Below are 72089 nucleotides of genomic sequence, written 5' to 3' on the forward strand. Positions count from 1 at the left end.
GAGCTCTGATTGATATCTGAGTAATTTAGATATGATCACTGAAGTCACTTGGGTACTTTAAATACAAAAGTAGCAAACTTGATTTGAGAGCAAGTGCAAGGGAGAGAAAAGAAAAATGTTAAGTGTAAATGTTTTTATTTTCCTAAGGAAGAACACTTGTAACTGATGGTTACATACTTGAGGCTAACATGGAAACATATCATGTAGCTAAATCCCATCCAGTTTTCCTAAAGCTTGAGCCTGGAGCCTGCTGGGGAGTAGAAACAGTCGCACCAGAGGTATAGCAACTCTTCTGGCAGTGCCCAGAGAGGCAGAGACTGAATGGAGTTCCTGGGGGCTGTCATAGCAACTTGGCCAAGAAGTCTGGTATTTGTAGTGGGGCAGAGATACTCAAGAGACACTTGGGTGTGTCAGTCATAAATCTATTGTTTATAAACGAACACTACCTGGCATTAGTGTGTTGTTTGTCCAGTGTACTATATGCAAGAAAAACAAAAAAAAAGGAAACCAGAAAGGAAAAAATGGACAGTATTAGATGTGGTACACACCAAGATATGCCACCTGGCTCCTCCTGCAAGGATGTACATGGTGCCCAGCTGTGGAATGTGGTCAGTGGACTGCCTCCAGCTGTTGGCTCCCACAGGATCTGCTTCCGCTACAGAGCTGCCATGCTTGAGATCACAACCTTCCCAGAGCTGCCCACACCCAGTGACTGACAGAAGTGTAGGTAAAAAGGCCTATTTACTTTGGCCTAATTTAGGACATTCTGACAGATGACACTAGCTCAGAGCTCCCCTCTGGGCTGGCCAACTTTTTTCAGGCCTGCTTTAGAGTACTCTCATTTCTTCTGCCTATTCCTGCTTTGCTCTTTCCCTTCACAGGCATGGATCCCTGAGAGTTATACATAAAAATCTCTTGTACTTCAAACCCCTTTCAACGCCAGCTTCTGCAGAACCCTATCTGCGACCTTAGGTTTATTCAGCTAATAAAATGTTTCTATTGCTACACTAGAACTAAAAGGCTCTGGCTATCTAGTGATGAACAAAATAGTCATGGTCTCTGAACTCATGGGGGTTATCACCTAGTAGGGGTGGCAGATGTTAAATAAAAATGAAAAATAATAAAAACCTATTTTTACTAAGTGCCATTAGGGTCTGTGGAAAAAAACCACCCCCTACCCCAATACTGACAAGTCTATCAGCTGGCATATATGTAAAGTACTGTTTTCTTAAGATTTTGAGAATATGGATAACTACTTAGAAGTTACTCTATCAAAATAATACAATTGTTGATATAACAATTTTGTTGACTTTATTTAATCCTTTCAAATCTGCAATGTTAAAGAATCATCCAGTTACTTATGAATGTCCTTATCAAGCTAGATCACTGGTAAAATGAGACTGCAATGTGGACTTTTGAAATGAGTAAGGCAAATGTAGACTCTAACTAGTAGAGATCTGCCAGCATCCACCCTTCTAAGAACACCTCAGTTTCCTGTGGTGAACGGCCTCCTCCAGGACTCCTTTAGGTTCATGTGGTATATGGGAGGAGCATCACCTACATTTAAGTAACCAGGAACAGTATTTTCCATCCCCTAGCTATAGTGGCTGGTTCAGGAATGTGCACATAATCCAAGGCAGACCAGTAACAGTGAGCTCCTGGACTTTAGCTGTAACTATTAGGCAAGAGTATCTCATGCCAGTGGGATCAGAAAGCTAGCAGATTATAAGCCTTGAGCTTCTAGCGGCCATCATTCTGTGTGAGAATGAAACCGACTCAGAGTAATACTGACAACAGCAAAGGAAAGCACTACTATTATATTCTATTTACTATGTGTCAGGCATTGTTTTAAGAGCTTTATATACACTAAACATGTAATCCTTACAATGAACAGATGTGCAGAGATGTGGCACATTGCCCTAGGTTATACACAAGTGGGATTTGAATTCTAGCGGAATCTGTGTCCCTCATGCCATGTACACTCATCAAAAAAATGAGAGCCAAAGGATAAAGCCTGTCTCAAAGAGAACCATCTGAGCACCTACATCCAGACTGGGCCTGCAGTGTGCAGCTGGACTCTTCACTTAATGAACTCAGATTCAACATTGCATTATTCACAACAGAAAGTGAAAAGAACCTAAATGCTCTATGATGGTGGTTAAATAATAATAGGAATAGGAATATGATGGCATATACATAGCATTTTAAAAATATATTATGGCTGGGTGCAGTGGCTCATGCCTGTAATCCCACAACTTTGGGAGGCCAGGGTAGGAGGACTGCTTGAGCCCAGAAGTTCAAGACCAGCCTGGGCAACAAAGTGAGACCTCATCTCTACAAAAATTAGCCAGGCATGGTGGTATGGGCCTGTGGTCCCAGCAACTTGGGAGGCTCAGATGGGAGGATCGCTTGAGCCCTGGGAGGGAAAGGCTGCGGTTAGCCATGATCACACCACTGCACTCCAACCTGGGTGACTGGGTGAGGCCCTTTCTCACCAAAAACAAACAAACAAACAAAAAACAAAGACGTTTGTATATATTTTTATTTTTTTAGAAACGAACTCAAACTCCTGGGCTCAGCCTCCCTAAGTAGGGAGCCTGGGATTACAGGCATGAGCCATTGTGCTCAGCCCTAAAATAGTTTTGAAGAATATTTATACATAGGAAAAAATGCTATTTTTTATGCATTATAATAATTTTGTAAATAAGAAATGTACGTGCAACAAATCTACAAATATAGTAAAATATAGTGATGATCTCTCTCAAAAAATTGTGGGAAAGTTGATTTTATATTTTTTCCTGAATTGTTGGTGTTTTCTACAATAATGTTTTAAAATTACAGAAGGCAAAAGAAGGCAAATTCTTAAGATGTAAAATACTCTTAACTCAAACTACAAAACTTCTTCAGTATCTTACACTAAATTGAACCTAAATTAAACTTACAGTTCATTCAATCACAGAATGTAAACTCCATGAAGGTAACTTGATTTTTCCTGCTTAATATACTGTTGTGCCTCTAATGGCTACATCAGTACCTGGCACCTGAGTACTTGTTCAATGAAAGGTGAAGAGAAAAATGAACTGGCAGTGTATTTCCATCATACTAGCAAGATGTTTATTTAAAAACATTTAAAAACTGTTTTTTAAAAAACATTCTAGTTAAGACGAGATAATTCAATGTTCAAGCTAATAATTCTATACCATTTTAAGAGTCTGAATTTACTTTTAAGTAAAAAAAGGCAGAGAAAAAGAGTGAAGGATACAGAATTATCTTGATTATGCACTGCTGTTACTATTCCCATGCTAAAGACCCCTTTTGTTTCAATAAAACTATCAATATTTACTGAGAATGACAGCTCTGAATCAAAGGCAAGAGAAAGAGACCTGTAAATAGTGCTGTTCATACTAGTTGCCCCCAGTAGTTCCCAGGCCTCACTTCCAAGCTGCCTTAAGTAATTTTTACTTTCTGAATATAAAGCCAACTGTGGAGGGGTCAGACAGCTGAGGACTGAACTTCTTAAAAATTGGCTTCAGAGAAAAGCATAACATTACAACTGAGGCGGCCAAGCACAGTGGCTCACGTCTGTAATCTCAGCACTTTGGGAGGCTGACGCAGGTGGATCACCAGATCAGGAGATAGAGACCATCCTGGCTAACACAGTGAACCCCATCTCTACTAAAAATACAAAAATTACCCGGGCATGGTGGCATGCACCTGCAGTGCCAGCTACTCGGGAGGCTGAGGCAGGAGAATTGCTTGAACCCGGGAGGCGGACGTTGCAGTGAGCAGAGATCGCGCCACTGCACTCCAGCCTGGGTGACAGAGCAGGACACCGTCTCAGAAAAAAAAAAAAAAGTTACAACTGAGGCATCAGGTCTTAAGGTTTAAAACAGTCTCATAATTGTCACATTATCATATTATGTCAACTCTGAAAATAAATGCACACTCATCCCAGAGTCTCCAAAATCTTTATCTTTAGAATCCAACCTTGTTTTAAGAAGTAGTAAAATGAAGGAGCATTGTTAGTAGTCACCTGACAAAAGCTGTCCATTATTCTTGACATTAAAAATTGAATGCAATGATTTAAAAAACATAATACATTAACATTTACATAATATATTTAGAATCACATGGTTTCCAGTGATTAGATTTCAGTCATGCCTGGAAAGGAGAAGACAGTGGCTAGGAGCACATTCCTTATAAAGGATACATAAATGGTATACTTAGGATGACTAATATTAAGAATTTAAACACGGTGCATTTTTTTCCTCAAAGGAAGCAATTTTAGTTTCTAAAGAGCATTTACTTCTGACATCTCGATTCCTGATTTCAGTGGCTGCAGACTGTGTACTTCTGTGCCACACTTAGGACAAGTAAAGTACACGTCAAATAAGAAACTACTCTTAGCACAGAAATAACAGAAAATATGCTCACATCCTATGGTGTGAGGCATGGTGGGCCACTCTCCACATAGAGCGCATTCTTTGCCACTGGTGGCTAATGTATTGTCACTATTAGGTGCACCAGTAAGAGGAATACACCATGAAGACAGCTTGGCTTTCAACTTCTGGACATTGATAAGTGGTAAGAGAAAAATCAGAAATTCAGCAAAACCATGCCAGAGAAGTTCCCTATTCATGTATTCAAAGCCAACTTCACATATGTTTTGAGGCTTGCAAAATACAGAATGAATACCTAGGAGACGTTCTGTCAAAGTTGCAAACTTTCCCCTCTGAAGGAAAATCAAAAAATTAATCAGCCCACCTAATTTCAAAAGTCCAATCACAAAATTCACACACTGCTTGACTTTCCCAAATGATGCTAAATGATGGTTTCGAAACAAATCATAGCATCGTTCTTCTAACCACCTGCCACCAATTGTACAAACAGCATACCAGATTTTTTGATTTTTACTGGGTGGCTGATATCTCAGGTTAGGGGAAAAATCATTTTTGTACTTAATATTCAAAACTGACTGTCCCACTGTGGCATTTTTGGAGTAGATGGTGAATCTCCACAAGAAAACCCATAAGCACGCTTTCACCTCTGGCTCAAAGCGAGCTAACAGCCCAGGTTTAAATCCATGAAAGCACTGAGTAAACTGGGACCAAACTAGCTGCTCCAGGGCCTTGTTTAGTTCAAGTGCATCCAACTGGCTTATTCTTAGCACTCTGTTTGCACTCTTCGCATTCTCTTTTCTGGAAGCCATGTCTTCTCTGAAGGTCTCTAGGAAAAAATACAATTGAAGAACATTAGCAAAGAGTTGCAATCTTGTACAACCTCCTCAACTTATGCCTGGAAACTGTCATACACAAATTACACAGGACACATAGGCGATGAGCGTTTCAGTAGTCTCAAATAGTACAGCGAATAATCACTTCTTACTTGAAACTTCTGTCTCGTCTCTCAGAGCCTTTCTTTCTCCCCCTGCCTTTTTTTCTTAATTTCTTTTTCTTTTTTCTTGACCCTCTTCATCAAAGAAATAACAACAAAACAAAACAAAACTGTACCCTCTTTCCACAAATATACTTCTAAGCAATACTCTTTGGTCAGATATTCTAGCAGGGAGACATTAAAATCCTGAAGCTAACAGAAAGGAGGCTGAATAACATGACTAATGAAGAGATACAGGAAGGTAATAAATACAACAACTATATAGAACATTGCAATAGATGGTTAAGTCAAGACCTCAGTTTATTTTCCAGCACTACTACTGACTCCAAAGGTGTTATTTTTTCAGCAAGTCATTTAATCTTTCTCAAATACATTTTATATGTGTAAAGGAAGTTAAAAAGAAAACTAAATGAACAATACATGGTTACTATTCTATCACGCTATTGCCGAAAATAAATAGTACTAAATCTTAGTATGAAGGAACAAGAATGCAGAAATATCATTATTAAGGTACTAAAAATGTATATATCACACAGTACTCTAAGAAAACTATGATATAAAAATATATACCACAATAATGCCATAAATAGACTAAGGAAACAAATTGGTGCTAAAGGGAAAAAAATTTAAATGAAATATAAGAAGCTGAATGGTTAGCTAGGTACAGCTTACTGATTCAATACACATATATTATTATAAATATGTATTATGTGCAAGCTGATATAATTAAAACACCAAGTCACTGCCATAATCCAGTATATAGACCAGTTCAGATATTTTAAATATTATTAACTGGCAAATCCACCCATGACAAAAAAAAAAAAAAAATGAGGCTTAAATTTAGTTGCTAAAATGGACCTCAGTATGATCTCATTTATATGTGGATTCTAAAAAAGTCAAACTTATTGAAACAGAGAGTAAAATGGTGGTTGGTAGGGGCTGGGAGGGTGAGAGAAATGGGAGATATTAGTCAAAGGGTGCAAATTTTCAGTTATAAGATGAGTAAGTTCTGAGGAACTCATGTCCAGAATAGCATAGTTAATATGCTCTATTGTTTCTTTGAAATTTGCCAAGAGCAAATCTGAAGTGTCCTCATCACACACATACACACAGGTGGTAAGTAACTACGGGTGGTGATTGATGTAATTAACTTGATTGTGGCAGTCATTTCACAATGGATACATATATGAAATCATTACATTGCACACTTTGAATATATACCATTTTTACTTGCCAATTATACTCCAATAAAGCTAGGGGAAAAAAACACAAAAAAATTAAAATGGGCTATCACCACACCGGGCTTGATTATCATGTCTAGGCCTTTAAAAAGCCAATACCCTAACAGAAAGAATAGTTACTGAGGGAGGCATGGATCCTGCTGGAGCTCACTGCCACGGTCTGGTCACATATTCTTCGACAAGTCATTTCCCCTGACCCTGACCTATGCCTTGGTTTCTTCACATATAAAACAAAGGGCTGGAGATAAAATGACCTTCAAAGTCCTTTCAAATTCTACTCTGTTATGATTTTTAGTAAAAAGATGATAAACACAATTTATTAGAAGGTAAAGTAAACTTGTACTTCTTGAAATTGGGAGTATCTTTGACAACCAAAGTTGTTTTCAAGAGGGAAGTTCTAAATTTACCCATGCATCCTAGAAGACTTAGTGGCAGAAGACTACATGTTTAACAAGTTCAAGTCCAGGAAACAAAAATGATCAATGAATAACAGGTTGTTTGGAGCTATTTTTCTCTCAAACCAGATATACAACAGGAATGCTTCTCACCATAAATGCCAATGATCTTCTGGGGAGATCTCACCTTTTTCCTGTTCCTGCAGCTCCCTCAAGACTGGACAGCCTATAGCTATGACAGTGGGAATTTTTGCTCCAAGTTCTTCTGTGAAATCCTTGCCTCATACTTGCCAGAAGCTACATACAAAAAAGAATAAAGTTTAAAAGGGAGTTCCCTTTCCTCACTCTACAAATCAAATCCATTGCCAAGGACTGTTGGTACGTGGTCCAAAATTTTTCCTAACCCATCTGTCACTCCCTATCCCCCGCAAGCCTTTTCCTGAATTCTGGCTGCTCTCCTCTCTCATGGATTCCATCAAACTGGTCTACCTTACCTTCTGCCTCCTTCAGTGCATTCTCCACACTGCCAGTGTTCTAAAACACAAACCTCCCCAAATCCACTCCCAGCTTGCTTTCCTTCCTTACGCATCACATCCAGTCAAAAAGTACCCCCTTCTCCTGTTCACCAGTAGACTTCACTGTCTGTTCCCTTTGTGTGGAACAGTCCGTTTCCAATCTTTTAACTGAAAACTCATACTAAGATTTTAAGTACTGGCTCAGACATCACTTCCTGCTGACTCCAAATTTGGGTTGCTGCCCATCTAGTTGTTCCCTTGGCACTCTATTCTTTCCCTTTCTTGGCCTCTATGTACTGTACATAAACTACTTTTAAATGGTTTATTTCCTCCACTAGAGGATGAGCCTGTTGTGAAGATTATTTGAGCCTTATCACAGTTGAATCAGAACAACTATCTCAGTTCCTGGTACACAGAAGGCACTCTACAAACACTAGATAAATGAATAAATGAATAGGATGAAAGTCTGGGATGTGTGAAGGATAGAAAATATCAATTCCCATCCATTACCCTTTAAAACTATTTCAAATTACCATATCCAGAAAGATGATTATTACTAATTTCACCATGTTTATTGTGCATCTGTTATTTACCTGTTAATATGAGAGCTAGTGATATAATGGTACAACAGACACTGTTTTCAACCCTTGTGGAGGGTTGTGGAACGAGAGAGAAAAGTAAAGGTGTGCTATATAAAATAAACAGGTGATTACAATAAGGTGCGATCAGTGATATGCAAGGGAAAATTCAGGGCACTATGGTTACAACTATACTTCAGAAGGTCAGAGAAGGCTTCCTGGGAGAGGCAATACCTAAGCAGCCACCTGATATTAGCATGTCAGCCTGGTAAAGGAGGGTAAGAATACTATTGCCAATGGTGAGAAGAGTAGGTACTAAGGACTAGAGGTGCACAGATGAGATAAGGCTGGAAAGAAGCAGGAGACAGGTCCTAAAGGCCCTAGAAGCCAAGCTGAGGAGGCTGTATTTTATGAGGAAGGTAACGGGAAGCCCCCAATAGTGGTACGCAAATAACTAGTAAGATTTACATTTTAGACTACTTGTTCTGGCCACCCTGAGCAAGAATGGAATAGAGGCTGAGAGAAAGACTGGAAGCATAGAGACGAGTTAACAGGTTGTTAAAATGATCTAGTGAGAAACTAATGATGGCCTAAATTAGAAAAGTATCAATGGGGACAGAGAGAAAAGGGTTATCTTTGACAGCGGTGAGGTGGTAGAAGTGACACTATCTGGAGAGAAATAAGCCAAGAAAAACTGACTTAAGTAATTGAGTGATAGTGATCCAAGTCCCTGAAACAAGAAATACACGAGGCAATACAGGTTTGAACAGAAAGAAAATATATACATGCAATTTTAAACATCTGAGGATCCTATGAGACATCTAAGTGGAAAAGTTCAGTAGGCAGTTATGTAAATATGACAGAAAAAATCTGGGTAGAATTTTAGAAGTCTGATGCCCCTCTGGTAAAACTAATCTATTTTAAATCTACTTGATCTACATAAGTGCTAAAATCAAGAAGGCAGTGATTTAAAACAAGATAGATCTTGTCTATTTGTAACACATTCAACTTTCTTTGTAACAACGTAATCTTATTCTGGTAGTTTTTAACTGCTAACAGATATATGTGTCTATGATAAAGATACATATATCTCTGGGCTTTTAATCCTTCTAAACTGTGGTCTTCACCATCACAGTCCTGTGGTCTCTGCTCCTCTAGTCTAGTGGTTTTCAAACTTGTGACTTCATCAGAATCACATAAGAAAACAGGCATACCTCAGAGACACTGCAGGTTAGGTTCCAGACCACTGCAATAAAGCAAATATCACAATAAAGTAAGTTACACAACTTTTTTGGTTTTCCAGTGCATATAAAACTTATATTTTCACTATACTGCAGTCTATTAAGTGTGCAATAGCACTGTGCCTTAAAAACAATGTACATACCTTAATTAAAAATTACTTGATTGCTAAAAAATGCTAACAACCATCTGAGCCTTCAGTGAGTTATAATCTTTTTGATAGTGGAGGGTCCTGCCTTGATGTTGATGCCTGCTGACTGATCAGGGTGATGACTGCTGAAGGCTGGGGTGGTTGTGGCAATATCTTATAACAACAACAAAGTTTGCTGCATGGATTGACTCTTCATCTCATGAAAGATTTCTCTGTAGCATGCGAAGCTTTCTGATAGCATTTTACCAAGAGTAAACCTTCTTTCAAAACTGGAGTCAACAGTCTCAAACCCTGCCATTGCTTTATCAATTAAGTTTATGGGATATTCTAAATCCTTTGCTATCTTTTCAACAATGTTTACAGCATTTCCCCAGGTATAAACTCCATCTCAAGAAACCACTTTCTTTGCTTATCCATAAGAAGCAACTCACTGGGTGCAGTGGCTCATGCCTATAATTCCAGCCCTTTGGGAGGCCAAGGGAGGATTTCTGGGCAACACAGGGAGACACTGTCTCTACAAAAACTAAAAAAAAAAAAAAAAAAAATTAGCCAGGCGTGCTGGCATGCACCTGTAGTCCTAGCTACTAAGGGGAGGCTGACGCAGGAGAGTTGCTTGAGTCCAGGAGATTGAGAGGCTGCAGTGAGCTGACTGTGCTGTTGTTCACCAGCCTGAGTGCCAGAGCATGACCTTCGTTTCAAAAAAAAAAAAAGAGGGGAAGCAAGTCCTTATCAATTCAAGTTCTATTATGAGATTGTAGCAAATCAGTCACATCTTTAGGCTCCACTCTAATTATAGCTCTCTTACTATTTCTATCACATCTGTAGTTACTTCCTCCACTGAAGTCTTGAACTCCTCAAAGTCATCCACAATGGTTAGAATCAACTTCTTACAAACTCCTGTTCATGTTGATATGTTGACCTTCTCTCACGAATCATGTTCTTAATGGTACACAGAATGGCGAATCTTTTCCAGAAGGTTTTCAATTTACTTTGCCCAGATCCATCAGAGAAATTGCTATTGGCAACTACAGGCTTAAGAAATGTAGTTCTTAAAAAAAAAATATAAAAGTCAAAATTACTCCTTGATCCATGGGGTGCAGAATGAATGCTGTGATAGCAGGCATGAAAACATTAATCTCCTTGTACATCTTCGTCAGAGCTCTTGGGTGACTAAGGTGCATATCAATGAGCAGTAATATTTTGAAATAATTTTTTTTGAACAAGTCTCACCTGTGTGCTTAAAATATTCAGTAAACCATGCTGTAAACAGATGTGCTGTCATCCAGGCTTTGTTTTTTTCATTTATAAAGTACAGGCAGAGTAGTTCTAGCATAATTCTTAAGGGTCTTTGAATTTTTAGAATGGTAAATAAGCACTGGCTTCAACTTAAGAGCCACCAGCTACATTAACCCACAACAGGAGAGTCAGCCTGTCCTTTGAAGCTCTGAAGCCACATATTGGCTTCTCCTCTCTAGCTATCAGTGTTACATGGCATTTTCTTCCAATATAAGCCTTTTGTCTATCTTGAAAATATATTGTCTAGCGTAGTCACCTTCATCAATTATTTAGCTAAAGCTTCTGGATAACTTGCTGCAGCTCTGATGTCAGCATTTGCTGCTTCAGCTTTCATGTTTATATCATAAATGGTTATTTCCTTAAATCTCACGAACCAACCTCTGCTAGCTTCCACCTTTTCTTCTGCAGATTCCTCACCTCTTTGTCTTAAAGAATTGAAGAGAGTTAGGAACTTGCTCTGGATTAGGCTTTGGCTTAAAGGAATTTTGTGGCTGGTTTGATCTTCTATCTAGACCACTAAAACTTGTCCCACATCATCAGCAATAAGGCTGTTCACTTTCTTTAATTCATGTGTTCCCTGGAGGATCACTTTTAATTTCCTTCAAGAACTTTTCCTCTGCATTCACAACTTGGCTGTTTGGTATAAAAGGTCTACCTTTTGGCCTGTGTTGGCTTCTGACATGGCTTCCTCACTAAGCTTAGCAAAATCTAGCAAAATCATTGCTAGATTTTGATTTAAAGTGAGAGATGTACAACCCTTCCTTTCACTTGAACACTTAAGAGGCCATTGTAGGCTTATCTTAATTGGCCTAATTTCAACATTGTTGTGTCTTAGGGAATAGGCAAGTCAGCAGAACAGTCAGAACACCCAATATTTGTTAAGTTCACCATCTTATATGGATACAGTTCTTGGTGCCCCAGAATATTTATAAGTTCACCATCTTATATGGATACAGTTCGTGGTGCCCCAGAACAGTTACAATAGTAATAACAAAGATCACTGATCACAGGTCACCACTAAGAATATCATAATAAAAAAAAGTCTGAAATATTGCCAAGAATTACCTAAACGTTACACAGAGACACCAAGTTGAGTAAATGCTGTTGGAAAAAAAATTGTGCAGATAAACTTGATTGACTCGGTTTGCTACAAACCTTTAATTTGTAAAAGCAGTATCTGCAAACCAGAAGAAAGCACAGTAAAATATAACGAGGTGTGAACTAGGCTATACCAAGTAGGTTTGTGTGAGTACACCCTATGATGTTCGCACAATGATGAAATCATCAAACTATGCGTTTCTCAGAATGTACCCCCTTGATAAGCAACTCATAACTGCATCTCTTCCTCAGGTTCCTTAGTGATATTTAGTGAGAAACTGGTCAGAGTGAGTGGTTTGTCAGAAGAATCATCTATTTCAAGTTTCTTGTTTTTGGAGGAATTACACTTAAAAACATTCAGTAAAAACAGGAATTTTTAATGACTGCCAGAAAAGGAGACCTAAAACGGTCTTTAACCAATACAATATTTAACAATATTTATTATCAAAAAATTCTTTCTTATCCCTTCTGTTACAGTTTAACATTTTTTTCTTTCTTCTTTTCCTCCCCAGGCCTGGCCTCAGTGTAGATTAGGAACAGCTGGGTTTGCTCTCCTCCCTACGTAAGACTCTTTAATAGACCAAAAGACTATTATTAAACTGTTCTTCAGCCTTTGCTCCTCCAGATGAATAATTTCTCTCTATTTTTTGTTTTAGGTTTTATTTTCCAACATTTTAGTCATTTTTGTGACTTCTTTTAGTTGTAAACATAGAACAGACACTGTCTATTACACACCATAGTTCATTAAAGTGGAATACTTCTCCCATGCTCTACATTCTTCTTTAGGCATCTGTCACAGAGTGGAAAAAGCAGATTTAAAATCAAACAGGCCTGGGCTCAAGTTCTAGCTCTGTCACTTACTTGCTATGAGATCTTAAAAAACTTCATTAGCCTCGGATTCTTCTCCTAAAAGTTGGAAATAACAGCTACCTCACAAAGTTGTTGAGATTAAACCAGATAATGTTACGAAAGTGGTTTAGAAGCCATAAAGCAGTATTATTTATTACATTATTGTTGCTTTGGCTAGGGATGAGCATGAAAAGTAACAGGCCCCAAACTAATTTTGGCAAATCTCATTTCGAAAGACTGAAACCTTCACTGTTAGTTATAGTAATGCCTCAATCAACCTGTATCAAAATGTTTTTCCAGGAAATATTGACATCATTAAGACATAAATTGTGGCAGTTAAACCACAAACATAATGTCACCCTTATGTGTGCACGTGGGAGGGGCCAGGCAGGAGTGGGCAGAGATATGATGGTTCAGTGGAACTCACTGCCCACTTAACTTGCACCTTGTCTGAAAGGATATGACACAGTGTGGATAGAGAAAAGAGATGGGTTCCCGCATGACCTGCTCCTGTCATTATTTAGCCCCTATCAACATAGTTGTGCCTGTTATCTTGAAGTAAAGAAACCTCATGAATGCACACTTACAATATTTGACTCTAGGGTGCTTTGCTGCACACAACATGGTACAGGCAGTCCAAGACAAGCAACAAACTTGTATTCATCACCAGCATATTACATTCAGTTCTTCCTCATCACACATACTCCCACCCCACTCCTCTCTTTCTGGCAGGTACAGCTATTCTAGAATACTCTCTTTAGAAAAGGGCAGCAAAGGAGTAGAAGAAAATGATGAAATCAAAATAACTAGAAATTCAATTAACCCAATTATGGAATCTTCTTCCCTCTACAGCAGTACAACAAGATTTGTTATAATAGGTATGAAGCATAAATGCCATAAACGACTTTATATCACATAAAATTATTCCCAATATAGTGTAAGCAGTTTGTGTTTTAGTGAATTCTAATTCTCTGACAAATGGTTACTCAATGTAACAAATATATACTGGACACCTATCAAATACAAGGCATTCTCCTAGGTACTAGAGATTCAATCTAAATATTTAACTGTCAGCTAGCTTCCTTTTATTCAAGCATTTTAAAAGACATAGGAAATCAGGACTGGCCATTGATCTCTGAAGTGAAGAATGGATCCCAAAACGTGAAAACATTATAAAAGATCACAAAACTTTCCAGGGAGAAAAGAGGAAAATGGTATGTAAGGCAAGGGAACAGGCTGTGTGAAAGCCCAGAAATAGCAAGCTCCTGACCATAGCCTAGCTGGGACATACGGACATGAGTTGCACCATGAGCTACATCCTTGGTTATTTAACCCCCGTCAATGTGGCTGCATCTGTTATCTGGAAGGAGACAAGTCATCTGTCATGACCAAAGCAGGCTGGCAGGAGAGACTGGCTGAAGTGTCAACCTAGCCACATTGTAAAAAGAACCTGTGTTAAGGAAATTGTATTGATTCTGTAGGCATGAATAATCATTGAAGAGAAGAGACATAATGGGATATAAATTTCAAAAGATTAATCTGACGGCAGAGTTCAATAAAACTGAAGAAAAGAAAAACTGCCGTTCTGGGAGACCAGATTTATAGGATTCCTGCAACAATTCAGGGGCCTACCTATGATGCTAACAACTTCCCTGAAAAGTCAAAGTAATTTAACTTACTTAAGAACCATGGAAATCAAGAGGAAGACTATACTATCCTTTCACATTTTTGGGTCAAAAATTCCCAGTGCTTTTGGTAAACTAGTACTCTCCTTACTTCTGTTACAAGGATTGCCAACACCCATGCCCAACCACTGGTAAGTCTATTTTGACTTTACCTTCAATCATTTAAGTAAGCTTTAACAATTTCTATATTATTGGTCATTGTAAATTAGTATTTAGTTTTATAAATGTAAGCTCAAACTTGAATATTTTTAAAAATTACAAGCTGCTTTTTGTAAAAAGAATTGCTTTGAATTGAACCACCATTAAATTTAATTCTAATAGATTTTTCCTATTCTACCTTTTCATACACAATCCTACCAGCCACCCACTCCTGCAATTCTCGACCTATACTAACTTTAAGATTCCAAAATGCTAACCCAGGGGAGGGGAGAGAGATATTTATTGGCTATGCAAAGAGATATATAAAAATATGTAACTAAAATTATAATTGGCAGTAAATAATCTTAGCATTTAGTGAAGGATTCTACCATGTTAAGGATATGTGAAAAAGATGCTTAAGGCAAAATCAAGACCAGATAAAAAGTATAGCATCTACTAGGGTTCGTGTGATTAACTTGTCACATAAATATGTTTAAGACAAAATGATCTAGTACTAAAAACTATTAAAAGGGTCTCCTGCTGACATTTTATCACTAAACATGTCACACTGCTTTTCTTTCACAGAAAAAGACAACTAAAAATTATTTACTAAGAGCAGCAATATATAACCTTATCCCTTAAATAACTCATGCTTTCCTTTTATGTTTTTCATATCCCAAAATAAAAACTTTGCCATCTATATCACATTCCAAAAACTAAACAAATGACTGTATCTCACTGAGGAAGAAGGAATGTTTCAGGATGTATTTTATAGTTTTATTGAGTATAGTACAAATTATGAATGAATATATTTTCTTTAAAAACATGTTATTGACAGAAATCTATCAATAATAATGTGGGTATTGTCAAGGGCCTGTCAATATTAACGTAATTATGATTAAGGGGATAACATGGATTTTAGCTATAATACCATGTAACATCTCCTACATCGCTGCTATCAATATACACATTATTATTGACCTGTTCCAAGACTCTCAGTATTAGAGGTATTACCATTAGGCATATTTGTCAATGCATACTGTCTACAAAATTCTGCATTTAAATTTACAGTCCTGTAAACTTTGTCAGCAGAAACGTGATTCTCAAGTAATCTCTACTGTGTCATACCCACTCATGCACCCCCTGCCAGGCTATTCTTTTCCATCTCCACAATAATAAACTAAGTTTTAGAATGAAAATGTCACTGCCACACCATCTTAAATGTTCTGGCAATCAAAGTGGATGAGACCACGTTCATTGTTTTCTCTTTCTGAAAATGTTAAACTAGCATTTCATATTATGAGGTTATATGAATAAAATTCTATGACTAGACATCTTAAGTTTTGAACCTATAACCTACTATTTTATTTCCTTTGTGTAGTCAGATAGATTTACTGTCCAATGTATTGAAATCAATACTAATAAATGGGACGTGCATCAAAGAGGGATTTAACTGGACACTGATTCCCAGAACACGTTTCAAATATGGGCAAAAGAAAAAAGGCTATGGCTGAAGCCCATTAGAACACTGTGACCTCTGGCACTGTGAACAGGCCTAACAACTCTTAAGTTCAAATCCCGCTTCTGTCACAGACTTGCTAAGTGCCTTGTCACTACTTTCTCGTTCCTCTCTTTCACCATACATAAACTAAGTTTTAATAGTTTATAGACACCTGATGTTGTAAATCCCAGTTGTGCTCATTTGGGTATAGCCAAGATATGTGAAATTTTAAAACTGTGTTATGTCCAACAGACCTCTAAATTACTTTTAACTTCAATGAACATTGCCTCATCAAAATCCAAATAGGATTTTTCTTTTTGAAGTGGTAGTGGATACATGACAAAACATTTCTAAAATGTATCTGAAAGATAAACTTCAAAGTTGCACATATTTCTCAAAAATATGGACAATGGTAAGTAACCTGCCCTAGAAGAGGGGAAAATATCTTTTTTTTTTTGCATTTAGGGAGAAGAGGAAACTCAACACAACTCAAGATTATATTGAGTCTTACACAATCAACTGAGTGCCTTACTTATCTCATACACAATATAGTTATTCAAGTATCTAAAACTAGCACAAAATACTTTTTTTAAACCTTAGAAAAGAATTTCCAATACTTGGGCCTAGCTTTATAAGTATATTTTTAAGATAACAGCATGGCACTCATATTTTTTTCTTTCAGAAACCTGATACTTCTGAGTCTGAGAATGCTTATTGTGAAAATAAAGAACAGATGTTGGAGCGAGTATTGGGGAAAGCAGAGTTAAACTGCCTCTGATTAGCTCTGTATTCTAGCCCAGGTTCACTAACAGATTGTGTGACTCTAGACAAGTCATTTTATTACACTATACTCTTCATTGGCTAAAAAAAGAAACAAAAAAAAGCAACTGTAAGTTTACCTACCTATCTAGAATCCTTATAGAAACTGCTTTAGGAAATCTTGCAAGGGAAAGGGAAAAAAATGAACAGCTATTTCCAATTGCAAAAGAGCAATACAGGACATGAGGAAAATAGAGAAATCAGAGCAGGACACAGGAGACAGAGACAGTATTCATGGAGAGTAACAGTAAACCACTAAGGAAGACAATCCCAATGAACTTGTTAGTTTACAACCAGAGAAAACACTTAACACCTACCAGTTACTGAGTGCTAACAAGTGACTACTATAGCTAATTACCAAGTACAAATTTAAATATTAAATCATTTAATCCTTATAATACTAATAAAGAGCTTCTGTTATTACTTCTGTTCTAAAACAAGGAAATTGAGGTGCAAAGAGATTAGATGACTTGTGTGAAATCCCATGACCAGAGGGGGCAGAACCAGCTCTAAACCAGCGTCCTATACTGACAACGCGGTAATGGACCCAAAAGTTAAACATAAACACTTTAGGATGGTACCACAGGTCACACAGATGGGGCTACCTTAAAGAGGCCAAGTACTAAGAGTATAGGCACAAACTATGGGAAAAACACTAGTGCGAGTATGAACAGGACACACATGAAATGTATGAGCAGCTAGATGTTTAAATACTCTATAAATAATTTAAAAATGGGCTTTAGAATCTAATTGCTTAAGAATTCTAAATGACTTGAAAATAACTGGAACAAACATTTAATTGCACATTTTATGGTACAAGAGAACACGGAAATATCCCCAAAGGAACAAAGAGCCATTAGCAATGGAATAGGAGGAACTACCATGTGATACATATCATGTACAAGGCACTACAACTTTTCTTTACATTCTTTATTTCATTTAATCCTCACAACACAGTAAGTACAGTATTATCATCTCCATTTTAAGAAGATAAAAATTAAGGCTTGAGAAGATTAACAACCCATCTAAAGTCAAGCTGGTAATAAGTAAATTTATGGTAAACATCAGAAAAACTGTAGAACATACAAAATACACTTAGTAGAATGGACATTTGCTAAGCTTGGATCAAATTTAATCCCACAGAACTCAAAAGAAATCTTTTTCCCCTTCAAGATCATTCAAAAGACCAGACTGCCAGTCAAGCTGTCAGGACTGTAGATGGGGAAAGAAATTAAAGGAATGAGGTAAAGTTTTCCTTGTTGCTTGGGATGTATTTTGTCTATATTCCTTCTCCCTGCTTCACTATACATGTGGTCAAAGGACCATTCAAAGAACCATGTCAAATCTGAACAAAAGGAATAGATGAGTGAAAAACTCAAGGTGTGAACATTAACTATTACGAACACATACATGCAAGGTAGAGGTAATGCCAACTCATTCATCTAACACTAAAAGACAAGTGGGCCGAGGTGGGCAGATCGCCTAAGGTGAGGAGTTCAAGACCAGTCTGGCCAACATGGTGAAACCCTGTCTCTACTAAAAATACAAAAATTAGCCAAGTGTGGTGGTGCACACCTGTAATCCCAGCTACTCGGGAGGCTGAGGTAGGAGAACTGCTTGAACTCGGGAGGCAGAGGTTACAGTGAGCTGAGACTGTGCCACTGCACTCCAGCCTGGGCAACACAGCAAGACTCTGTCTCAAAAAAATGAAAAGACAGTGGTTAGGCATAATCAAAACACCATTACACTTAAGTTCTTGGTTGTTTTACTAGTAAGAAGAAAGAAAAGATAACTTGGATGGAATTTTATCTCATCTTATTGACAGGCAGTAATAAGGGAGATGTCTGATAAAAAGAAAATATATTAAATTGAGTAAGAAGCAACATAGAAGAAGGTATTTTTATTGTATAGATGGGAATATGTTAGGAAGAAGTCTAATATCCCACACGGAGAAAGGCAGAGGACACTAGACATCCCTTCTTTGCCTCCACTTCCATGTAAAGAAACTACAGGGCTGGGTTTAAAAGAGCAGGATTACAGACAGGGCAAATGGAGCAATTTAGGGCTTTTCTCCTGAGGTTTCTTGTACATTCCAAAGGAATAGAAAAGGAACATGAAACATTTACAAACTGTTATCACTTCACAGAAAAGAGGTACAGAGAACATCCAATTTGCTTCTAGGTTGTCCAACTCAGATCATCAAAAGAGGAAAAAATGAAATAATTCAAGAGAGAACTTCTGGCCAGAAATAAAGATTGTGTACATTCACACATTTTCCTTGTGCTATTGGAACCTGAGAATGTGGATGGTGTGCAAGAGGGAAAGAAACTTACAATTATTTGATGTTGTGAGAAAAACATGGGGCTAGGACTGAGCTCTTTTAATGGGTGTGATGATGAGCAAGCCTGCTAATACCTTTAACGTTCAGGTACCAAATATGTAAAATGAAAAATACTTGTCCTCCCTACGGCAAGAATCATTATGTGCATCAAATATAAGCAAAACTTTTATGGCTAAAATAAAAGGATATGGAGAAGAAGGAATAATAAATTCTAATTCTGTTCATAAAGAAAAACATTTCAAATTTGTATTGATAAAATAAATTGAAACAGAATAGGGACATATTTGTAGCTTTTAGAAATAAATTAGCTGTGAATATATTATTTTTAAAAACTGTAATAAATGTACATTGAGTACAAATGAATAATTATCCCAAAAACCAGAATTTTAATGCTAGAAGAAAAGGCAGATCATCTCGTTTAAGACATAAATTTAATCTTCTTAACAAGAACCTTGTTATTCAAGCGGAACACCTAAATGGCTGCTCTTGTTAAAATAAACCTGAGGGTGGGCTTGCTTTGTCTCTCCCTGCACGGCTCCAGAAAATTTCTACACAAGTTCTCCTATGGAACAGTTTTAAAACCCCAGCTTGAGTACTAACACTAGTTTCTAAAAATAAGGAGAATACGGCCAAGAGGTAAAATTGTACAAAGGCAACTAGAGTCAGGACTAGAATCCAACTGTCTTGATTTAGTCTAATACTCTTCAGTCTACTAGTCTAGTATTCGCTCTATGTCCTGTTACTTCTATTTTTTTTTTTAAGAAAAAAATATGAAGGGTTTTTTTTTTTGACTCTGTAAATAATTCTTTCAAATCTCTTTCTGGCTCAAGATCACTCAACTGTAATCTTTCTGGAAACAAGTAATTGATAATATAGGTGAGATCAGATAAGTTAAAAGAGCCACCCCAAGTTCATTCTGTTCAGGATTAAGTAAAGGTAACACTTTAGGGGAAGGTGTTTAGACTACAAGCTGCGGTGTTGTGAGCGCCCAAGTATCATTTAATTGTCCGAAACGTCAAGATAAAATATTTCCGAGGGGCATCACGGAAGTTTAACAGAATGTGTTAGACTTGAACGTTCAACAGCTTGCTCATTTTGCCAAAAGCCCTTTCACTAAATGTGGGAAATTTGGAAAATGGTACCTCAATAAATAAACAAACAACGATTTTTAATTTAAGAACCCAGGAAAAAATGTTAACAATTCTCACATTCAGATTTCTTATCAAAAGTCAACGTGAAATATAACTAATTTATCGCAAGCAATTTTATCAGAAACTTTTCATTATCTCTTCCTCCATAAGAAAACCAAACTGCATTTACGTGCGCTTTCAACAGTGTTAGAAAACTAAGCACTCAAATTTTTTGTACTACATATAACACTTTACATGAACTTTCAGATATTAAGTAAAGTTTGGATCCTCAATTCTTTATAAAGCCGTTTATAAGAGGTAAATATCTTCACGACCGCCAAATGAGAGAAAAAGATTTCGAAGTTCGTCTCTTAAGTTACTACGTGGAATGCAGAGGGGCTCAACTGCAGCTGTGTGTGTGTTTATTTTTAATGCCGCGATCCTAAAAACATCTTTAGGAGTTTAGGTTTGCTTCACTGCCTTTCCCAAAATTCAGCAGCTTTGATTTGCCTTTTCCAGGGAGACAGGAAGCCAATAAACAGGGAAAAAAAAGCAAACGGCGACAATTACAAGGTCGTGAAACTCCACGACCTCCCAGCTGAAAACAAGACCTCGGGTTTGCACTCCGGCTCTCTAGGGCAGACACTGACCTTAGGAGTCTGCGAAACGCCCACGCTCCACGTAACTTTCTCTGAAACATTCTCTGGAAAGCTTGTCTTTTCCTAGCCGAATCTGGATTACCAAGGCTTCCGGAACTCGCAGGCTTCCGGAGCGACGCAGGAGCCGGAAGTGGCTGAAAAAAAAAAGAAAAAGTTACACCAACGAGAACTGCGCTTTAGCGGCGCTGCTGAAGGCACTGGATGGCCAAACAACCGCGAACGCCGACAAGCCGAAGAGCCGAAGGGCCGAAAAGCCGAAGCGGACACCCGCGCGCGGTGATTGGCCGGTTGGCCGGAAGAACTCTGTCTCTGATTGGCAGGAGAGTCACGAACCGGTCAGCCCCGGGTCAGGGGCCGCAAGTGAGGACACTACAAGTGTCGAGGGGCCTAGGGGAAGCCGGGGCTTGGGAGGGCAGGGCTTTCTCTGCTTGCGGACATCGCGAAGGGCCTCTGGCAGGCGCCGCCGGGTGGCGGCGAGACGCCTCCGCGCCTCCGGGGTTCCTTGTTCGCTGTCGGAGGAGGACCGGCTGAGGGATGGCCTGGTGGGGAGGGAGCCCTCGGGCAGGTGGCTGCGTCGGGCCTGGGGCAGTTGTGCTGCGCTTGGAGACCTGCCCGCCCTCGGGGCCTGTGTGCACAGGGAGGATAGGCTGTTTATCTCTGCAGGCTCAGGAAGGCAGGTAGCTGGCCCGTCAGTCATCCGCCCTGCAAAGCGCTCCCGAGAGACCCCGTAGAGCGGGCCAGCGCGCGCCTGGCCTGAGGTTTCCCGCCCCCGGAGGCCCTCACATCTCCCCGGTAACGCTTAGGAATTCGGGCAGCCAGCTCGCCTACCCCTGGGGAATCGAGGCAGAGCTTCTGGGAATGGGGTCTGAGGGAAGAGTGCTCACCAGGCAGTGACATGTAGCCGTTGAGGATCGCCACTGCCTTCTCGTTCTGTGGTATGAATGGCAGTGTCTCTCTAGAGAGTTAGTGCTTAAGTTTGAATGATGGCAGGCACTTCAGGATTCCAGCACGTAGTAGGGTTTAAGAACGTCTTAGTTCTTACCTCCAGTCTCGACTCACCGTTCCTACAAGGAACACTCACTTCTACGAAAGCTCTATTAGACATTCGAGGGAGAGCTTATACTGTAGAACCAGTGTTATTAGGAAAGTTTTTTTTTTTTTGCTTGTATTTTTATTTCAGAAACTACCCATGGAGCAGAGTTGCTAAAATAAAATTTATTAACTCTAATGCTATCCAAATTGTGAAACAATGGTACAAATGAGATAGAGTAGAAGCTACAAATTGATAGAGTATGTAGTTCACTTAGGGGTTTGGGAGTGGATTTTCTAGAGCTGCAACTGTCCAGTGTAGTAGTCACTGGCCACCTGAAAAGTGGCTAGTCTGAACTGAGGTCTGCTCTAAGTGTAGAACATGCACCAGATTTCTAAAGCGTGGTCTGAAAAGAAAAAGAATGTAAAGTATTTCATTAATTTTATATTGCTTACATGTCAAAATGAGAATGTTTTGGAAAATTTTAAATTACGTGGCTTCCATTATATTTCTATGGATACTGCTGTTCTAGAGAGTAAAAAAATCTCACTGAAGAAGAGTAGGCCTTTCGTTTAGCAACTGTGAAGAAAACCAACCACGCTGCACCTCTCAGGTAGCCTACAGATGTGCTGTGCTTCACTTAATTTTTGAGAGGGACGGGGGAAAATACACACAAAGACTTGATTGACATAGAGGACATTTTCAGAAAGCAAATTCTGGTTCATAGAGCCTTATGTATGTCATGTGAACATCACACAGTAGCGAATGAAAATAATAAAGATATCAAGAAACTTGAATCATATTTAATGAATCTCATTAAGAATGCGGGGAAACATGCAACAGTTAAAATTCTGTTGAAATTGTTTAAAATAAGTTCTAGATTTTAATGTTTAACCTGTAGATACAGTATACCTTCTTAATTTTCCCATGAGCTGGTGAGCTGAGGTTCCAGGGAAGCTTTGTTTCCAGTTTTTTAAAGATATATTTATTTTTCATTCATTTATTTAACAAAAGCTTTCTGAGGCCCGGGAGTTTTGCTAGGCAGTGTTGATAAAAATGTGAAGACAGAAAACAGACACGGCTCTTACTCTCTCAGAGCTAATTCATATCAGTTCAGAGGCAGTGAATAAGTAAATAATAACCAAGACAGAATATTTTCTTCTTAGTAAATGTTTACCTCTGTAAATGCAAAACATGAGTTATTTTAAACCTAGAATTTATATATTTCTAGTGACATGTTAAGAGTCTTTATTAGAACTTGGCTGTGGACTTAAAAATATTAGGAAAAAAATCAAAGTTAATTTGTTCATTAACTATGAGAAGTTAAAGAAGAAAAATTAAAATTGTTTTTTTAACCTTTACATAGAAAAGATGGAAACATTTTATAATAGCATTTTATATCCTCTTTAGCCTTTTAGCAACTTTTAGATTCTAAGAATTTAACAATAGAAATGTAAATAAGACATTGATTTATGTCCCTAATATAGTTTTAAAATGCTGACTTTAAGAAGTTAAATTTATTCTAGAATATTATGTAGTTCCTAAATCAATATATTTGAGTCTTTTAGGAAAAAGTTAAGTATGGATCTTATATTAGTTTACCATTAATACTATTTCTGTAACAAAGTTAGAAGCTCAAACCACCACCAATTTATTACCTTACAGTTCTGTAGTCAGAAGTCCAACATGGTTCTCAATGGCCTAAAATCAAGGTGTCCACAGGATTGTGTTCCTTTCTAGAGAGGTAAGGGAAGAATCTGATTTTTTTTTTTTTTTTGCTTATTCAGGTTGTTGGACAAATTGAGTCCCTTGCTCTTGTAGCTGTTCTCCCTGTTTCTTTGCTGGCTGTCAGCTAAGAGCTGTTTTCAGCTTCTAGAGGCCACTCACATTTCCTTGGTTATGGCCCTCTTCGTCTCCAAAGCCAGCAATGGTGGATTGAGACCCTTTCATCCTTGTAAATCTTTCTTTCTTCTTCTTCCATTGCTGTATCTCTCCAATTACAGCCTTTTAAGAATCCATTGGTTAGACAGAATCTCCCCCGCTCAAGGTTCATAACTTTTATTTACATCTGCAAAGTTGCTTTTGCGGTAATAATGTAACATATTCACAGCTTACAGGGATTGGGGAATGGATATATTTAGGAGCCATTATTCTACCTATCTCAGATCTCAATTGGGGCCATGCAGTATATCCAGTGTTTCATACCACTATTCTCAATACTTTATGTTAGAATAATAATATTGATAATAGGTAAATTTTGTTGGTTATATAATATGCTCAAGGTACTTTTCTGAGCCCTTTTACTAAATTCACTCATTTAATCCTCAGAACTACCCTAGGAGGCAAACACTGTTATTGTTCCCACTCACAGATGAGGAAACAGGTACTGAAAGCTGAAGTAACTTGTCGAATTTCTCACAGCCATTAAATGGTGAAATGGAGATCTGAACCTAGGTAGTCTGGTTCCAGAGCCTGTGCATGCTCTGAAGCTCAACATAATAAAAATAATTTCTACATACCTGGATTTAACTAAACATGTGTTGATGATACAGTGGCTATGAATTCAGGTTCTGACATCACCTTGTGGATTCAAATTCTACCTACCCATTACTGAATGACCCTGGGCAAGTTACTTGACCTCTCTGAGACTTAACAATAAACTGAACCAATAATAATAGTTGAGAATTAAACAAATACTATATGTAAGGTACTTAGAGCACTGCCTCTACATACAGTCATTCATAACAATAGAGATACGTTTTGAGAAGTGCGTCATTAGGCTATTTTGTTGTGTGAACATCGTAGAGTGTACTTACACAAACCTAGATGATGTAGTCTACTACATACCTAGGCTACATGGGATAACCTTTTGCTCCTAGGCTACAAACCCGCACAGCGTGTTACTGTACTGAGTACTATAGGTAGTTGTAACACAGTGGTAAGTATTTGTGCATCTAACCATGTCTAAACATAGAAAAATTGCAGTAAAAATACAGTATTATAATCTTAGGGACCACTGTTGTGTATGTGGGCCATCATTGACTGAAACATCATTATGCAGTGCAAGCAATTGCTAGCTGTAATTATTGATGACAATTCAACTTTTAAAAACAGTATTTATTATAAAAAGAAATGTTTCCTTTAGAGATCAGTCTTTCCTTGTAAAATAAAAACTGAAAATTAAAATTTTTACTTTAATACACTACAGTGCTATCTCCTTTCTCAGACTCTGATTTCTCCTCACTCTAGGCTAGCATCTATCGTTCTAACCATGGTACCTTCAGTGTTATCTGATCATGCATTCTAAATACTTTGTCCAGATCCTAGTATCTGCAGGCTAATATTCAAACTCTCTAGAAGGGCACCAGGACTTTTCACACATTCCAGAGACTCTCTCTTGCCATTCCTCTGCTGGGTATTTACACAGCCATCAATTCTAACTTTTCACTGCTCTCGTTTGCTATTATTATTCTTTGAGGGAGACTTATGTGTGTGGAGGGGACTCTGGGGAGTATGGACAATGTCATATCCTGGGTCCCCTTCCATAATGCCTGCTAATACCACTCCAAATTCACTCTCTCTTTTAATAATCTTTCCTGCACTTGCCTTAATTCAAACCCTCATTATCCTTGCACTTTAAGCCATCTCTTAACAAATTGGTGGCCTCCAGCCTCACTGCCCTTCAGGCTTACTATCCTTGCTTGCTGGAATGATCTCTAAACTACAAAACTCTATATGTTACTCTCCTTCTTCAAACCATTCAGTGTCCCCTCTGCCAGGTCCTACAAATATTACTCTTTTTTCTGTGCCTCTTGGTACCAGTTACATGCTTCTACCGTAACTTAAAAGGTGTCACACAGTTGTTTATTTAAATACATATCTTCCCTTCTAAATCAGGAGCTCATGGATAATAGAGCCATAAGAGATGGTTTTGCTTTAATGAATTTATATTATTTCATGATAACATAAATTATTGTATTATTGTATCATCTGTCTCTTGTCACTAATCTGTGAACTCTTTAAGGGGAGACTAATTGTTTTATTCATTTCTCTTTTTCCTCTATGCCCGTGGCATAGGAGGTACTTAGTAATTGGTCAATGAATGATTTGGGAAAAATAATCCAGAATATATACAATTTTTTAGTCTGCTTCAGTCTAAATAAATATATGAAACTATGTATTTGGAATATATATGATTTCATTATGATTATTATATACAATTCAATTATGATTTTAGAAGAAGCATAATTCCTGTACTCTGGAGCCAGAGTGCCTGAGTTTGAATTCTGGCTCTGCCACTTACAAGCTTGGGGAAGTTTTCTTGGGAAAGCTAATCAAAATTGTGTTTGTTGTTTGTCTGTAGAAGAAGAATGATAATAGTAACTGTCTTTTAAGTTAATAGAACTAAATGAATAATATTTATAACGTATCTATGACTTTAGACTCTATAATAGTGTCTACCACCTAGTAAATGTTCTACAAGTGCTTGTTAAATAAAAACATAATAGTTTTTATTCTCATTGCTTTTGATGATAGGTAATGGTCTTGAAATACAATGATTTAGAAAAAATCGTCCCGTACTTTCTAGTGGTGTTTTGAACTAGTTTTTTTACTCAATGATTTTTAATATTGTACATTCTAGAATGATCATATATATTCCTTCAACATTTAGAGAGTACCTGTGTGTGATCTCTCTCAGGAAACACTTACATATTTTCTCTTTGTATTATTTTTCTGTTGCCATTATAACAAATTACCACAAACTTAGTTGCTTAAAACAACGTAAATTTATTATATTATTATTCTATAGATCAGATGTCTGACAATAATCTCACCAACCTAAGATCAAGTTGACAGCAGGGTAGCACTCTTTACTGGAGACTGCAGGCTAGAATCTGTTTTCTTGCCTTTTCCCATTTTGGAGGCTGTCCACATTCATTGGCTCTTGGCCCCCTTCTTCTACCTTCAAAGCCTGCAATGTTGCATCTCTCTAATCATTCTGGCATAATCACAAGTGTTTCTCTGACCACAGCCAGGAATGGTTCTCTGCTTTTAAAGGATTCTTGTGATAAAATTGGACCCACCTGGATAAACCATGTCAGTCTTCCCATTTCAAGAACCTTAACTTGATTACATGTGCAAAATTCCTTTCCCTATGTAAAGTAATTTATTCATAAGTTCTATGGATTGGAGTATGGACTTCTTTGGAGGACTGTTATTCTGCCTACCACACTCTTGTACTGTAAATGAGTCACTGTGGAAAGGTAATAGGTTGTAGCTTCTGAAAATAAAGATAAATGTTAGCTAGATTGTTAACAGTAGTGTCAGTATCATTTATGACTCTACTGGTTGTTGAGAGCGAAGTTGGCTTAGTAGAATGCTTAGGTACTGCAGGGCTCACTGATTATGTCTTTGTCTCCTAGGATTTTTATTCTACTAGAGAGGGAAGAATACATTCATATTTGTTGCATATCTGCCGTGTCCTAGGTACTCTACAATGAACTACAGATACATTAATCCCATTTAATTTCCACAATAACTTTATGAGGTGTGGTAGGAGGCCTTCTAAGATGACCCAATGATCTCCATCACATAGCACTCACCCCCTTGTATAATCTCCCTCCTTTGAATGTAAGCTTAACCCAGTGACTCTACCAATGAACAGAGTAGGACAATAGTGATAGTATATCATTTCTGAGATTGGATTCCAGAAAACTATGACTTGTCTCTCACTTACACTGTCTGTCTCTTGCCCTCTTATTTGCTTGCTTTGATGAAGCAAGCTGCAGTGTGGTAAACTGCCTTTGAAAGAGACCCACATGTCAAGAAACTGAGCATCACCTGTGACCAACAGCCAGAAAGTAACTGAAGCCCCAAGACGAACAGCTTGTGCAAAACTAAATTCTGCCTACAACAAGAGCATGAATTGAGACGCAGATCCTTCCCTAGTTGATCCTTGAAATGCTTGCAGCTCTATGGACACCTTGATTGCAGCCTTGTGAGAAATTCTGAACTAGAGGACCTCGTATGCCTTACCCATAGGTCTTACAAGATAATACGTGTTTTTCAAAAAAGTAAGTTTGGGGATAATTTCTTATGCAGCAATAGATAATGAATAATAAAGTAAATACAGTTTTTTGCTGTTGACTTCAAAAATGTTTAAAGATTTTACTGTTATATAATTGTACATATTTATGGGGTACATGTGATATTTTGATACATGCATACAATGTGTAATGATCAAACTGGGGTAATTTGAATATCCATCACCTCAAATGTTATTTAGTGGTATTGGGAACATTCCAAATCTTGTAGGTATTTTGAAATATACAAAAAGTTAATTTTATATATAAATATATGTCATATATTATTAATATATTAATAATATATGCCATATATATATATGTATGTATAAATGCCATATATATTAATTACATGTATGGCATGTTTTCTTTTATACATTTATCCACTGATAAACACTTAGGTTCCTTCCTTACCTTGGCTATTGTGAATAGTGCTGCAATAAACATGGGAGTGTAGATAATCTCTTTGATGCACTAGTTTTCTTTCTTTTGGATGTATACCTAGCAGTGAGAATGCAGGATCATATGGTAGATATATTTTTAGTTTTTTGAGGAACTTTCATACTGTTTTTTACAGTGGCTGTGCTTATTTACATTCCCACCAACAGTGTGTGAGTGTTCACATCCTTGCCAGTATTTATTATTTTTTGTCCTTTGATAATTTTAACTGGAGTGAAGTGATATAATTGTGGTTTTGATTTGCATTTCCCTAATGATTAGTGATGTTGGGTATTTTTTTTAATACCTGTTGGCCATTTGTATGTATTCTTTTATGAAGCATCTATTTAGATCATTTGTCCATTTGTAAATCAGATTATTTGTTTTTTTGCTATTGAGTTGTTTGAGTTTCTTATATGTTCTGGTTATTAATCCCTTGTTGGATGGATAGTTTGCAAATATTTTATCCCATTCTGCAGGTTGTCTCTTTATTGATTGTTTCCTTTGCTGTGCAGAAGCTTTGCTTTAGTACAGATAATAAAACAAATACTTGGAAAGATTAGGCAACTTCCTGGGTCACTTAATTATTAGTAGAAGCTCTTTCCACTGCAAATAGTGATGATAATAGTAATAAAATTGAAGTATTAGTAGTTGCTTATGTTTATTGAGCAATTACTAGGTATTAGACAACTTTCAGTGCATTTTATATGTTATAATCTTAGATTATTACAACTTTATAAAGTAGGTACTATAATTATCTCATTTGATAAATGATGAAATTGGATTTAAGAGAGGTCAAACTATATTCCCAAGATCCGCAGTGAGCCAGTAGATTGGCAGGATTTGAACTCAGGTTGTATGGCTCTTGAGTTCTCACTCTTACCACTATAATAAATTGTTCCCTAAAGATCCATGCTATGAGGCAAAAGGTGATGGTGCAGCAGGAAGAAATGAAAGGTTACAGTCTGTCAGGCGAATGAGATTATCCCTGACCAAGTTATTAGGAAATGCTGTGGCACTAGGAAGGTATCCGACATGGCTCTGAAAGGCTGGGTAGAATTTAAGCTTCTGGCTGTTAGAGGAAAGAGCATAATCAGCTGAGCAAGACAGCTGGAGAAGCATGAGCTGGAAGACACCAGCTCACAGCATCTAGAGCTGCATCAGGATGAGGAAAAGTGGGAGATAAATTTAGAAAGATAGTTTGGGGCCTGGAGATAGTTATGTAAAAAAAAAAAAAGAATGTATTGTTTATAAAATTATTGATTCTTGAGGTTTGTGACTAGTAGTTTAAATCAACTACATCTTAAACTATTTAGTGGCACTATTATAGAGATGATATTCGGGTAAATTTGAAACACACAGAGAATCAGATTGTATAGATTGTATGAAAATATGAAATTTAGTTTCAGTACAGTACAAAAGAAAACTTATGAATGTACACTGAACATTTTGTGTGGTTAAACTTCTTGACACATTAAAAAATGTGTTAAGTTTATATTTAGTTTCAGCAAAACTGCATGAATCATTATATATCAACATATACAGGTATTTTTTTCTTATAAAAATAGTATTATTGGTGGTTACATGCAAAGAACATTAAGCATTCCACTAAAAACAGAGCTTATAGAAATGAAGAAAAAATTTCATTATGATTGTGTTTTAGTTACCTGGGAGTAGGCCTTAAAAACAGAAGTATTTTTTTCTTCAAAACATTCAGATTCACTAGATGAAAATTTAATTTTGTAGGATGTCTGTACAGTTCAACTTTGATTATGGTGTGAGCTTTCAATTTAGACAATTTATCATTACATGGAGAGGAATTTTTTCTCTTAAGCCAGATTGAGTTTTCTTTCCAGGGAATAGATGAATCCAGGAGAAATCTTTCCACAGCTTATACCTAGCCAATGGACAGCTCATTGAATAATGGCAAAAGGAAAATATGTAATATCTTTTCCTATAGTCTCTCTTTGACCTTGACTTATCTCAAAATTCTCCTATTCATAGATTAAAGCAGTTTACATTTCGATTCCTAAATTTGGGGGTTGGACTTCTGCTTCAAAACAGTACAAAGCAGGCAGTTGATAATATAAAATATATGCAGAGGCCTGACTGATTTGCCTCTGACAGTTGTGTGACCTTTGGAAGGTCTCTTAACTGTCAAGGCCCTCAGTTTCTTAATCTCTCATCTGTTTGACATGTCCTCTAAAATTTTTCCTTTGTTTTAATGGATTAGGATTCTACAGGCCAATTTTTTATGGCTGCAGTTTCAACCTGATCGTGCAGTTAAACATGTGGGCCTTTGTGCTGTCTATATGTTTTATTTGAAGTCATCTTTTCTATGTCTGTAGCTTTACAGGAATAACATAATTACATCCATAAGAGAGGCTAAGTCCTAAATTCCTAGCCTAGCCCAAGTTTGGCTTCACTTCTTGCTAATTTTGATCTTAAAATTTAGGAGAGGCTACTCCCTCTACCTCATAGCCAGACAGATTCTGTACTATCCCTAGAGGAATAATCTTGAAGCCCTTTCATTTTAAAATATCTCCCTTTTCTGTATGTATTTAAGTGTTTGTACTATATATCTTACTGCCATAACAGAGGAAGCCAGTGAGGTAATGAGAAAAAATATATGGCAATTATTTGACCTGACATCATTAACCTTAACAGCCTCAGCATCCAATACCTACCTTCATCCCCAGCCCCTACGCTCCCACCTGGAAGACTGCAGTGACCCTTAGAGGCAGGACATTTCTTTGAAAAGAAGCCTTTGGAACTCTGTCTGGAAAGGGTATTTTGAACACTCATTACTTCAGAGTTTCAGGACGAGTCTGAGGTCAATATTCTTGTATCCCACAAAAAATATGAGTAGAATAAAGGATTATATACATACACTAGCATTTCACATGATTTCCAAACAGTCAGAAAGTATCCAGAAGTCCTGGTTTTTCTTGAGTTCCTGAATTAATGAATTTTTCCTCCTCATTTTAGAAGGATCTAATGATTAAACATTGCTCCCAAGTACTTCTGGGTCATAGAAATTCTCTGAGAGTTGGATAAAGAAGATGCTGTAGAGTTACAAGAACTGGGCTTGAAGTTAAGGAGACCTGATAGCTTATATCCACATACTCATTGAGTTGAGTGCCCTTGAGCAAATGATAGAACATCTGAGGGCTTTAGTACTTCATGCGAAAATGAAGAATATGGGCTAGATAAATTTAGTGAACTTTTCCAATTCTAAATTTATATGATTCTAAGAGTAAGTTGCCAAGTGTCTATAGATACTTTGGATTACACCCAGGCACCAAGGCGAATGTCAACGGGTAGTGCTGCTTAGCTAGGCTTTGACATTATCCAGAGTAGTAGAGGTGGAAGCTTAATTCATTTGGTTTCCAAAAACTACTGAGGGATGAGTAGCCCTGAGAATATAAGACTAGGCTAGTCTTTGCTACACCATCTTGAAGTGTTTTGTTTTATAATATTCAGTTTACAGAGATTTAGTAAATTTAAGGTGACTTTTAGCCATTATTACAGAAAGACAGTATAAAATCTATGATTTCTTTACTTATTCATTTTAAATCCTATTATTTAAAAATTATCCTTGTTAGAAAATCTTACTAAGGTTTATTAATCAAATGGCAATCAATGAAATAAGATTTGTACTGAATGTATGACACTATATTAGTCACTTTGGGAGGATATAAACATTTGTGGGAGCGTGCTTGCCCTTAGTTTGTATGTTAGGAGAAGAGAAAAGTCACTAAGAAATAAAAATATGAACAAGAATGAAAGAATCAAAATGCTCAGGACATTTTGCAGGAGAATGGAATTAATCTAAAAGAAAGAATGTATCCTTTGGTTTTTTAATGAAATAACTTTGGGAGTACTTTTTAAAATTAAAGATTATTTTACTTAGAAGCAGATTGAAATCTTTCTTTTTCCAGCCTGCAGAGCTCTCTTTAAAGATAAACGTTGCAGTGGTATTTTTAATTATTAAGGCTGGGCACTTATTTCCTTCTTACACTCACACACTTCCAAGGGGATTTGGAACATGGAAGAATTTCATAGCTATTTAGAGAAATGAGAACTTAGGTCTTTATAATTGCAAATGTTACTTTCCAGTTCTAAGTTCAGGCTCTATTCTCCATGGTATTGAATCTTCCAAGTTGTGATACATCAATATAATGTATGATCTGTGCCTGAACATCCAAACATTTGTAAGTTTCTAGGATAGATGAAGGCAAATTTGTTTCAGCTAGCTTTGTTATGATTTATTTTTTCTAAGTGGTTAGTAACTTACCAATTAAATATATAATTTGGAAAATAAAATTTGATAATTTTTTCTCTTTCACAAGTAATTGTAGCTCAAACACAAAGCAATACTAATGTAGTCTGGCTGTCTATGGGCAAGTTACCTGAAGCAGTGTCTGAGCGTGTTTAGTCATAAGCCTAAGACAACCAGAAAATGTTCATTTTGGGAAGATGATGATTTCTGCTCACCTATCAGAACCTCAAACTACATGTGTGCTTAAGTAGTGTTTAGTGAAGGTAAATATTTCTTTTTTTTTTTTAGACATGGTCACTTGATTTAATAACAATACATATACCATGTTATCACTATGGAATGTAAATTCAGGTTAGACAAGAGAATTTCACAAGTGTAATAGCATTCTGTAGTATATAAAAGTGTGTATACACTGTCTGACCAAACCAGCTTGCTCATAAAGCATTAATCAATTCCATTATAGGTAATTTGTTTAGTTTAATGTTTATAATTCTTAGGGAGAAAATAAGAAAAGCACACATTTATTTATTTATTTATTTATTTATTTATTTATTTATTTAGAGACAGGGTCTCACTCTGTTGCCCAGGCTGGAGTGCGGTGGTGTGATCTCAGCTCACTGCAGCCTCTGCCTCCCAGGCTCAAGCAATTCTCCTGCCTCAGCCACCTGAGCAGCTGGGACTACCAGTGTGCGCTGCCACACCTGGCTAATTTTTGTATTCTTAGTAGAGGCAGGGTTTAATTATGTTGCCCAGGCTGGTCTCGACCTCCTAAACTCAAGCAATCCACCAACCTCGGCGTCCCAAAGTGCTGGGATTACAGGCATAAGCCACCGTGCACAGCCAGCAACGCACACATTTAGAAAGTGTTTATTTACCTTTCTATGAGTGCTTAAAATACACATTTCTATTTCAAGATGATATTTAAAAATTATTCTAATGTAACAGCCGCAAAAATATAACTCTACAATTACAAGAGAACTAAACTAGAATCCATAAGTTATTCTCATGTTTATAATTACGTTTTTTGTTGTTGTTGTTGTTGTTTGTTTTTTTTGAGACGGAATCTCACTCTGTCGCCCGGGCTGGAGTGCAGTGGCGCGATCTTGGCTCACTGCAAGCTCCACCTCCCGGGTCCACGCCGTTCTCCTGCCTCAGCCTCCCGAGTAGCTGGGACTACAGGCGCCCGCCACCACACCTGGCTAATTTTTTTGTATTTTTAGTAGAGACAGGGTTTCACCGTGTCAGCCAGGATGGTTTCGATCTCCTGACCTCGTGATCCACCCGCCTCGGCCTCCCAAAGTGCTGGGATTACAGACGTGAGCCACCGCACCCTGCCGCGATTCTTTAATAAATACTACTACTCTGCAGCCCTATTGTAAGCTTTCTAGATTTGGTTTAAACACACACACACATATATACTTTCAGCTGTGGGAGGCTTTACAACTTCTATTCCATGCATTTTCTAGACAGAGCTCTAAAAAAGCCAGCCAGTCCACAAGACAGGTAGAAAAAAAGTTAAATTAACTGGGGCAAATAGGACTCTTATATAACATCCAAAACATGAGAGATTCTGCAGCAAACTGGGAGTACTTCAGGGTTGGCGTGCTGTCTTCTTTAGAACTAATTTCACCTCAATAGTTTAAGAAGGTGGACATTTTAACACTATCCAGTGCATTTAGGTGACATGTTTCTTTTGTGTTAACTTGACTCCCCTGAATGACCTAGTTGGTAAACTAGTCACGAATAATTCGATCACCAGGCAAATCAAGCCTGTAGGAAAGGAAGCCAATATTCGAAATGCCATGTTACCATCTGAACCCACTCAAATAGTTTATTTTTAACATTAATATGTAACTTCAGTAATGAGATCTCTAACTAAAGCAAGCTCCTCCAAGAAGACCAAGACAGCTTCATTTCTTCTAAGGCTTAGGATTGCCCAGAATTCCTAATACATGGAATAGCCCATGCCAAGAGTCATTACTCCTACAACAAAGTCTTGGGCTGCCACACACACGTGGATCAGATGAAGGGGCATTTTAGTATTTCCCCTGCTCTTCAATTTGTATAATCCCTATACAACAATTGCTGCAAAACCTGCCATTCCAATGGGGATGAATGGTGCGTCTTTAGCTTTTCTAATAAGTTTGGGTCCCTGATCTTCATCATATGAAGATAGGGAAGCATCTGTGTCTGTTGACGTAGTGATTGCTTGAAGAATCTCCCTAGAACTAGCAAACCCCTCACACGCCAGCTGGCTCGAAGCTAAATATTTCTAAGTATTGTCATATATAATTTTTAAAATAATGCTAATTTATAATAATGTACTATAGGTGACTCAGATTTATGATTAAAGTTAGGCTATTTCCCTCTATTTTATAAAATAATAGTAATGGTTAATAGTACCAAATATATGCAACACACTATTGTAAGTATTTTACGTTTATTAATATTAATGCACTTTACATTTGCAACAACCCCATGTAGTAGGCATTGTTATTACCAGATTTCCATTTTACAGATGAAGAAACTGAGACACAGAGAAATTAAATAAATTACCCCAGATCGAAAGGTTGACAGGGCCAGAATGTAATGCCAGGCACCCTGCTCCTGGCATCAGTGCTTTAATCACTATACTATTCTTCCTCTCAATACAGTCTGCACTTCAGCTCCCTTCATTTAGACCTGGAGCCGCATTCTAAACTTGAGTACCTGCAGCCAAAATCTGTTTTTCAGTTAATCACTCGATATTGAATGAATGAAATGGAAAGAAGTCAAATAACTAGCTTATAGTCAGAGCTGGCTACGTTATTTGCAGGGCCAAGTCCATAATGAAACTGCTTGTTCAAAAAATAGGAAAAAAAAGTGTAATTAAATATACTAAAATATAAAGCTTTTCCTTTAGTTTACAATCTTTCTCCTGTCATGATAGTTTTGTTTGCCATTTAGTGTCATCTTAAGAAAAGGAAAATTAAAATTTAAAATGATTAGCATACATTTTATCATTCATCTTTCTATTGTGCAATACCTATTTTTAAATGCAAATATGGGAGTATTTAATTCGCATGTGGAAATTCCACCATGGTTTTATTGTTTTTTTTTTTTTTTTTTTTTTTTTTTTTTTTTTTTTTTTTTTAGTTTGCACATGAATATCTTTTTTTTCCTTACCAGAACAGTGGAAACTGCATAAACTAATTCAAATGCTTTTATTTTACTTCTTTACATGCATACATTCTACCAGCATTCTCTACCTTCAGCTTCCTGATGAGTAATGAAAGACAGAAAGAAAATGAAATATGGGTTGTCCTGTTTTTTTCTTTCCTCCTTTGTCATCATTTTCAATGTAAGTAGGTCATTAACACAGGAAACTAATATGCATAAGAAAGTATGGTAAGTTTCCTTGGTTGTTCATGTTTCTTAGAACACTATTGTTTTCTTTCTGTGTTTGAAGCAAGCTCTGGTTTGAATAAAAATCATGGCCTTTTGGGGCTATCAGTGCCTTTGCTTCCTCAGTAGTGGACATAAGACACCGACCGTGAATACTTGACTTGAGTCTCTATGAACTTCCACTTAGCGTGGGTCCACCAGAATCCTGTGCTCCTGGACATCACGAACACTGTGTGAATTGGGAGCTAAGGAATACAACAGGCCAAGATGCCTGCATTTTGCTTTGTATCTCCTCTGTTCCAGTGTATATTCCCCTGACACACTGGACCTCACTTACGAATATGTTTAAATATGAAATTGTTGGCAATTTCAACATGGCAATAGCAGAGCCCTTTTGAGTGCAAGGCACTGTATGACTACTCAGGTCCTACATCTCTGAAGTGGGCCTTGCTCAGGGCCATTAGATGAATTGAAAGCTGGATTGGCCTCACACCATTTTTCCAGTCAACCCCAAACATGCTACTAAAGATAGAAATAATTGGCCTGGGAGGGTTAGGTGTGATCAGAGGCGATCAAGCCAAGGTGAGATGGACTTCCAAAGGATTCTTGCCAGGCAGCTTGGAAAATAGTCTGGAGAAGCCAGTTAGTTGCTCGACACCATGCTCAGTAAACACCTTCCACAGGCTGAGGGACTTTCTCAGAATGGCCTGGGTTCTTGTGAGATGGTTCACTCCTGCAGTAAATTGCTGTGCTGATTTGACAGTAGATGATAAATCCAGCAGCCAGAAAGCAAGCAATAATCACACTGCAACCCTGCCTCATAATGCATGCAACATTTTTTGAAGTATTTTCATCCTCATTAGCTTATTCATGCTCATATCTCTATGAGAAAGGCAGGAATTTTTTTCCATTTTACAGCTGAGAAAGCTTAGGAAGTCTAGAATAGGACTGTCTAACAGAACTTTATGCAAAGATGGAGATGTCCTTTACCTGTGCGTCTAATATAATCATCACTAGCCACACATGGCTAGTACCACTGAAAAGCTGAAGTTTAAACTGATTTAATTTGAATTAAATTCAAGTAGCCACATGTATCTAGTGGCTTTTATATTGGACATGCAACTGGAGAACATACATAGTGATGCACTCTCTCTACACATTCACTCACTAAATTACCAGGATCAGAGCCTGAGAGTCTAGGAACTTCTCAAGAGCAGGCTCTTAACCAGGCACTTTTGGCATCTGGGGCCCGTCACTCAAGATCAGCTAATCTGCCTGGCCCTCAGGACACTTCCTCCCGCCTTGTTCAAGTCAACAGCCAGGGGAACAGACGTTACACCACACATCTCCAGGTGGTGCTAGGTTGGCAGTCATGTTTTAGGAAGCCAGCAAGAGGTCTTTTGGATCTAGATATGCCTGTCTGTCTCTTAGAAGATTAACAAGGCAAGGACATCAGACAATCCCAAAATGCTAATCCCATTATCTTTTCAACTCTGTGGAAAAATACCATCCTTCATTTTCTCAGATTTCATTTGCATTCAAGGAAGCTAAAAGTGGTCAAGATGCTTTCCTTCTGGGGTCCCATGTTACAGGAATCTAAAGCCTACTTGATTGACCTGACTGTTTTTACCCTGGGAAGAGGCGTAATTAACCCTGTTCATCTCTAAGACGAGGTTACAGCAGCCCCTATGCCAACTCTGGGAACTCCTATTCAACGTTACTGACCCGTTCATTCCCATACCATCAGAATGAATTTCACTTCAGGCCTAACCTTGCCATCATTGTTTCTCCCAATCCTGGTACAAGCCATTTTAGTGTTAGTATACTTCATCAGGTGGGAAGTGTATTTACCTGAAACACTCCTCCTCTCCCCCACACTACTAACAACTCCCAATTTCTTTCAGTTGATCTGTTGGCCATTTATTCAAATACTGCTAGGTGCTGAAGAGATGCTAAAAAAACATACAGTTACAGTCCCTCGTCTCCATCTCCAAGCTTCCCAGTCTCAAACCAGGTTGGGAAGGCAAGATTCAAACTAGCCATACTTGTCAGTATCCGTCTGTTTATTTACTATCACTCAGATATCGACCAGATGCTAGAAGAGTATGTACTTATATTCCTATGAAAATGGTATATACAGTCACTGGAGAATCTGCTCATGATCTCACTGTCATCCATCCAGAAAAGTTCGTTTTACAACTAGAAGTTTCAGTATCCCCTGATTATCCAAACTTCCTACCACTGCTGACACACAGCAGTCAGCTACTATTATGAGACTTATGAGCACTCAAGCGTATGGCTTTCAAGTTTATTATTTCCCAGAATCCTTGAGGACTACAATACAAGAATTTTCTCCATCTCTTATACCTCTTCCTAGTTTAAGCCAATTTTCCTCCCCTGGAATACCACAATGACCTCTTAACTCATCCCTACTATCCATTGTACACAATTCAGCTAGAATGATACTTTAGAGAGATAATTTGAAGCACGCCATTTCTCTATTCTAATACCTTTAATGGCACAATATTGTTCTTAGATTAAACACCCAAATCCTGAATATGACTCACAGGTATTGTTAGATCAGCTGTGGCCTCTTCCTCTTCCTATTTCAGCCATTTTACCTTAGCTCTTTGTACTTCAGGCAGTAAGCCTTTTTATGTTTATTAATCAATTAATTCAATAGACACGTATACAGAACCTGGGTGAATAAGACGGAAAACTTCTTCACTTTTGTGGAACTTTTATTTTAATTATAGAAAATAGATAAGTAAAAAGAAAAGATAATTTTAGGTTGTTGAAGGAAATACAGTGAGGTCCTTCAAAGTAGCTTGGAAAAAGCCCTGCTGCAGAGAAGGTGCTATGAGGGCTTCTCTTACATGCCCCACTACTTTCTGTCCTAGGACCATCACTCCTGCTATTCCTTCTTCTTGGAATCCCCTTCCAGAATCTTCTACCACAACTTCTACCCCATTCCACTGAGGCATCTTCTGCTCATTCTTCAGAACACAGTTCAGCTGTCTCTTTCTTAAGTAATCTTTCCTCAATCCCCAGGCAAACTCAGTTTTCCCTGTTACTTTTTCCTTATTTCACTTACCTGAATTATAATTAAATATTTGCTTAATTATTATTATTTTTTCCTAATGTCTGTCTCTTTTACTGTACCACAAAAGGGCAGGGGCTGGATCTTCCCTGTCACCTCAGGGCCCCACCTTGAGTCTGTCATATGTAGTTGTTTAGTCTGTATCTGCTGAGTGAATTGATGATAGTGGCTCACTACAAAGTGTTTCTCGCATAGCAAGAGATAAGAAAGGAAACATGTATACATATGTAACAAACCTGCAGGTTGTGCACATGTACCCTAGAACTTAAAGTATAATAACAATAAAAAAAAAAAGAAAGGAAACACTTCAGAATATCCCCCTGGTTGGTTCCGATATGCCTTCCATACTTTGGACCATCATCCTCTCCTGTATGCCAAAGAATTGTGTAAGGCCCATGCTGATGGACACTGTGTGTCAGGGGAGGTATCCAAGTTGGCTTTCCTACCAACGCATATGGATAGTCTGTCTTTGCTGGAAAGAGCATTGTGATAGATTACTGTTTAAAGGTCCCCTCTCCCACCCCTCCTGCCATGCCTCTCTCCTTGACTTTGGCCTTAGCTTTGTTAATTTGCCTTGGCCAATAGACCGCTAGAAGAGCGACCACAAGCAGGGAATTGACATGTGGTTAGTAGCTGGGCACATTGTCTTATATTTCTCTCTTCACCGTGAGAAGAGCTCCCTGTTGGCTGGGCCCCAAATGAACACATATGGACAGACCTGAGCCCAAACTTCAGTGAAGAGCTATGTCCAGCTGGACTAAGGCTTGGAGCGGAGCTGTGCAGCTGAGCCCAACCCAAATCAGCTGAACCTCACTGACCTGCAGACATTTGAGCTAAATAAATATCTATTACACACTGGCAATGTTTTGTGGTTGTTTGTGATGCAGCAAATGCTAACTGACACAGACCTTAAAGCTTGGATAGATTTCTGCAATTGGTCTGAATGTGGTTCCTTTTTCCCAGGGGACTTATGAACAAAAAGTTTATCTGTCTCCAATGATGTACATCTACAATGATGGAACAAAAACAAGATTGTCACATTAAACTTTCCATTTGGAAGACCCAGAGCAGTCAATAATTATTAACAATTGTAAAGTCCTACTAGATAAACAATGTGAGGGGCTGTGAAGGCCATGAGAATGTGTCTGCAGGTTTTAATACAGGGAGCACACTTGACCTAGAGGGGATCCAGTGATACATCCTTCATTGCCTTGGAGTAGAGGCCATGTCTGCCATGGTCTGCTCTTCACCAAAGACTTCGTGAGCAAGAGTTGGAATCCTAAAACAGAATTGTTCCTGGGAGACCTGGTACCCCTTTTTAGACCAACCTTAGCAGCTTTGCTGAGCCTGCCTTCCTCTGTAAAGCAGTTTAGGCACCTTTCCTCAACACACTCTCTCTCTTGCTTTCCTTCATTCACAGTCTAATGGGTTTCCCACCCTTGTCTAACTCTCTCCCTATTTCTTTGCCTGCAGGTGTTTGCTCTACTAAAATCCTTACATGCTTAATTTTGCCTAGGCATTTGCTTTTTGGAGGATCTAAACTAAAAGAAGTGGGAGTAAGTTTGGTTTAGGAAAATAGGAGTAAGATGAAGATTTGGCACTGGCCTACTGACCACTCAGTGGAAAATTAGACACCGCCCTGATAGGCAGGTAGGAGATGAATAGCCCCTGGCACAAGGTGAAGTTTAGTGGCTAATCATTTTGCTGATAATGACCTGGAAAAATGTCCTGGTGAAAGGGAATGCTGAGGAAGGTGCCATGGTGCTGGCATTTGAGATATATAGGATGAACCATGCCTGCCAACACAGTGAAATTGGCTGGTTACCGCCTTGTTGAAATTAGGTGCTTCAGAAGGATAGCGTAAGATTGCCTGACATTAATATGTGATTAATGGCTAAGTGTGAGAACCACAAAGCTTGGATGGCAGTAGCATATTGAAAGAGAGGGATAATCGGCCAGGTGCGGTTGCTCACGTCTGTAATCCCAGCACTTTGGGAGGCTGAGGTGGATGGATCACCTGAGGTCAGGAGTTTGAGACCAGCCTGACCCACATGGAGAAACTCTGTCTCTACTAAAAATACAAAATTAGCTGAGTGTGGTGGCACATGCCTGTAATCTCAGCTACTCGGGAGGCTGAGGCAGAAGAATCACTTGAACCCAGGAGGCAGAGGTTACAGTGAGCTAAGATCATGCCATTGCACTCCAGCCTGAGCAACAAGAGCAGAAGCCCATCTCAAAAAAAAATAATAATAATAAATGAGAGAGAGAAAGAGAGGGACAATCAAATGGCTAGGAGAACTAATTGTGAGTGTTGCAGAGTTCCAAAGATGATTGAAAACTCAGTCAAATCAGTTCTACTATGTGAAGGTCAGAGCCCTAGGAAGGAAAACTACAGATTCTGATAACTGTGACAGTGCTATCTGGATTTTCCCAAGGATGTTGACTCTGCAACCCTCTCTGGATTCTCTTGGTGTGCAGAAGTTGCCACCTTTCCCTTCTGTAGAAAGATCTACCACTTCAACTATGCTAGAAGATGCTTCAGAACCTCTCCACACAGGTAACCCATACCCTGTTCTGCCCTCACCACTTCTACTGGCCGCCAGACCTATAACTAGGGACTGGATATTTAAGAGTTCTTGGTCAAAGGGCCAACGTTTAAATCTGAATAAGCAAGAGTTTATTGACTTGGGGAGAGTTTTTGGAAAATAAGTTTTAATACCCTAACAAAGACCCAAGTGATGGGGCACATGTATTATTGGAGTGGCTCTCAGAAACTGGAAAAAACAGCACCATTTATTGAATAGGAGATCATTTTCCCATTGTTTGTTTTTGTCAGGTTTGTTGAAGATGAGATGGTTGTAGATGTGCGGTGTTATTTCTGAGGTCTCTGTTCTGTTCCATTGGTCTATTTGTCTGTTTTGGTGCCAGTACCATGCTGCTTTGGTTACTGTAGCTGTGTAGTATAACTTGAAGTCAGGTAGCATGATGCTTCCTGCTTTGTTCTTTTTGCTTAGGACTGTCTTGGCTATACAGGGTCTTCTTTGATTCTGTATGAAATTTAAAGTAGTTTTCTCCAATTCTGTGAAGAATGTCAATGGTGGTTTGATGGAAATAGCATTGAATGTACAAATTACTTTGGGCAGTATGGCCATTGTCACGACATTGATTCTTCCTATCCATGAGGATGGAATTTTTTTTCCATTTGTTTGTGCCCCCTCTTATTTCCTTGAGCAGTGGTTTGTAGTTCCCCTTGAAGAGGTCCTATACATCCCTTCTTAGCTACACTCCTAGGTATTTTATTCTCCTATTCAATAAATAGTGCTGGGAAAACTGGTTAGTCATATGCAGAAAACTGAAACTGGACCCCTTCCTTACACCTTTTAGAAAAATTAGCTCAAGATGGATTAAAGACTTAAATGTAAAACCCAAAACCATAAAAATCCTAGAAGAAAAGGCAGTATTATTCAAGACATAGGCATGGGCAAAGGCTTCATGACAAAAATACCAAAAGCAATTGCAATGAAAGCCAAAATTGACAGATGGGATCTAATTAAACTAAAGAGCTTCTGCACAGCAAAAAGAAACTATCATCAGAGTGAACAGGCAACCTAGAGAATGGGAGAAAACTTTTGCAATCTACCCATCTGACAAAGGTCTAATACCCAGAATTTACAAGGAACTTAGACAAATTTTACAAGAAAAAAAAATCCCATCAAAAGGTGGGCAAAGGATATGAACAGACACTTCTCAAAAGAAGACATTTATATGCCAACAAATATATGAAAAAAAGCTCAACATCACTGATCATTAGAAAAAGGCAAATCGAGTCAGGCGCGGTGGCTCACACCTGTAATCCCAGCACTTTGGGAGGCCGAGGCAGGTGGATCACAAGGTCAGGAGATCGAGACCATCCTGGCTAACACGGTGAAACCCTGTCTCTGCTAAAAATACACGCAAAAAATTAGGCAGGCATGGTGGCACGCACCTGTAGTCCCAGCTACTCGGGAGGCTGAGGCAGGAGAATGGCGTGAACCCAGGAGGCGGAGCTTGCAGTGAGCGGTTATCGTGCCACTTCACTCTCCAGCCCAAGCCCAGGTGACAGAGCTAGACTCCATCTCAAAAAAAAAAAAAAAAAAAAAAAAGGAAAGAAAAAAGACGTAGAGAGAAGAATCAAATAGACGCAATAAAAAATGATAAAGGGGATGTCACCACCAATCCCACAGAAATACAAACTACCATCAGAGAATACTACAAACACCTCTACACAAATAAACTAGAAAATCTAGAAGAAATAGATAAATTGCTCGACACATACACCCTCCCAAGACTAAACCAGGAAGAAGTTGAATCTCTGAATAGGCCAATAACAGGCTCTGAAATTGTGGCAATAATCAATAGCTTACCAACCAAAAAGAGTCCAGGACCAGATGGATTCACAGCCAAATTCTATCAGAGGTACAAGGAGGAAATGGTACCACTCCTTCTGAAACTATTCCAATCAATAGAAAAAGAGGGAATCCTCCCTAACTCATTTTATGAGGCCAGCATCATCCTGATACAAAAGCCTGGCAGAGACACAACAAAAAAAGAGAATTTTAGACCAATATCCTTGATGAACATTGATGCAAAAATCCTCAATAAAATACTGGCAAATGGAATCCAGCAGCACATCAAAAACTTATCCACCATGATCAAGTGGGCTTCATCCCTGGAATGCAAGGCTGGTTCAATATACTCAAATCAATAAATGGAATCCAGCATATAAACAGAACCAAAGACAAAAACCACATGATTATCTCAATAGATGCAGAAAAGGCCTTTGACAAAATTCAACAACGCTTCATGCTAAAACCTCTCACTAAATTAGGTATTCATGGGACATATCTCAAAATAATAAGAGCTATCTATGACAAACCCACAGCCAATATCATACTGAATGGGCAAAAACTGGAAGCATTCCCTTTGAAAACTGGCACAAGACAGGGATGCCCTCTCTCACCACTCCTATTCAACATAGTGTTGGAAGTTCTGGCCAGGGCAATCAGGCAGGAGAAGGAAATAAAGGGTATTCAATTAGGAAAAGAGGAAGTCAAATTGTCCCTGTTTGCAGATGACATGATTGTATATCTAGAAAATCCCATTGTCTCAGCCCAAAATCTCCTTAAGCTGATAAGCAACTTCAACAAAGTCTCAGGATACAAAATCAATGTACAAAAATCACAAGCATTCTTATACACCAATAACAGACAAACAGAGAGCCAAATCATGAGTGAACTCCCATTCACAATTGCTTCAAAGACAATAAAATACCTAGGAATCCAACATACAAGGGATGTGAAGGACCTCTTCAAGGAGAACTACAAACCACTGCTCAATGAAATAAAAGAGGATACAAACAAATGGAAGAACATTCCATGCTCATGGGTAGGAAGAATCAATATTGTGAAAATGGCCATACTGTCCAAGGTAATTTATAGATTCAATGCCATCCCATCAAGCTACCAATGACTTTCTTCACAGAACTGGAAAAAACTACTTTAAAGTTCATATGGAACCAAAAAAGAGCCCACATTGCCAAGTCAATCCTAAGCCAAAAGAACAAAGCTGGAGGCATCACACTACCTGACTTCAAACTATACTACAAGGCTACAGTAACCAAAACAGCATGGTACTGGTACCAAAACAGAGATATAGATCAATGGAACACAACAGAGCCCTCAGAAATAATGCCGCATATCTACAGCTATCTGATCTTTGACAAACCTGAGAAAAACAAGAAATGGGGAAAGGATTCCCTATTTAATAAATGGTGCTGGGAAAACTGGCTAGCCATATGTAGAAAGCTGAAACTGGATCCCTTCCTTACACCTTATACAAACATTAATTCAAGATGGATTAAAGACTTAAATGTTAGACCTAAAACCATAAAAACCCTAGAAGAAAACCTAGGTATTACCATTCAGGATATAGGCATGGGCAAGGACTTCATGTCTAAAACACCAAAAGCAATGGCAACAAAAGCCAAAATTGACAAATGGGATCTAATTCAACTAAAGAGCTTCTGCACAGCAAAAGAAACTACCATCAGAGTGAACAGGCAACCTACAAAATGGGAGAAAATTTTCGCAACCTACTCATCTGACAAAGGGCTAATATCCAGAATCTACAATGAACTCAAACAAATTTACAAGAAAAAAACAACCCCATCAAAAAGTGGGCGAAGGACATGAACAGACACTTCTCAAAAGAAGACATTTATGCAGCCAAAAAACACATGAAAAAATGCTCACCATCACTGGCCATCAGAGCAATGCAAATCAAAACCACAATGAGATACCATCTCACACCAGTTAGAATGGCAATCACTAAAAATCAGGAAACAACAGGTGCTGGAGAGGATGCGGAGAAATAGGAACACTTTTACACTGTTTGTGGGACCGTAAACTAGTTCAACCATTGTGGAAGTCAGTGTGGCGATTCCTCAGGGATCTAGAACTAGAAATACCATTTGACCCAGCCATCCCATTACTGCGTATATACCCAAAGGACTATAAATCATGCTGCTATAAAGACACATGCACACGTATGTTTATTCGGCACTATTCACAATAGCAAAGACTTGGAACCAACCCAAATGTCCAACAATGATAGACTGGATTAAGAAAATGTGGCACATATACACCATGGAATACTATGCAGCCATAAAAAATGATGAGTTCATGTCCTTTGTAGGGACATGGATGAAATTGAAAATCATCATTCTCAGTAAACTATCGCGAGGACAAAAAACCAAACACCGCATATTCTCACTCATAGGTGGGAATTGAACAATGAGAACACATGGACACAGGAAGGGGAACATCACACTATGGGGACTGTTGTGGGGTGGGTGGGGGTGGAGGGATAGCATTAGGAGATATACCTAATGCTAAATGACGAGTTAATGGGTGCAGCACACCAGCATGGCACATGTATATGTATGTAACTAACCTGCACATTGTGCACATGTACCCTAAAACTTAAAGTATAATAATAATAAAATAAAATAAAAAAATAAACAAAACAAAAAAGACCAAAAAGAAAAAAAAAAAAGAAAAGAAAAAAGACGCAAATCGAAACCACAATGAGCTACCATCTCATGCTAGGCAGAATGGTGTTTATTAAAAAGTCAAAAAATAGTAGATACTGTCAAGGCTGTGGAGAAATGGAAATGCTTTTACACTGTTGGTGGGAGTGTAATTTAGTTCTACCACTGTGGAAGACAGTGTGGTAATGCCTCAAGGGTCTAGAACCAGAAATACCATTTGACCCAGCAATCCCACTACTGGGTATATACCCAAAGGAATAGAAATCATTCTGCTATGAAGACACATGCACATTGTATGTTTATTGCAACACTATTTACAATAGCAAAGTAATGGAACCAACCCAAATGCCCATCAATAATAGACTAGATAAAGGAAATGTGGCACATATGCATCATGGAATACTATGCAGCCACAAAAAAGAATGAGATCACGTCCTTTACAGGGACATGGATGAAGCTGGAAGTCATCATCCTCAGCAAACTAAAACAGGAACAGAAAGCCAAACACCACGTGTTCTCACTTATAAGTGGAAGTTGAAAAATGACTACACATTGACACAGGGAGGGGAACAACACACACCAGGGCCTGTTGAGGGGTGGGGAGCGAGGGGAGGGAACTTAGAGGATGGGTCAATAGGTGCAGCAAACCACCATGGCACACTTATACCTATGTAAAACCTGCACGTTCTGCACATGTATCCTGGAACTTAAAATAAAATAAAGAAAAAAAAAAAAGAAACCCAGAAAAAATAACGGCCAATTGTCAGTAAATTAGAAATGCTTGGTTAACTTGGCAGATATTAAAAGAAGGAAAAAAAGCTTGAGTAAAGTGGGCATGTTGGATTGGATATATATAATGTAAAGCCAGACGAGCCATGAAAGGATTATGTCCCAGGAGAGGCTCAGAGGAAATACATTCACTAAAGCCATTAGGAATGTGCTGGTGAGAGAGAGGTACTTCAGGGATGAAGTAGGATAGGCAGGCACAGACAGAGCTGGGCTTATTTCGTGAACTGATGACTTATGGGGCCCATCAATAGTAGAGGCTGGTGGTGGTGGAAAACCATCAGAAGCCAGGAGGCCACAATTACTGTAAAACTGGTGAGCTCAAAGGGAATTGTGGAGATGATGAATAACATATGGTGTCCCAGGGGCAAATAAGCCTGCTGCTTAACATTGATGGTGGGGGCAGAGAGAAAGCGAGAGTGAGAGCGAGAGAGAGAGAGAGAGAGAGAGAGAGAGAGAGAGAGAGAGAGAGAGAGAGAGAGGACAAATGATGGAGGAGAAAGAGGCTGAAAAGTTGTCCCGCCCAATAAAAAAAAAAATCCCTTTCTCTGTCCCCAGACATAAATCAATTTTCTTTTTTTTTTTTTGTTTTGAGATGGAGTCTCACTCTGTCACCCAGGCTGGAGTGCAATGGTGTGATCTCGGCTTGCTGCAATCTCCGCCTCTCGGGTTCAAGCTATTCTCCTGCCTCAGCCTCCCAAGTAGCTGGGATTACAGGCGTGCACCACCACACCTGGCTAATTTTTGTATTTTTAGCAGAGACGGGGTTTTACCATGTTGACCAGCTGGTCTTGAACTCCTGACCTCAGGTGATCTGCCCACCTCGGCCTCCCAGACAGCTGGGATTACAGGCGTGAGCCACTATGCCCAGCCCATCAGTCAATTTTCAAGTCTGGAACCCACTGGCTGAAGAGGTGACTGGGTGCCTAAGAGGAGACCCTCTTGAATTCTATGACATTTATATGCCATGACAATCCCCTCATCTTTCCCCAAAAGGAATTACATGTACTTGGGAAATAGTACACTGGATAAAGGGGAATAGCAGAATATTTGAGGACTATTGGACTCAAGGTCTGAGTTGACATTGATAGCCAGAGACCCGAAGTATCATCATGGCCTCCTGTTGAGGTGGGGTTATGGAGGACAGGTAATAAATGAAGATCTAACTAAAATCCATGTCACAGTGAGTCCGCTTGTCCCAATGACCCACTCAGTGGTCATTTTTCCAGTCCCCAAGTGTGTAATCAGAATTGACATACCAGGAAATTGAATTCTCACATTGGCTCTGTGGAGAAAAACCTATTACAATAGGGGAGGCTAAAGAGAAAACTTTGAAATTCCCTCTCCCTAACCCCCAGCCAAGATAGTAAATCAAAACAATATTTTATCCCAGTGGACATGGTAGAGTTAAGTGGCACTATTAAAGAGCTAGATGATACAGGGGTAATGATCTCTGTCACATACCAATTTAATGCCACTCTGGCCCCTGCAGCAGCCAGATTGAGCCAGGAAAACGGCTGTAGACTAATGCAGGCTAAACAAGTAGTAGCCATGATTGCAGCTGCTGCACCAGATTTGGCACTGTTGCTAAAACAGATCAACAAGACCTCAGGTACATGGATGTAGCCAATGATTTGGCAAATGTTTTATTTTTCATTCTAATGATAAAAGGAAATCAGAAACAGTTCGCATTTGTATGCGTCAGATGACAATATTCATTTGTAGAAGGAGGAAGAAGTTCAAGTTTGAATTATCAGTGTATTGGGTAGGTAGTGAGTGCCAGCCAGAAGTAGAATATAACTATATTACTGTCTCTCTACAGACAGTAGAGGCAGCAAAGCTTCTCAATGGAAAAACAAACAAACAACAAACAAAAACAAACTAATGTACTTGGTAGTCTACTTTGTGTGGAAGGAGAAATAGCCTGAGGTGAGAATATTCATAGATTCCCAGCCAGCAGAGTGGCCAGCGGCCAGGTGATCTTCAGGGGTCTGGAAGGAAAATGACTGAAAGGTTGGAGATAAGGAGACCTGGAGGAGAGGCATGTGGATAAATGTATGGGAGTGTGAACAAAGTGCAAATTGTTATTTATCCTTAATGACCACCAGAAGGTACCGATCACGGAAGAGGCACTAGGAAACCAAGCACAGAAAATAACTTGACCAGGGCCGGGCGCCGTGGCTCACGCCTGTAATCCCAGCACTTTGGGAGGCTGAGGCGGGTGGATCACCCGAGGTCAGGAGTTTGAGATCAGCCTGGCCAACATGGCGAAACCCTGTCTTTACTAAAAATACAAAAATTAGCCGGGAGTGGTGGCAAGCACCTATAATCCCAGCTATTTGGGAGGCTGAGGCGGGAGAATCGCTTGAACCTAGAAGGTGGTGGTTGCAGTGAGCCGAGATCGTGCCACTGCACTCCAGCCTGGGCTACAGAGCGAGACTCTGCCTCAAAAAAAAAAAATAAATAAATAACTTGACCAAGTGATATGAGCCAATGCCGGCCACCCTAGAACTGACATGGTGGGCACATGAATGAAGCAGCCACAGAGGGAGAGACAGAGGCTATTTATGGGACCAACAGTGTGGACTCCCACTTTGGCCCAAGGACAAAACCACTCCTCAGTGGGTTTGCTAGTGAATGGCAGTCTAGAATGCTTCCACCTAACCTTCTTTTCTCTTCTTCAGTCAGGGACAGACTTGTATCATTGTCTGACAGACTCTCAGAGCCTTATCCGGCTCCCTTCCAATTCCCTTCCACATAGGAATTTTCCCTAATAAAATCATTTCATGTTTGTTTCTGTCCTGGAATCTGCTTCTTGCAGACCTTGTCTTACATAGTTGCCTACCCTAGGAATGCAGAAATGTCCTTTGATTAGGCTCCAGTTCTATTCCCTGAAAGTAGTTCCCTTCTCTTCTGTTTTCTGTGACCTTTAGCTCTGATTTTCTTCTGCATCAGGCTCCATGACCACACTTGAAGAGGGCATGGGAGACTGAGTACTGAGTAGCTTTCTTTTCTTTCTTTTTTTTTTTTTTTGAGACACAGTCTCGTTCTTGTCCCACAGTCTGGAGTGCAACGGTGCGATCTCAGCTCACTGCAACCTCCGCCTCCCGGGTTCAAGTGATTCTCCTGCCTCAGCCTCCTGAGTAGCTGGGATTACAGGTGCGTACCACCACGCCCAGCTAATTTTTTGTATTTTAAGTAGAGACAGGGTTTCATCCTGTTGGCCAGGCTGGTCTCGAACTCCTGACCTCAGCTGATCCACCTGCCTCGGCCTCCCAAAGTGCTGGGATTACAGGCGTGAGCCACCACACCTGGTCCTCAGTAGCTTTCTTAGCGCCTGCTTTCTGCTTCTGAATGTTAGGAGTCCAAAGGACATATTAAGTAACAAATGACCACAATCTCTTTTTCTTCAGGTAGGTGATAGTACAGTTCTCTCAAAACAGTTTTGTATCTAACTCTGGTTAGCACAATTTGCCAATTGTACACTCATGATTCTTTTTGAAAGATATCCCTCTCTCTACACTTAATTGTTGGTAACTTTAAAGTCCAATCATCTGTGAAAGAGCCACTTCTTCAGATGTCTTTCATTGAGCTATTTTGACCAATGGAAAAATTTTACTTCATTCTGCTGTAGAATATTTACTCACATAATACTACACTGACCCTTTTCCAGTTTGCCTGTTTGCTCAGTTTTTGTTTTCTAGAATCCTCATGCTTCTTTTAGGCTTCATCTTCCCTCTTGAAGTGTTGTTACTTGGCCATGTTTTCTATATTAGAAACACCATGTTTCAGACAATGCTGTTAATTGAACCTTCACACACTTCCTGGATTCCAAATCTTCATTTTCCCTCTCATGCTTTTTCAAAATTTCCACAAACAAGCCAGAGATCTGTGCCAGTTCCACACTTTCCCCCATTTTCTTCAGTTCCCTGTGCTTGAAACTCACTCATTTGTTTTTTCACTTCTACTACAACAAATAGAAAAGAAGAACAAGGACCATATCTGTAGACACTTTAATATGTAAGTATCAAGGAGAAAAAGAAGAACCAAGTGAAACTGAGAAGGACCAACCAACAAAGGAGGGGAAAACCAAGAAAGTGGGGTATCCTAGATGCCAAGTGGAGAAATAGCAATTGTCCTCAATGCAGTTAAGGATATCTCATTTATCATGAGATGAAGACTGGATATTGACCATTTGGTTTAGCCACACAGGTCACTGGTGACTTGGGGTAGAGTGGTTTGGGTGGAGTGATAAGATTGGTGCCTAACTGCAATGGGTTGAAGAGGAGATGGAATCTGTGTCTTGTTTCTTCATTAGGTAAATAAATTTCTCCCCCTCTCCCTGTTTCTTCAGTTCTGCATCTCTGCCAATCATCTCAGTCAAAATTGAACCATCCAAGTAGCTAGAGCTGCAAAGGATGTTTCCTTAGAAAGTGGGAGAGATGGGGTTATTATATCTATTTTAATATGTTGTCTTCATCTCATTCATTGGTCTGATCTGCTTGTAGAACCCCTGAAACCATGATTGTATTTTACCTCACCACTTAGCTTCAAGGTTAGCACTAAGTAGTTTAATTTTGGAGACAGTTTTCTTACCCTTCTAATTCAGAGTGTTTTTCTTCCTATCAAATCAAATTCCAGCTGGGACTAGGATTTAAGGGGCTGAAATTATCAGGTTTTGTTTCAAGGCAGTTGGAAAAAAAATAGAGTTGATGGGAGTCTTGGGTTCTATCCCTGATTCTAAAATAATTACGTGATTCAGTCAAGTTCTTAGTTGTAAGGGTATCTGGGCAAATTACTAAGAAAATGTTAGCTCTGAAGTGAGAGAGTCTTTCTGGTTTCCCATATCCATAAAAGTCAATGCCTTATTGCCCTCAGCTCTTCACACAATTTTTAAAAAATCAACATATTCTTCCCAAATGTCTGAGGCGTTAGATAATATTATTCATGTTTTAGAGATTTGGAAATGGAAGCTAAGAGAGTGTAGGTGATTTACCATGTTTTAAAGTTGATAAGAAGGAGAACAATTTATGATTGTAAGCCATGAAGCCAAATGGCCTATGTCTGCAATCATGGCTCTGTAACTTACTAGCTGTGTGACCTTGGACAGTGACCTAAATCCTGAGACTCAGTTAATTTAACAGTGGAACGGGGCTAAGGCCAGCATTTGCCTATGGATTGTTGGGGACATTAACTGTGATAATCCAGGTAAAATGCTTCAATATTCCTCAGCATGCAGTATGTCTTCAATAAGTATTAACTCAGAATGAAATGTATTTCCTTTTCTCTTTAGTATCGGATCTGCCACTTGCATCTGAAGTATATACCAATTGACTATCTGGTCTTTTAAACCCCATTTTTATTTTGGAACTCTACTTGTTGGATTATCTGACAAACTAAAACAGTTTTTAAGGAACAAATTAGTATAAAAGTAAGAGGAATTTTATCATTTTCTATCAATTTCCAATACCAAAACTAACAAATTGAGGCAGCTCAAATTTGAAAATGTGTAGAGAGGAAGATCACCACTAAATCACTTCATTTATTTTCTCTTTCAAAAATATATATTTGAAAAAAGGAAAATTGCATTAGAAAAAGGGCTGTTACCCTACTACATTTCCCCCAGTGATTGATTGCATTTTCTCCCAGGAATTGAAGAAAAGGAGAAGAGAATATAAGGGATGATTGCATCAAAAGTGTGACACGAATAAAAGAATCAAGAAATCACATATGTCTGCACAGAAGTTAACTAATAAATCAAAAGCATGTTCTTAGCTAAGTCAGATGTTTCTTTGAAACAGCATATGGTGCAATTCCAATATACTCTATATTCAGCTACCTAACAAGCTGTCTTGTTGCTTTCAACTAGTGAAAAATATGGCAGCACAAATGTTTATAAGGCTGGTAAAATATTTTAACTTTATTTTATGCCCTGATTAGCTATTGCTGGCCTGGCAATTACATTGTAAAACCTAAAATCATAAATGAAGAAAATAACCTGTTGGCAGGAGTGAACACTAATTGTTACAACGTCCTATATTAAACCTGTTCATAGTTTCTTTTTAGTAGTTATTTTGATGTAAAATTTAACAAGTTTTCTTTTATGCCATATCAAGACTGTATTTTAAAAAGTTGTGGATTTAAATTTCTGCATCATTTGTAGAATTGAGTCATAAAATTAACATTTTCATCATAGTTTTAACCAAATCAAATCCTCATGATGGAATCATGCCTTAATCAGGAAAGAATGAAGATTATAACCCTTAAAAATATTATGATGGTAGTATCTTGCTATAAAGGATAAATAAATCCTAGTATAATTGAAGAAAAGTAGTTCACATGGAGTTTTACACTTTGAGATACTAAGAAGTTTGTGACCATGTGAAGGTTACACTTTGAAATACTAAAAAGTTTGTGACTATGTGAAGGTGGCTGTGGGTGGATGTAACTTTGTAACCAAAGGAGAAACTACTATAATTAATTGACAATAGTAGGAGAAATAATTTTCAGTGAATCATTATGCTCTCTGTTTTTTTCAGGATTATCTTTAATTGCCATTATATTATAAGGTTAATGGGAGTCAATGTCAAATCTGAAAACTGTATTATACCCCCATACACACCTTGACCCAAAAATGCAACCACTCATGTTTTTTGGTCATTGATAACAAGTGGAACAGTCTTGTACAGTAAATTGTTGAGCCCTGTATTTTATAAGACCCAAAAAAGAAGGAGAGTTGGAGGACATCAGTGAAAGGGTAATTTTGGAATAGAAAAGTGATAAGGGAGACATTGGTATAATTTTATATCCAGCTTTTTTACTCTCTCTACATGTGTAAATATGCAAGTTATTATGAATGAATACTCAAGACCACATTCAGCAGCATCCATGGAGCACATGAGAAGTAAGAGTGAACTCTTTCCTACCTGTGTAGATACTTAAGTGTTCTGCGAGGGCCCTACCAATACTTTGCCAGGATTCTGAAAGCCATGTTTTTCTGCTTATTTCTTCTTATCATTAGCCTTACTCATTATTCCCCAAGGCCACTAATTCTGTGTTTATGTCTGTTCACAGCATATAGCTAACATTAGTAGCTTATGAGAGCATGGTGCTGTCAGTAACAGCAAAACAACTAATGGAAATGTTATGCGAAAGCTCCAAATGGTCAGATGTTGGTGGGACTGGTCATATGTTGTAGAAGGTATTACTTGTGTGATTTTTCTTCCCCTCAGTTTCCTAAATAATGTATTTGAAAGAAAAGAAGAAAGAAAATGGCACCAGTGAAGTGTTTGCTCTGTGGTAGGTACTTGGCACACATCATCACAATCATTTTCCCAGTGATCCAAGCCCAAGACCAATTCTGTTCAACGTTGAAAAATAATTAAAAGACTTGGCACAATAACTTGCTGACTCAGCATCAGGCCATCCACCTGAATGGCCTTGCCAATTGCTTGTGCTCCACTTGTAATAACTGGTGTTGTCAAGCCTTTGACTAAAAATGTGGCCTTTCCCTGGATCCTACTTAATTTCTCCATAACTTATCCTTGTCCTTGAATCTTATCCAGCTTTACCTAATACCAAACTCCTGAAGGCCTTTGCAACTTTTTCTGTTTGCATGTACAGACTTCTTGTTGCTTGCAGCTGCTTTCTACTGGTAGTTGGGTTCCATCTTCAGGAGCTGCTGCTCCAGGCTGGGTTGTCTGGCTGCTTGCATTTCTTTGTTTGCTGTAATTCCCTAACATGCCACATGTGGATTCAGAATTACTCTGCCTACTTTGGGATCCATCCCTAGTAGCCTCCTCTTTTTATTCTTGTCAGCCTAACTTTACTGTCTGACCTTTGCTGTGTGCTATGGTTCTTTGATTATAAGAACAAGGAAGGACAGTATGTGCCGAGGGACTGGAAACACGACAGTGGTGAAAAATCTGAACTTTGGAGTTTTCTCTGCTTTGGAACTGTCCTGGAGAGATTCTTCCATTTCTATTTTTCCTTTCTAATTGTATGGAGAAGGGATTTGTTAAGCCTTGATTAATTCGAAGCTAGTGGGTATGTCATCTCACAGGTAGTGATTTTGGCAGCTATTTTGAGTTTATTCACATGTCAGTAGCTGTAATTGTAAGCTTCTTTCTTGTTAATTCCTGGAGTTGCCTGTCTTCTTCCCCTGCTGTAAAATTTTGTCCCTCTCTGAAACAGAACACATTTTTCCCTGATATGCAAAGCACAGTCATTAATTTCTCACTTAGTGATGATTCATTAATCATAGAAGGGCATGTAAGCTTCAGTAAAAGCAACTCCTTTAATGTAATTTAACGAACATTTATTGAGTGTTTAATGTGCAAAGCAAAGCGCAAAGCATGAGACCAAAGAGACCCAGTTTGGGTGATATGTAAATTATGTTTCATCAGGATAAGTGTTTAATAAACTTTTCTGAATCGAATCTAATTGGCAGAGACTTTATTAGGGCTTTCAGTTTAGATAATAAGTTCTAAGATAAACTGCTTAGTAATACACTTAAAAGAAACATATTCAGAATGTTTCCATAGAGAATAAATAACTATTTTGGGAAGTAACTAATCTATAGTTCATATTCCACTAAAAACAGTGTCTAGTCAATATTAAAACCTGCAAAAAACCACTGGCTGTGCTTTCCTTGTGTGCTCTGTTTCTTCTTTGTAGTTTCCAGTATGTAGGAATAATACAGGGCTATAATCAGAAACACAGAGATGAAATGATATTTGAGCAAAACTAAGATACAGTGTGAAGTGGTTATTTTATTTAAATATATGTTAAATCACAGAATCATGAAACGTTAGGAAAGATGACAACCTGGGGATCAATCCAATTTCAATCATTTTACAGGTAAGGAGGCTCAGATCCAGGGAGAAGACGTGATTTGCCTACAGTTGCACAACTAGCTGGAATTAGAAACCAGCTTGTGGTTTATATCTGAAGTTGTTAAACATGACTCTTTGGATGGTAAGAAATGGAAAACAGTTCAAGCTAACTTTTGGAAAATTTGGGGTCACACCATTAAGAAGTCAGTGAATTGCAGTCATGGCTTGATCTAGGGGTATCAATGTTTGTAGTTTCATTCACTTCTCTCTCTCTCCATCTTCAGAATTGACTTCTTTCTCTAGTGGCCTTATTTACTCCTACTGGGGACAGGCTTCACTCAAAACAACAAAAACAATGGTTTCAAAGCCTAGTAAATTAGAAAAAAGGTTAATTTTTTTAAGTTTCATATAATTAAAAATAATATAGTTGAAACTTGACTTAATACTAACGACTTAATACTTTTGGAATGTTGCAAAAAAGTGGGAGGTATTGATGAGGAAATTGTTTACTATATTGGATGTTATTGCAAACATTGAGTAATTTTTGTCAGCATACTATACTCTCCTCTTTCCATAACCTTCCCCCAATGCTTCAAACATATCCACTAATAATTAGCAAACCCACCTTTCGTACTCTGTCTTCACCCCTCTTATTGTCAACTGTAAAAATCCAGATAAACAGCATAAAAATCATATATTATATATATATATATCCATAGGTGTTTGGGAAATGGGAGGTATTTGGTTACATAAGATTTTTAGTGGTTATTTGTGAGATTTTGATGCACTCATCACCTGAGCAGTATATGCTGAACACAATTTGTAACCTTTTATCACTCACTCCTTTCCCAACCCTTTCCCGTGAGTCCCTAAAGTCCATTGTATCATTCTTATGCCTTTGCATCCTCATAGCTTAGCTCCCACTTATGAGTGAGAGCATATGATGTTTGGTTTTTCATTCCTGAGTTACTTCACTTAGAATAATAGTCTCCAATCCCATCCAGGTTGCTGTAAATGCTGTTAACTCATTACTTTTTATGGCTGACTAGTATTCCATCATATATATATATACATATATATGTATATATATTGCAGTTTATCTGCTTGATTGATAGGCATTTGGGCTGCTTCCATAGTTTTGCAATTGCAAATTGTGCTGCTATAAACATGCATGCACAAGTATCTTTTTCTGATAATGACCTATTTTCTTCTGGGTAGGTACTGGGATTGCTGGATCAAATGGTATTTCTACTTTTCGTTCTTTAAGTAATCTCCACACTGTTTTCCATACTGGTCGTACTAATTTACATTCCCACCATCAGTGTAGAAGTGTTCCCTTTTCACCGCATCCACACCAACATCTATTATTTTTTGATTTTTTGATTATGGCCATTCTTTCAGGAGTAAGGTGGTATGCGATCATCTCAATAGATGCAGAAAAAGCATTTGACAAAATCCAGCATCCCTTTTTGATTAAAACCCTCAGCAAAATTTGAATACAGGGGACATACATCAATGTAATAAAAATCATCTATGAGAAACCCACACCAACCTAGTACTGAATGGAGAAAAGTTGAAAGGATTCCTTCTGAGAAGTGAAACAAGACAATAATGCCCACTCTCACCACTTCTATTCAACATAGTACTGGAAGTCCTAGCCAGAGCAGTCAGACAAGAGAAAGAAATAAAGGCATCCAAATTGGTAAAGAGGGAGTGAAACTGTCACCGTTTGCTAATGATATGATTGTATACCCAGAAAACCCTCAAGACTCCTCTGAAAAGCTCCTAGAACTGATAAATAAAGTCAGCAAAGTTTCAGGATACAAACTTAATTTACACAAATCAGTAGCTCTGTTATACACCAACAGCGACCAAGCTGAGAATGAAATTAAGAACACAACCCCTTTTACAATAGCTGCAAAAAAAAAAACATAAAAAAATACTTAGGAATATACCTAACCAAGGAGGTGAAAGACCTCTACAAGTAAAACTACAAAGCACTTCCAAAAGAAATTATAGACTACACAAACAAATGGAAACATCTTCCATGGTCATGGATGGATAGAATCAATATTGTGAAAATGACTATACTGCCAAAAGCAATCTCCAAATTCAATGCAATTCCCATCAAAATACCACAGTTATTCTTCACAGAACTAGAAAAATAATCCTAAAATTCATTTGGAACCAAAAAAGAGCTCCCACAGCAAAAGAAAGCTAAGCAAAGAGAATAAATCTGGAGGCATCACATTATGTGATTTCAAACTATACTATAAGGCCATAGGCACCAAAACAGTATGGTACCAATATAAAAATAGGCACATAGACCAATGGAACAGCATAGAGAACCCAGAAATACAGCCAAATACTTACAGCCAACTGATCTTTGACAAAGTAAACAAAAATATAAAGTTGGGAAAGACACCGTATTCAACAAATGGTGCTGGGATAATTGGCAAGCCACATGTAGGAGAATGAAACTGAATCCTCATCTCTTACTTTATACTAAAATCAACTCAAGAAGGATCAAGGACTTAAATCTAAGACCTGAAACTATAAAAATTCTAGAAGATAACATCGGAAAAACCCTTCTAGACATTGGCTTAGGTAAAGATCTCATGACCAAGAGCCCAAAAGCAAATGCAACAAAAACAAAGATAAATAAGTAGGACTTAATTAAACTAAACAGTAAGCAGAGTAAACAGACAACCCACAGAGTGGGAGAAATCTTCACAATCTATACATCTGACAAAAAGACTAATATCCAGAATATACAAGGGAATCAAACAAATTAATGAGAAAATAATAAACAATCCCTTCAAAAAGTGGGCTAAGGACATTAATAGACAATTCTCAAAAGAAGATATGCTAATGACCAACAAACATAAGAAAAAATGCTGAACAGCACTAATGATAAATGAAATGCAAAGAAAAATATCTTATTAAAAAAAGGTTCACAGCCTGGGCAACATAGTGAGACCTTGTCTCTTAAAAAAAAAAAAAAAGCCAGGCGTGGTGGCACATGCCTGTAGTCTCAGCTAGTCTCGAAACTGAGGTGGGAGGATCACATGAACCTGGGAAGAAGCAGCTGCAGTGACCTGTGATAGCATCACCACACCCCAGCCTGGGTGACAGAGAAAGAAACCACGTCAAAAAAAAATTGTTTAGGTGCCTTTATATTTATTTGATTCTGGTTTATGTTCATGCTAATTATATTGTAATAAATATTATTGAGTTAATAAAGTAATGGGTAATTTGCTTAGAACTTTCCTACATACATTAAAAGCACTATTAGTTTTTTTTTAAATAAAGAAGTAAAAACGTTTTGAAAGTTCGTCTTCTTTAATGTGATTATTTTGTGCCTGTGCATGATCAAATTCAGTCATTATAGTTCAAGGCGTTACATACTCATTGAACACTTATAAAGTTCTTTTTAGAATGAGTTGTCAAATAAATGAGAACATACAGATATATGTTGACTCGCACATTTATAAACAAACAAACATCTGACCTGGAGGCAAAGAAAACTAACAGTTCTCAACCACTTCTAGTCTTTATTGCTAATTAATAATTCTACCTTTATAATGTAGATGTTATTCCGAGGTAAATTATTAAGTAATTAGCCTACTATAATATTAAGGGGGGAAGCTCAGTCTGATAGTGTAGACTTACTTAAACTTCTAAGTCTCCATCCTCATTGGAAAACTAGTGATAGTAATAGGATCTAAATATGTGCCAGACAGAAAGAAAACACCCACATTTGATTGCAAATCCCAACCTGCTTTCTTTCATTCTTATTTTGTATACCTCAAGCTGGAGCATGCAAACCACTGTATTTCTCCCCACTCACACACACATTTATGCACAAGGGAATGTGGCAGTTTGTCATAAGTGACAAGTCAAAAGATAAATAAAGCAAATCATACTCCAGCACATTTACATACAAAAGTTTCTGAAGAAAGTTAAATAATTTAACTACCAAATAATGTACAGTGTTTTAAAGATCAAAAGAAGCATAGATATATTATAGCTCCCTATTTCCCTAGTTCCTATGATTCATTTGAATATTCTAGCCAGACCTTAGAAGCTCAATTCTGTGAGTTCATCATTTTCAGTTATCTTCGTTCTTATTACCATGGTCATCTCACTCCATAGAAATATTCTGGATCTGAAGGAATTTTGAATTCCTTTGCCACTGAGAGATTAAGTTATAATATCTTATTCTTAGCACAATGTCTTAGTTTCCTAACTCATTCTTTGAGAGCTCTGTGTCTAGAAATCTGTTCTTTCTTCCTATTACTCTCTTTTCTTTCTAGCCTCTGGATGAGGCTTATTTTTTCTCAGAGTAGACTCTGTTAATGTCTCCAGTTCTCTTCACCTGTTATCTGCTACTGTCTGTGTGCTGTGACCTTCAATCTTTCTCCATCTACCCAAACTCTATATTCCACTAGAACTAAAAGTACTGGAAGTTCCATGAATGTGCCCTGCTGGTATGAGTTTTTGTTCCTTTGCTTGTGCCACTCTGTACTTGAAATGCCTGTCATACAAAGGTACATTTAATTTTAAAGTCTTTTGGTGAAAAATTTCTGTGAAAACTTTCCCCCTAGATTAAATATATTACTCATTTATTTGGTGCCCCACAGTGATCTGTATCCATTACGGCACAGCACACATTACACTTGTTTCCATTTTTTTGATGTTTATGTCTGCCTTCCATGGCTGTTTAATTTCTGTGGGCTCAGCATCAGTGTAGTGCCTAACATATAGCAGTCAGTTAATAAGTATTTATTGGATACATTTTTTAAATGAATTAAGCAAGGAGAAATGCTATTTCCCTGGAAAAAATACAGTTTTTATTTTTCCAATAGTAAGGCATATGCAACTTTCACCGTCCCTGCCCTCTTTTCTCTGGCAACTGGGAAGGAAGGGGCACGTGTGAGAACAAAAGTTATTAGCTATGTTGACCCTCATTGTTGGTAATTTGAATTCTCTATTTTCTCCTATCAAGAGATTTGCATTATTAATTTTAGATTATGTGATTTTTAAAAACAAGTTATACACAAGTGTGTGTGTGTGTGTGTGTGCATGTGTGTGCAGAAAGAGGTGGATAAAGTATTTCAATAGGTACTATTTCAGAAAATAATATTTTTCTTGATACTTTCTGATGCTTATAAATGTACTAGATTATTAAATTTTTTCAATATGCTATAAAATACATTTCTAAGATTACTATTTTATATGGAAGAAGATTTTCATATTAAAAAAGAGTATTGCAGCACCAATAAGGTAATTTTACTATTTTAAAATGTATGATTAAAATAAATGCACTGAAATATAAATATCTCAAATAAATATAATACTTAATTCCGTAAACTTTAATTTTCTTGCTGTCAACATTACCTATGGCTCCTGAAAATGTCCAGTCAAATATTTAGAATGAAATGCACAAATAGTATTGTAATAGACAAAGAAGCTCAAGGTCTATGATGTAGATTTTGGGGAAATTTAGGGAAAAACATTGAAATATGTGAATTCATTTTCACATAGAAAAAATAAGTAGAAAAACATACCAAGCCAATCACTTAAGTCTGAAAGTTTAGTACATTTGGTTTTCACATCAGAGATAGCTAGCTAATTATGTCAAATGTTGGTATATATTTTAAAGTTTTATGAATAGTAATGAAACAGGTCTATGATCTAATCCATCATAGTTAGGCATATCAACTGTATAATTTGCAGTATGTTAATCTAATAAAATATATTGTATGTATGTATAAATTTTGGAAACTCTTAGAATGAGTGAATTCATGGTTTATTATATAATTCACATTTACTATAAACAGAGTAGAATTGATATTAGTACTATTGATATATTTTGGACAGTTAGCAGTGGTGTGCTGGTAAATGTTTAGTAATTTGCTCTCTGAGGGAAAAATTCCTAATCTGTAATACTTGCCAGTTTCTGTGGTGTAAATGCATCTACCCCAGCCAATTTCAAGTACTAATGTGAGGCCGCTGAATGCAGAATTAGGATTCTGCATTCATAATTAGGAATGTGCATTCCGCTGAATGCTTCAGCACAGGAGTCATCTCTTGCGAGCTCCATAAGCCAGCTCCAGAATACTGCCAAATTCTTATGCTTCTGGAGATATCTAGTAGCAGCTCACTGTTTTGATTTAGATACTTGTAATAAAGTGATGAAAGAAGCCATTGTATATGTGGGACAGATTACCCTGAAAAGCTGTACTCAAGGATACATTTTCTTTCTCTGAATTTCCTTTAGCGATTATAGTCAATGAAATTTAAGTTATCTATCTATCTATCTATCTATCATTTTGCTAATTAGGTATGAGGCAGTAGTAATTTTCTAAGAAATACATAGAAATTTTTGAATGTGAGAAGGCTTTATATACATCCTTTGTGTTGTCTGGGCTGCTTGAGCATAGCTTTTTAATTGGGGCCTATCATTTGTTTGCTTTGATAGGTCTCAGAGAATGAGAAAATATTAATTTCTAAGCATGTTCTGTTTGAATGCACACTATCATTGATAAGACATAGTGACACATTAGTACTTACTTTTCTTTATTCAGATTTTAAAAATTTTTCCAGGATCCTCCCACCTAACCCTCCTGAGTAGCTGGGACTTTCAGGCATGTGCCATCATACGCAGCTAATTTTTTGTATTTTTGGTAGAGATGGGTTTCACCATGTTTCCCAGGCTGGTCTTGAACTCTTGATCTCAAGTGATTCACACACCTCGGCCTCCCAGAGGGCTGGGATTGCAGATGTCAGCTGCTGTACTTGGCCTCAATGCTGTTAATTTTTTTTATATATGGGGTGGTTCCAAGATGGCCAAATAGGAACAGCTGCAGTCTACAGCTCCCAGCGTGAACAACGCAGAAGACGGATGATTTCTGCATTTCAAACTGAGGTGACCAGTTCATCTCACAGGGGATTGTTAGACAGTGGGTGCAGGACAGTAGGTGCAGTGCACCGAGTGTGAGCCGAAGCAGGGTGAGGCATCGCCTCACCCGGGAAGCACAAGGGGTCAGGGAATTCCTTTTCATAGCCAAGGAAAGGGGTGACAGACGGCACCTGGAAAATTGGGTCACTCCCACCCTAATACTGCACTTTTCCAATGGTCTTAGCAAATGGCACACCAGGAGATTATATCCCGTGCATGGCTCGGAGGGTCCTATGCCCATGGGAGCTTCCCTCATTCCTAGCACAGCAGTCTGAGATCAAACTGCAAGGTGGCAGTGAGGCTGGGGGAGGGGCGCCCATCATTGCTGAGGCTTGAGCAGGTAAACAAAGCGGCCAGGAAGCTTGAACTGGGTGGAGCCCACCACAGCTCAAGGAGGCCTGCCTGCCTCTGTAGACTCCACCTCTGGGGGCAGGACATAGCCAAACAAAAGGCAGCAGAAACCTCTGCAGACTTAAATGTCCCTGTCTGACAGATTGGAAGACAGTAGTGGTTCTCCCAGCACACAGCTTGAGATCTAAGAATGGGCAGACTGACTCCTCAAGTGGGTCCCTGACCCCCAAGTAGCTTAACTGGGAGGCACCCCCCAGTAGGGGCAGACTGACACCTCACATGGCCAGGTACCCCTCTGAGACAAAACTTCCAGAGGAATGATCAGGCAGCAACATTTGCTGTTCACCAATATTCACTGTTCTGCAGCCTCTGCTGCTGATACCCAGGCAAACAGGGTCTGGAGTGGACCTCCGGCAAACTCCAACAGACCTGCAGCTGAGGGTCCTGACTGTTAGAAGGAAAACTAACAAACAGAAAGGACATCCACACCAAAACCCCATCTGTACATCACCATCATCAAAGACCAAAGGTAGATAAAACCACAAAGGTGGGGAAAAAACAGAGGAGAAAAACTGAAAATTCTAAAAATCAGAGTGCCTGTCCTCCACCAAAGGAATGCAGCTCCTCACCAGTAATGGAACAAAGCTGGATGGAGAATGACTTTGACAAGTTGAGAGAATAAGGCTTCAGATGATCAAACTTCTCCGAGCTAAAGGAGGAAGTTCGAACCCATGGCAAAGAATTTAAAAACCTTGAAAAAAGAGTAGATGAATGGCTAACTAGAATAACCAATGCAGAGAAGTCCTTAAAGGACCTGATGGAGCTGAAAACCATGGCACAAGAACTACATGATGAATCTGCAAGCTTCAGTAGCTGATTTGATCAACTGGAAGAAAGAGTATCAGTGATGGAAGATCAAATGAATGAAATCAAGCAAGAAGAGAAGTTTAGAGAAAAAAGAATAAAAAGAAATGAACAAAGCCTCCAAGAAATATGGGAATATGTGAAAAGACCAAATCTATGTCTGATTGGTGTACCTGAAAGTGACGGGGAGAATGGAACCAAGTTGGAAAACACTCTGCAGGATATCATCCAGGAGAACTTCCCCAACCTAGCAAGGCAGGCCAGCATTCAAATTCAGGAAATACAGAGAACGCCACAAAGATACTCCTTGAGAAGAGCAACTCCAAGACACATAATTGTCAGATTCACCAAAGTTGAAATGAAGGAAAAAATGTTAAGGGCAACCAGAGAGAAAGGTCAGGTTATCCACAAAGGGAAGCCCATCAGACTAACAGCTGATCTCTTAGTAGAAACTCTACAAGCAAGAAGAGAGTGGGGGCCAATATTCAACATTCTTAAAGAAAAGAATTTTCAACCCAGAATCTCATATCCAGCCAAATTAAACTTCATAAGTGAAGGAGAAATAAAATACTTTACAGACAAACAAATGCTGAGAGATTTTGTCACCACCAGGCCTGCCCTAGAAGAGCTCCTGAAGGAAGCACTAAACATGGAAAGGAACAACCAGTACCAGCCACTGCAAAAACATGCCAAATTGTAAACACCATCAAGGCTAGGAAGAAACTGCATCAACTAATGAGCAAAATAACCTGCTAACATCATAATGACAGGATCAAATTCACACGTAACAATATTAACCTTAAACATAAATGGGCTAAATGCTCCCATTAAAAGATACAGACTGGCAAATTGGATAAAGAATCAAGACCCACCAGTATGCTGTATTCAGGAGACCCATCTCACATGCAGAGACACACATAGGCTCAAAATAAAGGGATGGAGGAAGATCTATCAAGCAAATGGAAAACAAAAAAAAAGGCAGGGGTTGCAATCCTAGTATCTGATAAAACAGACTTTAAACCAACAAAGATCAAAAGAGACAAAGAAGGCCATTACATAATAGTAAAGGGATCAACTAAACAAGAAGAACTAACTATCCTAAATATATATACACCCAATACAGGAGCACCAAGATTCATAAAGCAAGTCCTGAGTGACCTACAAAGAGACTTAGACTCCCACACAATACTAATGGGAGACTTTAACACCCCACTGTCAACATTAGACAGATCAACGAGACAGAAAGTTAACAAGGATATCCAGGAATTAAACTCAGCTCTGCACCAAGCGGACCTAATAGACATCTACAGAACTCTCCACCCCAAATCAACAGAATATACATTCTTCTCAGCACCACACTGCACTTATTCCAAAATTGACCACATAGTTGGAAGTAAAGCACTCCTCAGGAAATGTAAAAGAACAGAAATTATAACAAACTGTCTCTCAGACCACAGTGCAATCAAACTGGAACTCAGGATTAAGAAACTCACTCAAACCCGCTCAACTACAAGGAAACTGAACAACCTGCTCCTGAATGATTACTGGGTACATAACAAAATTAAGGCAGAAATAAAGATGTTCTTTGAAACCAACGAGAACAAAGACACAACATACCAGAATCTCTGGGACACATTTAAAGCAGTCTGTAGAGGGAAATTTATAGCACTAAATGCCCACAAGAGAAAGCAGGAAAGATCTAAAATTAACACCCTAACATCATAATTAAAAGAACTAGAGAAGCAAGAGCAAACACATTCAAAAGCTAGCAGAAGGCAAGAAATAACTAAGATCAGAGCAGAACTGAAGGAGATAGAGACACAAAAAACACAGCAAACTATCACAAGGACAAAAAACCAAACACCGCATGTTCTCACTCATAGGTGGGAATTGAACAATGAGAACACATGGACACAGGAAGGGGAACATCACACTCTGGGGTCTGTTGTGGGGTGGGGGGAGGGGGAAGGGATAGCATTAGGAGAAACACCTAATGCTAAATGACGAATTAATGGGTGCAGCACACCAACATGGCACATGTATACATATGTAACAAAACTGCACGTTTTGCCCATGTACCCTAAAACTTAAAGTATAATTAAAAAAAAATCAATGAATCCAGGAGCTGGTTTTTTGAAAAGATCAACAAACTTGATAGACCGCTAGCAAGACTAATAAAGAAGAAAAGAGAGAATAATCAAATAGACACAATAAAAAATGATAAAGGGGATATCACCACCAATCCCACAGAAATACAAACTACCATCAGAGAATACTATAAACATCGTTATGCAAATAAACTAGAAAATTTAGAAGAAATGGATAAATTCGTTGACACATACACCCTCCCAAGTCTAAACCAGGAGGAAATTGAATCTCTGAATAGACCAACAACAGGCTCTGAAATTGAGGCAATAATTAATAGCTTACCAACCAAAAAAATCCAGGACCAGATGGATTCACAGCCGAATTCTAACAGAGGTACAAGGAGGAGCTGGTACCATTCCTTCTGAAACTATTCCAATCAATAGAAAAAGAGAGAATCCTCTCTAACTCATTTTATGAAGCCAGCATCATCCTGATACCAAAGCCTGGCAGAGACACAACAAAAAAAGAGAATTTTAGACCAATATCCTTGATGAACCCTGATGCAAAAATCCTCAATAAAATACTGGCAAACCAAATCCAGCAACACATCAAAAAGCTTATCCACCATGAAGAAGTTGGCTTCATCCCTGGGATGCAAGGCTGGTTCAACATACGCAAATCAATAAACGTAATCCAGCATATAAACAGAACCAATGACAAAAACCACATGATTATCTCAATAGATGCAGAAAAGGCCTTTGACAAAATTCAACAGCACTTCATGCTAAAAACTCTCAATAAATTAGATATTGATGGGGCATATCTCGAAATAATAAGAGCTATTTATGACAAACCCACAGCCAATATCAAACTGAATGGGCAAAAACTGGAAGCATTCCCTTTGACAACTGGCACAAGACAGGGATGCCCTCTCTCACCACTCCTATTCAACATAGTGTTGGAAGTTCTGGCCAGGGCAATCAAGCAGGAGAAGGAAAGAAAGGGTATTCAATTAGGAAAAGAGGAAGTCAAATTGTCCCTGTTTGCAGGTGACATGATCATATATCTAGAAAACCCCATCATCTCAGCCCAAAATATCCTTAAGCTGATAAGCAACTTCAGCAAAGTCTCAGGATACAAAATCAATGTGCAAAAATCACAAGCATTCTTATACAGCAATAACAGACAAACAGAGAGCCAAATCATGAGTGAACTCCTATTCTCAAGTGCTTCAAGGAGAATAAAATACCTAGGAATCCAACTTACAAGGAATGTGAAGGACCTCTTCAAGGAGAACTACAAACCACTGCTCAACAAAATAAAAGAGGGTACAAACAAATGGAAGAACATTCCATGCTGCTGGATAGGAAGAATCAATATCATGAAAATGGCCATACTGTCCAAGGTAATTTATAGATTCAATGCCATCCCCATCAAGCTACCAATGACTTTCTTCACAGAATTGGAAAAAACTACTTTGAAGTTCATATGGAACCAAAATACAGCCCGCATTGCCAAGTCAATCCTAAGCAAAAAGAACAAAGCTGGAGGCATCATGCTACCTGACTTCAAACTATACTACAAGGCTACAGTAACCAAAACAGCATGGTACTGGTACCAAAACAGAGATATAGATCAATGGAACAGAACAGAGTCCTCAGAAATAATGCCACATATCTACAACCATCTGATCTTTGACAAACCTGAGAAAAACAAGAAATGGGGAAAGGATTCCCTATTTATAATAGGGAATATAATAAATGGTGCTGGGAAAACTGGCTAGCCATATGTAGAAAGCTGACACTGGATCCCTTTCTTACACCTTATACAAAAATTAATTCAAGATGGATTAAAGACTTAAATGTTAGACCTGAAACCATAAAAACCCTAGAAGAAAACCTAGGCAATACCATTCAGGACATAGGCATGGGCAAGGACTTCATTCCTAAAACACCAAAAGCCAAAATTGGCAACAAAAGCCAAAATTGACAAATGGGATCTAATTCAACTAAAGAGCTTCTGCACAGCAAAAGAAACTACCATCAGAATGAACAGGCAACCTACAGAATGGGAGAAAATTTTTTCAATCTACTCATCTGACAAAGGGCTAATATCCAGAATCTACAAAGAACTCAAGCAAATTTACAAGAAAAAAACAAACAAACTCATCAAAAAGTGGGCAAAGGATATGAACAGACACTTCTCAAAAGAAGACATTTATGCAGCCAACAGACACATGAAAAAATGCTCATCATCACTGGCCATCAGAGAAATGCATATCAAAACCCCAGTGAGATACCATCTCACACCAGTTAGAATGGTGATCATTAAAAAGTCAGGAAACAACAGGTGCTGGAGAGGGTGTGGAGAAATAGGAACACTTTTACACTGTTGGTGGGACTGCAAACTAGTTCAACCCTTGTGGAAGTCAGTGTGGCAATTCCTCAAGGATCTAGAACTAGAAATACCATTTGACACAGCCATCCCATTTCTGGGTATATACCCAAAGTATTATAGAGCATGCTGCTATAAAGACACAAGCACACGTATGTTTATTGTGGCACTATTCACAATAGCAAAGACTTGGAACCAACCCAAATGTCCAACAATGATAGACTGGATTAAGAAAATGTGGCACATAGACACCATGGAATACTATGCAGCCATAAAAAAGGATGAGTTCATGTCCTTTGTGGGGACATGGATGAAGCTGGAAACCATCATTCTGAGCAAACTATCGCAAGGACAAAAATCCAAACACCACATGTTCTCACTCATAGGTGGGAATTGAACAATGAGAAAACTTTGACACAGGAAGGGGAACATCACACACCAGGGCCTGTTGTGGGGTGGGGAGAAAGGGGAGGGGGGAGGGATACCATTAGGAATATATCTAATGTAAATGACGAGTTAATGGGTGCAGCAAACAAACATGGCACATGTATACATATGTAACAAACCTGCACGTTGTGCACATGTACCCTAAAACTTAAAGTATAATAAAAAAAATTTGATTATCAATGACACCTCAATAAACTTATAAAATTCGGTGTTAAAAGGAAATTTTTTTCCAGATGCCATTATAGGTTAGTTCTGGAGACTCAAGTCTCTAAAGAGTTCTACAAAGGTTTTGCTTAGATGGAATATGAAATTTCTTTGTCTGTGTAAGTTGTAGAAAGCATTATACTGCGGAAGACAAAAACCTTGATTATATAGTAGATAGCTATAATATATAACATGCCCTCTGCTTAAATAAACAATATTTTAGGTAATATAAGTAAAAATTATACAAGGTCCTTAGTTCTAAAGCTAAAGTTTGAATGTCTGAATGTTTATTTTTAAATTTCCAGATGGTTCTAGCTTCATGTTTTACATACCATTTAAAGTCTTTGGAATTTATCAGAATTATATACAAACAACATGAAAAAATGTTTGAATCAAATAAAACCAGTTTCTGAGCTTTTGAAGTTTATGTATTTTTACTGTGTTGTGACAGGTTTTCTAGAAGGATTTGTCTTCAAGAAATCCTGTCTCATTAGTCCTGAAAATATTTCTGCAAAACTAAGCTTGATCTTCAAATTTCTTTAGAACTGTTTCCTAAAGTGTACCAGAGTATAAAAATCCCATGAGATGCTTACTAGAAATGGGGTATATGCAGTAAAGTATAACCTTTAAAGAGATAAGATGCACATAAGAATGTTAAGGACTCTGACAAATCCTACAGAAAGTAAATCTTCAATATTTGTTTTAAAGCATTTCCCAGTGGTATTGACTATGGATCCTATTTTTATGTTATCCTAATAACATCCATGAAACATACTTCTTGGACTATCTTCTTTACATATCTTTTTGAAAAATATTGAATTTCCACTTTTTAGACTAATATTTTCCAAAGCATAACCAACTTAAAAATTCAGGAACAAGTTTCTACATTTTTTTAAAGAAATTGAAAATAACTGACATTAATTCAAGAGATATAGATAGCTAAATAGAAGAATGATCATGGAAGGAATTCATTCTGATGTTAAATTAGGGCATTGCCTGTAAATATACCAAAGAATTTCATGGATGAATGTTTTCAAACCTTCAAAGAGCAGGTAATTCCTGTGCAATTTAACTTGTTCCAGGAATATAAAATAAAGGAAGTATTCCAATTCTTAAAAAAAAAAAACTAATATGACATTGACTCCAAAATCTGACAAAGAAACCACAAAAAAGAAAATGATAAGCCATCTTACTCATGAATATTAATGCAAAATAGTAAATAAAATCTAGAAAATAAAATACAGCATTACATTAAAAGAATAATATGCCAAGACCATGCAGGGTTTATTTTAGTTGCACGAATGCTTAACAATATTAAATCTTCTAGTACCACTGACTACAGGTGAAAGAAGAAAAGTCCTTTGTAAAAAAGGAAGAGAATAATAACTTTAGGTAAAATTATATGCATATCTCAGACCATTTACAAACATCATTCTTGGATAAAACAATCCAAGAAATCCTGTTGAAGTCAGAAACAAGGCAGGTATGCCTAGTTTCCCCACTATTCTTTAATATTTTCCTGGAAAAGTTATAGACAATAAAATTAGCCAAAGGAGTGTAACAATGATTATAGATATTGGGAAAGAAGGGACAATATTATCATTATTGATAAATGATATGATTATGTATTTTTAAAATCCAAGAGAATAGGTAAAAATACTGGTAGAAAGAACAAAATAATTTAATAATGTGACTGGTCACAAAATACGTAACATGACTAACAAAACTGTAAGCAAGAAAATCATATAAGGAAAGGTATACCCAGCATAATCACAACAAATAAATAAATTGAAACCCCAAATAACTCCGAATAAACCTAATTAAGAAATATACAGTTCCTAAGTAAAGACTGAGATTCAAATTATTTTGTCATATTTATAGTACTTAATATTATTATCCATAATAAGATATATACTAATAATATATGGATAATAATATATAGTATTGTTATAATACCATATGTTGTCATAAAAGATAATAATACTAAACATAATACTATATTATTCTTTTGTCATATTTATAATATTATATATTGCTATCCAAAATAAGGTATGTACCTTACAAATATGAAAAGATAATCTTGATTAACATTTCTATTAATTGCAATCCCAGTTAGAATCCAAACATAATAATTCTGAGGTTCATCTAGAATAACGAATATGTAAAAATAGGTGATACATTTTTGTATTTTCACATTTCTACCATGAATAACATGATAGAAAATAACATTAGCTGAGTAACAGATTATTCTTAAAACCTCACTGGCTTGACATAATAGAAATGTATAACTCATTAAAGTCACAGTCCAATGTGGGTTTATCCAATTGTATGTGCCTCTAGTGATCTTTTAGGAATCCATGCTTCTGACATCATGTGGCTCTATCTTCCTCTAAATCCTCTGAGACCTACCTATTAGAATTGTTTCTTAACCGGTTTGGCCTATATGCATTATACATCATCCCCAGGCCAGATCCCAGGCACAGTGTCGGTTAACTGCTCTTGGAACTAGAAAATAAAATCTAGCTGTATACACTAGAAGAAAATGAAATATATTTTCACAAACAGAACTGTCTAGCAACACTTTTATAATTAGAAACAAAAAAGCAGATTTCAAAATATATGATGTACATCACTATATCTGTCTAAAAGAAAAATTAACAATACAATTAACCAAGAAATATCAATGCGTTTTAAAACATAAATAGATTTTCTCTACTGGATTGA

At 37.9% G+C, this 72089-nt stretch overlaps 1 protein-coding gene and 1 pseudogene across 4 annotated transcripts, besides 1 other annotated feature; both read right to left on the reverse strand.

Moving 5' to 3' along the window:
• PEX2 (peroxisomal biogenesis factor 2) lies at positions 1289-22075 on the reverse strand. Of its 4 annotated transcripts, NM_001172086.2 has the most exons (5): positions 21914-22075; positions 21021-21163; positions 9338-9369; positions 7218-7327; positions 1289-5226 (listed from the first exon to the last, which is right to left on the reverse strand). In NM_001172086.2, exon 5 carries the CDS (start codon positions 5207-5209, stop codon positions 4292-4294), a length of 918 nt encoding a protein of 305 aa, NP_001165557.2. In that variant the 5' UTR covers positions 5210-5226; positions 7218-7327; positions 9338-9369; positions 21021-21163; positions 21914-22075; the 3' UTR covers positions 1289-4291. The 4 variants fall into 4 exon arrangements, with proteins under 4 accessions (NP_001165557.2, NP_000309.2, NP_001165558.2 ...); NM_000318.3 differs by lacking the exon at positions 21914-22075 and having other exon boundaries at positions 21021-21109; NM_001172087.2 differs by lacking the exons at positions 7218-7327; positions 9338-9369.
• Positions 21104-21398: an enhancer, noted in NCBI's record as "tiled region #11833; HepG2 Activating DNase unmatched - State 1:Tss, and K562 Activating DNase matched - State 1:Tss". NCBI's record gives its function as "activates a minimal TATA promoter and a strong SV40 promoter by Sharpr-MPRA in HepG2 and K562 cells {active_cell/tissue: HepG2 | K562}" and the evidence as "EXISTENCE:reporter gene assay evidence [ECO:0000049][PMID:27701403]".
• On the reverse strand, positions 34587-35119 carry HIGD1AP18 (HIG1 hypoxia inducible domain family member 1A pseudogene 18; annotated as a pseudogene).

Source organism: Homo sapiens, chromosome 8 (genome assembly GCF_000001405.40).
Source record: "Homo sapiens chromosome 8, GRCh38.p14 Primary Assembly".
In the NCBI taxonomy this organism is placed as follows: Eukaryota; Metazoa; Chordata; class Mammalia; order Primates; family Hominidae; genus Homo; species Homo sapiens.

Bases quoted from the DNA above. Each gene is read 5' to 3' on its own strand.
- PEX2 (NM_001172087.2), bottom strand. From the start codon at position 5,209: ATGGCTTCCAGAAAAGAGAATGCGAAGAGTGCAAACAGAGTGCTAAGA.